Raw genomic sequence first — 72,089 nt, 5'->3', positions numbered from 1 at the left:
AGCTTGGTGACGTACACTTTCTCTAACTAACCAGCAGATGGTGTCCGCTAGTCACCTATTCCCCTCAAGTCAGTTCTTCCCAACTTTATCTTTGTGGTGTGTGGGGGTCTGGTTCTTGTGGGGTCCAATTGGTGCACCAAGTTTGGGTGTGTTGTTGGTGCTGTCTGCCCTGAATGTGGGGCATGTGTCTGAGTGGTTAGGGAGGGAGGGCAGCTTTAATAATCAAACCTCCCAGGTGTTCCTGGAGATTTAAGGCTGTTGCAAGAGTCTAAATCTTCATTTCAGTCTTACCACAGATCATCCCTGCTGCTTACCCACAAGTCCTTGGTATTGGCATAGGGTCCCTGGGATTTCTGGGTGGGTTCCTTTTCCCAGCCATGCCCTTCTAGGGCCTCTGCTGAGGGAAGGCTGTGCTATGTCACAAGTACACACCGTCCCTCAAGGGAACCCCTGGGCCGCTGGGCTGTGCAGGGGCATTCCCATCCTGCTATAAAGATGGCTGAATGGGGCATGTTAACTTCCCCCTTTTCGCACAGCTCCACCTTCCTAGATCTGGGACAATTAGCTGTGGGTGTGTGAAAGGCTATTTTCCACACCCGATATTGTGGTGTGTGCGTGGTATTGCCAGAAACACTTCCTGTCACACTGGGGCCCTTGGCGCAGCTCTGGGCTATGGCTCCAGCACCAGGCAGGAGCGTTTCTAGCCCACCAGGAAGATGGCTGCAAGAGGCATGCTTTTTTTCCCCTTTTGGCCCACCTCTGCCTTCCTCACTCCGAGACAACTAGCAGTGGGTGCATGAAAGGCTATCTTCCATGCCAGATATTGAGGCATTCACACAGCCCTTTTCTGCCGTGCTTCACTGTGTGGTTCTCACTGCCATATCTGCAGCCGCTTTTGGGTTTTTTTAAAAAACAACTAGTCCGCCTCCAAATGCCAACCCACGGTTTCTCCACACCACAGCATGGCTGCTGGACATTCAGTGGGCTTGCTCACTCGTTTCAGACTGCAGACTCCCAGTTTCACCAAGTGCACGGTCCCTGTGGATTTAGCAGACCTTGTCCAGCTGGTGCATCACTGGAACTGGTGTTCTGGGTTACTTGCTGGCCTCTATCTAGTATTTTTCACGGAGGTGTTTTTTTGCCCTGTCTCTCCTAGCCACCATCTTAGGCTCTCTTAGCGAATGATATTTTAACAGTGATGGAAGCTAAAGATGGTGAAGGTTTAAGTTGAGCAGTTACATGCCAGCTATCTGGTCAGAAATTGAGAGGCAATTGGGACTTCCCTACCTTTCTGGAATTTCACCATGAAGGTGTCTGAAAAAGGAGAGGTTTGGTACATATGTTTATGAAACAGCAAGGTTCAGAGAAAAACTCCCAGTGAATTTGATGATAGGAAACCTGGGTTTTAGCTCTGGCTCCATTGCGTAGAAGAGCTATGGTTTTGGATAAACCCCGTTACCTCTCCAGACCTTTCCACCTCCTTATCTGTAAAGTGGCGATGGTAACACCTGCAGTATCTGCTTCTGCCTCTCAAGACTGATCCGGGGACTAAATGAAATGATGCAGAAATGCTTGGAAAACTTCAACTTACCCTGTAACTGTCATTATCATCTCTCTTACGCAAGGGGGCCATAGGGATCAGAAGGAAAAGAGATTTCAAGTATAGTGAGAGGTAGAACATTAAAAACCAGAGCTTGTTCGTGGGCACTAATGTCTCTGTCTCATTAGGAATTTCTGCTTAGCTTAGAAATAATGTCCTACATCTACACTGTGGAGTATAGTAAGAAGGAAGAATTCACTCTATAGAAGGGATAACCAAAACAGATAATGGTTACATGACCTGCCAAAGATCAAGGAGCAGGTGGAGGATTTGACTGAAACATGGCATATACGACTCATTTCTAATAGTGTTAACTAAAGAAAAAATACTGAAACAGTCATTCATTATCACATTTGACATAAATTGGAAGGGACTAAAATTATTTCAACAGGTTTAAATAATGGACCAAAAGTATTTACACTTAAAGAGGAAAGATTAGACTTGAAGAAAATAGAGGAAAGTTATGTTTTAGGTTTTTAAAAGCCACTCTATAAATTAATAGCCTTAGCTTTCAAAGTGTTTTCTTTCAGGTAAATGTAAGAAATGTAAGATGGCTAAAAAAAATTCTAAAGCAATATCAGGATAGACTAACAGAAATACAATATCAACTCATGTTTAAAACAGAGGTAAGAATGTCTACTTCAATATAGCTGCTTTGAAGATTAAATACGATATTGGCACAAAGCATCTGGCACAGGAACCAGCTGCAGAAATATTGATTTGAGGCCGCAGTGACCTCACCCTTTTCTAAAGTCAAGTGATTACTGCTTCTACCATTGTTCTCTTCTTTGTTACATCTCTTAGGATGCTGCCTTGCATTATTTAACTTTTGCTCAGTTCTTCGGAATTTCATATGCATGTGCCTGGATGTTGTCTGTGCAGCTATATTGAAAGTGATTTGATTTATGATTTTTTCTTTTGATGCAAAATTTACTTTCAGTGAAATGCACAGATCCTTTCACATTTTCTGAATTTTGATAAGTGCATACCCCTGCATAGACCAAACTTCTCAAGAAGTTCCCTTCTGCCTCTTTTCTTGCCACATCACCTGAGGCAACCACTGTTCTGTTTTTTTCCACCACAGATTCCTTTTGCCTGCTCTTGAATTTCATATAAATTCTATTTCATATAAATGGAATTACACAGTACATATCCTTTATGTAAGGCTCCTTTCACTCAGCATACTCTTTTTTGTGAATCAGTATTGGTTCTTTTTTATTGTGCTCAGATATTTTTCAAGCTCTTTGAAGAATGGGACTATGCTACAACTCCCTGCAGCCCTCTCGGCATTGTACAGAATGGTGCACGTTCTGAGTGCTCAGTCAGTAACTAATGACTCAATGAATGAATGAACGTATGAGCTATTTAATCAATCAATAAACCATTTAGACACAATCAAGTTTTGCTTTTCTAATCCCGACAGTCTTGCACATGTAAAACTTACCAAATGTCTATATTACATATCCGGTTTGCAGAAGCCTGTTTTATTGTAGGAAGCCAGCCCGGGATCCGCCCATTTGCCATTCTGCAGCATTTGCCCTATTTGTGCAGCCAGAAGTACTGCAAGAAAGTGAAGCGTTGCCCTGGGCAGGCTCCAGCATGGCTGTGAAAGAGCCATCCTCAGGGCTTTGTCTCCGGCAGATGGAAATGCTTATCCTCTGTCTTTGTAAACACTACGCCTCACATTCTTCCAATTGATTTATGAAACCAATGGAAAGGTCAGCAAAGAAATCCAGGTGCTGCCTGGAATGTTTTTGTGGCTAGTTAGAATCCAAATTGCAGAAGCAGCATGTATTTCATTGAGTCAGGAAAGTGCAACTGAACAAACAGGGTTAGTGCAGTTGGCTCTGACCGATTTCACTGGGACCTGCCTGAAATGGCTGCAAGTCAGGTCCTTTAATGTCCCCAACACACCCTCTTACCTCTGAGTCTGGTGACTGTGATTAAGGGCAAGACATTGTGTTGCAGGCCTCTGGGGAGAGAATACATTACTTTGGCCAGTTCCGTGGAGCAAGAATTTAGAGGTTTGAACCTATCACCATAATTTCTGCTTGAACAGCAGCTAGTTCCTGTCATTTCTCATACTGCACATGGTCTGAATGTAAATGTGCTTTTCATCTTTAAACTATTCTAACAACATCCTCGTTCCTGCTACACTCTAAACTTAATGTAACTAAATAGCACATTTTATGATGCACTACTTCAAAATGTGATGCCATAAAATTAGGCATCTTTTATATTCAAATGTGGAAAGTTTTCTTTCAAATATATTTCCCAAGAGATGGGGAGAGTCATATGTGATTCCTGTGGTGAACATAATAATATAAAGAAATAAAACTGGTTAGAAGCATAGAGAAAATATACATTTGTGGCTTCAACAAAGTATACATTTCTGCTAATATTATTCATGTTACTTTTTTTAAAAATTAAATTCAGTTTTACTGAAATATATTCATATACCATATAATCATCCATGGTATACAATCAACTGTTCACAGTCATGTTACTTTTTAAAGTTAAAGATTTGTGGAAAGTACAATAAACTTCAATAATGAGATGTTGAGCACAGCTATTTCTTCTTGAATTCTTTATAGCAATGTTTAAGGTCACTTTTTCAAAGAAATTCAATTCATAAGGGTGGAAATGGATATATTTTAATAAGAAAAATGTGGAAATCATATATGTGGTTGTTTTAAGGAGTTTATATCAGCTAACTTGCATTTTAGCTCATTAATTCCTGAAAAAGTGTTTTGTAAACTGAGGTTTAGGGTAGTTTCTAAAAAGTTCTGCCATCAGTTGTTTGTCAATAGCATGCGTTTTATTTTACATTTGGACATTTAAGAAATCTACAACAATCCCTCTGCTATAAATGTGGAAGAGGCTCATACAGTTTATTGTCACCATTAGCTGTCCAAATGAAATATGCTCATTTACAGTTTCCTAAAGGTACAGATCAGTTCATATTGATGTCTCAACTACATGAGAGGTTTCAACTGCAGGTAATTATTAAATTCCCAGAGACATAAGGAAGCAATAAATGTCAGTGTCTGCAGGACAGTATAGTCTGAGCACCACTCTGACTGGAAGCAAATAGATCCTAGGTTTGAGTTAGCTGTGTGTGATCTGGAAAATTACTTAACCTCTCTGAGCCTCAGCTTTTTCCTCTGTATAAGATCAGGGAGTTCCCCTAAAACAAGGCTGTAGTGGTGAAATAATAACAACTGTCTTACTGTGTTTTTAAACTTGTTACCTAATAGATGTAAAATAGATGTCAAATGTCATTTGACAGGTATAGTGTTCATGTTATCATCATCCTTCCTAACATTGACACGCTGATGCCAACTTTGATAACACTGACGTACCCACCAGGTGAGGAGAATACAGATTTGTCTATTGTTCTTGTCTAGGACTATTCCCACTGCTCACTGGTGATGGGAGAACTTTGCTTTCCTGACCCCCAGACAGAGGCTTTTCATGTGCCCTACCCCTTAGGAACTTGAGCTGAAAGCTGAGTTTTTCAAAGCAAGTGCCAATACAGAATTTCCTGCAGTGTCAAAAGGTTTTAGAATCATGAAATGAAACATCTCCAATCACCAAGTCTTATTTGTCTCAAGCTTTCTTACTGTATTGGAAGTGAAGTAAGATCATTCTTCTGGTTCTAAGAGAATTATATGTCATGAGCTCTGAGGTAATGTGAATGTTTTATTTTTTAACTTAATTACCTCAAACAGTCCTTTTGGAGATTACAGAGATATAAGGGATAATACCCAGGGCAGTAGGTATTCCATTAACCAGTTTTTGGTCTATATTTGTTTTTTTGGTTGCCCTCAACCACTTTCATGTTTGTGGAGAATAGTCTTAAAGGGAAATAAATTCACAAGTGTGTGACAAGACTCAAAAGCTTTCTAGACACACTTGCAAACAACATTAATGCAGAAACATTTATAGTAAGGGAAAGAAAAAAGTAAAGCTTGCTTTTAAAATAGATTCACTAAAGTGCTCATTTTATCTTGGCTTGGACACAGAGCAAATTGACACATGGACATTCAGAGCAAGATGCTGGGTAGAGGATTTATAAAGGAGGATGACTGGACAGAATATTAAAACAGTGTCAGGCCCCTAGCAGGAAAGCTGAAAGTAGGATAAGCAAAACCCAGACATAGGCTGGGAACCTTAAATTCAGGCAATTCCCCTAAAGCAAGGCTGCAGTGGAGAATGAGGTGGCTATGCCAGGAGCCACTAAAAAGATAGAGATTAAGAGATTTACATGGATAAATGCAGTTAATTTGCCCCTCTCCCTACTCCCTGTGGACCAGCTTCAGCAAAAGAAAGGCCCCTCTGCCCTCTTCTTCTCACCCTTTATCACTGCTTTGTACCTCCTTTCTCAGATACGCAAAGGACCAAAGGACGGCTGCAGGTACACCACAAGGTTCTGCTTTCCACAGCCTCCCACTGCCCCTGCAGCCTCAGCCACCTCACTGGCTTCTGGGCAGAATTCTCCGCAGGCAAAGGCTTCAGTGAGGAGGAGCCCTGGCAAAATTGCTGATGGAGTTAAGATCTCTGAGGGTAACCTGAAACTCCTAGGGAAGGGAGCTGGAACGAAAGACATGAATTCATGAAAACCTAAGACTGTGGAATGTGCAGACTTCACAGACAGAGAACATGAAACAATGTGGCTTATATGGAGCAGGTTTGGGTTTTTTATTTTTAAACAATCCATTCTGCCACTTTTCATTCACCTATGGGTAATTGAGAACAGACAAAAATATGGCTTAGCAAGTTTCTTTCTCTCTCTTTCCCCAGAAAAGCATCTTGCATTATTGAATCACCCAGGCCGAAGATCAGGGCTATGTAGGCTATAAAAAGCCATGAGAATAAATACTCCACCAGGACTGCAAGGGCCAAACATTACTCAGAACAGCCTAATGGCCCTAGGTTTGAAATCTCGGAATGTTTGAGTATGGAGGAAACTTTGAGATAATTTAGTCTTGATAGACTTCAGCTATCAATGCTAATGTTTCTAAATTAGTATTACTTGAAACAACAGAGTTTGTTTAAAAAACGCAGGAAGGTTTTTGCTGCAATCATTTTCCCTACCTTGAAGAGGGTGGGGGTATCAGAATCACAGGTTCTGAGAGTTGGAAAGGATCTCTGAGATTAAGCCTCACCCCACCCTCCTGCAGGGAGAGTAGTGCAGTACCTCCGGAAGGAACTGTGGCACCTGCTCCAAGCATTTCACTCTCTGAGCAACACCGGGAAAGCGATTCTGGCTTTTCTTTGGCATTTTTTCAACTTTCGAAAGCAGTTATGTTTCCCCTTAGTTCTATTAAAAGGAAAATCAGTAAATTGCTCATCAAATGCTATGTTATATAAATAAAACAAAAGCTAAATGCTTGCTTAGAAAACCTTACGATTTTTGCGACAATCTCTGCTATCTCTCCTTTAAACCGAAGAGACTCACTATCACAATGTGTGTGAAAATGCCCTGTAAACCTCAGGGCTGTAGCTGGTGCATTACAGCGTGCACACTGTTTCAGATATCCGGGTGCTTTCTAAAGGATTCCATGGAGTCCTTCCTGCATCTGTTATATATTTATTATAGTGAATCGGGTGTGGGGGAGGGGGCAAGTGGCTGTTTTCTCTTCGCTCCGGTTCGAGATGTCTCCCGGCTGAGCTCTCCCGGGAGACCACACCTGGCGCTCGGGCGGCCACAGCAGCTTCCCTCGGAAAATCAGCCATTTGCATGGCTTGTCTAAATCATCAGGTTGGGTGCCACACAGAGTGCCAAAGGAGGGAATAGGGCTTTAATGTGATGGATTTGGTGGTGTCAAGCAGGAACGTAGCTTGGTGAAGAAAATAAAGGCAGATAACACCTGAAGTTCCCGCTGCAGAGCGCGCCGCTGCCGTTGCAAGTCGGTCTTTCCCCCTATTAGTTTCAAACTCATTCCCGGCTCTCAACCACCTTACACATTTCAACACGTTAAATGTAATCGAGGCTTCAAAGCCCAAGAATGAAATGAGAAAATGAGATCAGGCTTATTAATTGCTGTAAGGGTTTAGAAAGGCTATAATGAACACCTGCAGTGTCGCAGTTTCACATATGGGGTGGGAGGTTATCCACCATTTGTTGAAGGGCTGCGTGTCAAAGAAAAAGAAAAATAATGAGAAAGGGAGATGAATTAAAGAAGGCACCAGAAAAAGCTAAAAAGAAACTTAAAACTTTCTGAATACATGCCGCACATATACAATCTTAGACTATTATTTGAATCTCACACGCCCTGGAGGCACTAAGTCGTCACCATGAACAAGGGAGATGATTAAGGACGTCTCTGGTGGGGAAGGGACGGTGGGTGTCTCCGAGGTACCGAGATATGGAAAACTACGGCGTCAGTAGGGAGATCGGGGTATTGGGGACACTTAAGTATCCTAGTGACAGGAGGTCAAGGAGTAAGTAGGATGGGGGAGTAGAGAAAGGAAATGAGTGAGGGGCTACGGGATCTGGGAGAAAATAGTAAGCCTCAAAGAAAAGTGGAAAGGACGACTTAGCTGCAGCTCTCCAGCTGCCTGTGGCTCGCCCCCGCCTTTCCTTTTGCGCAGAGTCCTCCCTTTGGCTGCAGCAGCGAGCTGCCCCCACTGGCCTAGCGCGCTGTGATCGATGGCAGGCTGCGTCAGAATCTCTCCGGGTATAAATAGGGGTGGCAGGACGGCGCTTAGCCGCACACAGCCATTCATCCTCCCCTCTCCCTCTCTCCCCCGTCTTTCCTTCTCTCTAGGCCCCCATCTCCTCCTCCAACCAGAGAGCCACCGACCGCCACCATGAGTTCCTTCAGCTACGAGCCGTACTACTCGACTTCTTACAAGCGGCGCTACGTGGAGACGCCCCGGGTGCACATCTCCAGCGTGCGCAGCGGCTACAGCACCGCGCGCTCCGCTTACTCCAGCTACTCGGCACCGGTCTCCTCCTCACTGTCCGTGCGCCGCAGCTACTCGTCCAGCTCCGGCTCCTTGATGCCCAGCCTTGAGAACCTAGACCTGAGTCAGGTAGCAGCCATCAGCAACGACCTCAAGTCTATCCGCACGCAGGAGAAAGCACAGCTACAGGACCTCAACGATCGCTTCGCCAGCTTCATCGAGCGCGTGCACGAACTGGAGCAGCAGAACAAGGTCCTGGAAGCCGAGCTGCTGGTGCTGCGCCAGAAGCACTCCGAGCCATCCCGCTTCCGGGCGCTGTACGAGCAGGAGATCCGCGACCTGCGCCTGGCGGCGGAAGACGCGACCAACGAGAAGCAGGCACTGCAGGGCGAGCGTGAAGGGCTGGAGGAGACTCTGCGCAACCTGCAGGCGCGCTACGAAGAGGAGGTGTTGAGCCGCGAGGACGCGGAGGGCCGGCTGATGGAGGCGCGCAAGGGCGCCGACGAGGCGGCTCTCGCCCGCGCTGAGCTCGAAAAGCGCATCGACAGCCTGATGGACGAGATCGCTTTCCTGAAGAAAGTGCACGAAGAGGAGATCGCCGAACTGCAGGCACAGATCCAGTACGCGCAGATCTCCGTGGAGATGGATGTGTCCACCAAGCCCGACCTCTCCGCGGCGCTCAAGGACATCCGCGCGCAGTACGAGAAGCTAGCCGCCAAGAACATGCAGAACGCCGAAGAGTGGTTTAAGAGCCGCTTCACAGTGCTGACCGAGAGCGCTGCCAAGAACACCGACGCCGTGCGCGCCGCCAAGGACGAGGTGTCCGAGAGCCGCCGCCTGCTCAAGGCCAAGACCCTGGAGATCGAAGCGTGTCGGGGCATGAACGAAGCGCTAGAGAAGCAGCTGCAGGAGCTGGAGGACAAGCAAAATGCCGACATTAGTGCTATGCAGGTACGGCGCCTTCTAAAACACAGTGGGGGGAGGGGATGGGTTGCGGAATGGGAGGAGGGTTGACAGGCGCGCCCTGAAAGTGAAGACCAGGGACAAGGTATCTGAAGCAGTTGTTAGAGGGTAGGATTTAACTCCTTGGAGACTGTGTGGGAGGATGGGGCATAAGGAGGGGGGCGGGGTGCGACTGCAGTCTGGGAAGATTTTGCTCCATGCAGTTGAATCTGTTCAGCATCAAAGCTGTCCAGCCCTGCAGGGAGGCTGGATGGGGATGAGAGATGAGAAGGGAATTGGGCTTTGCCTCCGGCCTATGGTGACCTCCGCTCTCAACTGTATCCCTTAACCACGAGTTGCTTTGCATTACATATCAGAAGATCTGGATAATAAATACAGCGAATAGCGTTCATTAATTCGGAAGGATAACTGACCAACAAACTTTATGACCAACCCCTCCTTTCCCTTAGCTGGTACACAGTAATACAGTTAAAATTACCCAATGAAGTTCACAGTAAATCATTTCCTTTTTAAGGAGTTCCTTCTTCTGGGGAGTAGAGAAAATAATTTAGCTAAATCGAGAATATTTTAGAAAAAATGAAAATTTCTATCTAGATACTTCCTTTCTCCTGTAAAGGAATGGGTTAATTTTCTTGCATGTAACTTGAATAAAGAAGAGTTAATCAGTGAGTGAGAAACAAAGTTTGTCTATCAATTTAGTTTCCTTGCAGGCATTTTAGAGTATATTAATTAAAGAAAACAAAAATTATTTCTTTCATTAATTTTCTGTTTGTTTTCGTCTCATGCTTTGTGAAGCTGGATATTTTAGGCAAGGACAAAAGGTTTAAAAATAAAAATGGCAGTTGTTTTTAGAGGAGATTTCATCTAAGGTGTGTTCTTCAATTTTAATTGAAAGCAGGCCTTTGCAGCAATCCTACAGTAAAATAATAGCACTATGGATTTATGCTTGGATTTTTCTTTTCCAACAGGACACAATCAATAAATTAGAAAATGAGTTGAGAACCACAAAGAGTGAAATGGCACGATACCTGAAGGAATACCAAGACCTCCTTAATGTGAAGATGGCTTTGGATATTGAGATTGCAGCTTATAGGTAAAAACAGAGGGATAGAGGTAGCAGCCTCCAAGCCTTAGGAAGAAAATCAGATGCCATTTAAAGTTATGTTGAATCAGAAACCTTCAAGAATAGTCAGTTACCTTTGAAATAATTGAGGATTCGTTTTGTGGCCTCTTCCAAGAAGGTATTTATATAACAAATAAGAGTTTAACCCTGTAATGAGTCCTATTCTTAGCTTCATATTCCATTTTAAATAGAATAGACAGGGCTATTATAAGGTGTTTTAGGTTTTCTAGTCTGAATCACAAAGTTCCCAGTCATTAAGTTTTGATAATTATCAAGGCTGCTCCAGCTTGCATTTGCCTTTAAAGGTGACATCAGGGCCAAGCAATGATGACATTAGGTGAAATTAGGGCTTCGAGCAAGTCATAAAAAGCACTACTTGTGTTTGTGATTCCTAACTCCATTTTCCACCTGCCTCCCCAGGAAACTCTTGGAAGGTGAGGAGACCCGGCTCAGTTTCACCAGCGTGGGAAGCTTAGCCAGTGGCTACTCCCAGAGTGCCCAGGTCTTTGGCCGATCTGCCTACAGCGGTTTACAGACCAGCTCCTACCTGATGTCCGCCCGCTCTTTCCCGTCTTACTACGCCAGCCACGTCCAGGAAGAGCAGATTGAGGTGGAGGAGACCATAGAGGCAGCTAAAGCTGAGGAGGCCAAGGAGGAACCCGCCTCCGAAGGAGAAGCTGAAGAGGAGGAGAAGGAGAAGGAAGAGGCTGAGGAAGAGGAGGGAGCTGAAGAGGAAGAAGGTATGATTTTTAAAAAAGCCCCTAGAATTCCCAGTGCCAACTGTGTGTAGACATTAGGAGGTGGGTAAGATAAATAAGTCATTGTTTAAGCTAAGGAAACTTTATTCATATGTGATTTTATAATCTTACCTAATATATTAATCTATTTACGCAACAATCCTTTAGTAAACCGCTGATTATGAGTGAGGTATAATTTGTCAAGTTGGCTGTCCTCCCAGAGATACTCATCTTTCTGTAGCTTGGCAGTTTTTTTGAAAATAATGTTTTAAAATATCACCCTCCTGTTGCCTTTTTTACTATTAAATTTCATTTTTAATATACTGATTTAATGCAGCAGTTTGATGTCCTAAAGAATGAAAGCGAGTGCCAGACTTATAATAAAAGAAACACTGAGTTTAGGTCTTAGAAAGGAGTAAAGTGTCCAATAACTAGAAGGAATTTCACTCTCTTTAAATACATGTTCAGGGGCAAATTATTCATGGTAAGGATTGTTCATCATATGTGTTTTTTGCAGAATGGAGCAGAGAGGTTCCGAGTAAGTAAACATTCCGACACTTGTGTTTTCACACAAAACCTTGCATAAACATTTTGACTGGACTTGCCCTGGATTTGAACTTTTTTAAAAATTTTCTTTTTATTCTATCTACAGTCACCAAGGAAGAATCTGAAGAAGCAAAGGAGGAGGAAGAAGAAGGAGGTGAAGGTGAAGAAGGAGAAGAAACCAAAGAAGCTGAAGAGGAAGAGAAAAAAGATGAAGGTGCTGGGGAGGAGCAAGCAACAAAGAAGAAAGATTAAGCCCCCTCTCCCTTAACTGTTTCAGGAATAACGCTCCCCAAATCAGGTCAACCCCATCACAAACTAGTCAGTTGAGTTCCAGATACCATATGAATTAAGAAGTTAATATATGTATAAGTCTCAGATGACTTAGGCTGGACATTCAATGTTGTGCTATGAATTTTCTCCTTATGCAGAGTATCTGTTTGCTTGCAGAGTGGCTTCCTGGCTTGCTGCCAGCCTGTGCATGGTATACGCTTATGAGTTCAGGATCTATGACAATGTGAATAATTCAGATGTTTACAATAAAAAACATGAATAAATGAATTCACTAATGTTAATGTTAAATTTCGTGGAAAAAATAGTACTTTGAACCTTTGGTGGTTAGAAATTAAAGACCTCGAGTTATGTGCAATAAATAGTAAATAAAGTTATACAGAATGACGCATCATTTTTACTGTGGTTGTTGACTTAATTAAATTATCTCAAAGAAAGCAGCAATACAAGCCATATATGCAAGTGGAAAACTGACTTCCAAATACTTTTTTAAAGTCAAAATCTTAGCAATTACAGTGCATTTTAAAAAATTGATCATTTTAAGGGATACTTAGGTCATAGCCATTCATGAAATCTCTCCTCTCAAAAATTTTGCTGATAATAAACTTGAGTAAATGAGAAAGCCTAGAGTTTGGTTTTAAAATACATATACATAGCAATATACTTTGCCCCAGAAAATATACTTTATTAAATTGGGGAATGACTTTCTTGAAGAAAATGCTGAAATTAAGCAACCAATATAGTCTTTATGTTAAACAGGTAATTTTAACACACCACCACAATACAAGTATGTAATGGTAAATACAATATGGATAGAATATGAATTGCAGACATCCATCACTATAAAGACATTTTTATATAGTCTATGATGGGCAGAAGTTGAAACCTGAGCAAATGATATAATCAGAAAGAATAAATGTATAGTTTGGGGAGGAGAGAATAAGGATATCAAAGGTTATTTGCCGCTGCAAACATGTTGCTTGTAATCTTGAACTCATGATTCGGTGTGTTGTTAGCTGAAGTCTGTTGTCTCAAGTAAAGAGCATTCAATGCCATACATTTTTCAACCTTTTAAAAATTACTGATACATGGTAATGAAATTATTACCAGGAACTTACGGGTGGGGGGAGTTTATGTACTTGTGTATCACATTGGCCTTGCTCTGCATGTATTTATTGGGAAAAATTCAAATTTCAATGACAGCTTTAACTGGTTGGACACTGCCTAAAAACATACCCATCCTTCACCCCTGTCCACTGTAAAGTTCTGAAAGCTCTTGCAATTGCAGTTGATGTGGAATGTAGACGAAATTATTGACTATCTGTTGTTCTGCTTCTGTTCTTAAACAATTGCTTTGTTAGCTAATTTATTTCAATGTTTGTTATTTAGACAACTTCTAAAGATCATGAATTTAACTTGAAAGCAAAGTGGTCTCCATTTAAATTTATCTGATCCTTTTCATGCTACCTATTTCCAATTAAACGTGCTACTAGGCAAAAAGGTAAAATATTTCTTTATCCATCATGATGATACAGATTTGAAATATGAAGGCTTTCAGTAAATAAGCTTCTGTAAAGACTAGGTATCACCTCAGAAACCAAGCTTTTCACCTTTATGTTCTTTAGACATAAAATAATGCACAGGGTAAATCTCAGAAAGATGCAAACTATATCTACAAAGTAACCTTAGCCAAATGGAAAGAACTGGTTGATTTGAGAATTATTTTGTTTGAAGTAAGAACACTGTACCATACTCTATCCTGTGTGCCATAATAAAATACTGAAAAACCTAAATTAAATGAGTTTGAAATCTTTTTTTTTAAATTCCCAAATTTGGTATTTTGGCCAGTATTCCTCTTTCCTTTGTTCCCCACAAAACTATAGTCTTTTTTCAATATTCCCTTTCCCATGAATGGTGGCACCTCCCCAGTCATCCAGTTCTGTAAACAAGACTCCTAGGCATGACATCATTCTTGCCATTTCCTCACTTCAACATCTCTAGTCTAACTTGTCACCAAGTCTTGATGATTTTACTGTCCACATGTCTCAATTCCATCCACGTCTCTCTATTCACCCTACCACCCTCTAATGAGTCTCCCAGCATCTTGCCCTCCTTCAGTTGGCACACTGCAATAGGCTAATGTTTTTAAATAGCTTTATTGGGATATAATTCATCCACCACACAAATCACTCATTTAGGGTGCACAACTCAGTGATTTTTAGTATATTCATAGGTATGTGCAACCATAACACTGTCAATTTTATAACATTTTCATCACCTCAAGATAAACTCCATATCCTTTATCTACCAGCCTCTTTTCCTTGCCCCCAACCCCAGCCCTAAGCAATCACTAATCTGCTTGCTTTCTGATTTCCCAATCCTGGACTTTCATATGAGTGGAACATATAGCATGTGGTCTTTTATGATGGGTTTCTTTCCTTTAGCATAATGTTACCAGTACTTCATTCCTTTTTCATGGCCACAGTATATTCTGTTGTATGGCTGTACCACATTTTGTTTTTCTTAGGCTAATCTTATGGAAAGCAAATTTTGATCATGCTGTACCCTTGATTACAACTCTCCAGTAGGTTTCCATTTCTTTTAATATAAAAAATAAAATCTTTAATATGATCTCCAAGACCCACACAGACATGGCGTCTACCTAATTCTGCAGCCTCTCCTTACATGAATCCCCTTGCCCCTCACTTCCAGTGTTCCACCATCCTGGCCATCTGTTCTCCCACATGCCATAGCATCTTTGCTTATTCCTATGCCTAGAGCACTCATCTTCTCCCTCCTTCCCTCATCCTCGCTCAATTAATTCCACTTCACCCTTCAGATTTAGTCTCAATTGCCATTCCTTTAGGAAAGCCTTCCCTGACCTCTTTTGATGGGTTAAATTCCTCTATTAAATGTGCTTATAAGACTATGTCAACTCTGCAGAAATTTTCACAATTATTATAGATGTAAGTGGCATCTATTTGCATGATGATTTGATAAATGTTTATCTCTGTACTATAGCCTGATCTTTAGAAGCATGGGAATCAGAAAATCAAACCCCTGTTCCTTGCCATCTTACCTAAGCATCTAGCATAGTTCCTACAATAATGGAAGCACAATAAATATTTATATTAATAGATAAAAATGTCTTCCTGATGACTAGAAAGCCAAGAGTATTCAATAATCCATCCTAAACTATTCAAGACATTGTGGAAAGAACAGAGAAATGAGAACCATGTGTCCATCCTAGATTCTAGAGCTGTTTTATTATGGATCACTGGTAATTTTCTCCCCCAGGCCTCAATCTATTATATCTCATATTCATTCTAGATACATGATTCAAATTTTCACTGCTTTATTTTATAATCTCAGGATAAATGGTTGAATGGAAAAGATCTATATCTGTATCTATATATCTATATCCATATAGTATATAATTATTGTGCCCACACTAAAATCCATCATCTAAAGGGAATTACTAAGTTTAATGTGAAACTGTATTCTTAGCATTACATTAGCAAGTAGTTAACTTGGTCACTTATTCCCCACAACGAGAGTCTAGTACTGTCAGAGTAGTTGTAGCATGCTAGGCACTCTTCTAAGTGCTTCATGTATATTAACTCATTTATTCCCTACTTACAATAATAGTAGAGGCCAGTATGATTATCATCCCCATTTTACAAATGAGGAATTAAGATTAAGAAATCTGCTCAAAATTGCACAACTAGTCATCAGTTCCATTTACATTCCTATTTCAGAGATGAGAAATTAAAGTTAAGTAACTTGTCCAAGGTCACAAAGCTTGAAGTAGGACTGGGAGTCAAACTTCACAGCCCAGCTGTAAAGTCCATGCTTTTAACTAATATACCACATTGCCTCTCCTTTACAGTCTAGTTTTTTGAGGTATACTTGCATAATCAGAGCATGTTTTTTGCAGACATGTTTTGTGACTCTGGCCTGAGAGATGCCAGGAGTCTTACATGGGAGTTCTCGCACAACCATCAGAACTTTCACAATGCAGCCTTTGTGCCGCTCAAGGGGCACATATACACTCACTATGTTACGATGGAATTCCTTATGATTCTCAAGCTTTTCTTTAATTTCTTTGGTCATCTGTACCCATATCTCAATTCCTCTGCTTAATTTTAAGCTGTTGGAAGGCACGAACCAGGTCTTATAAAGAAAGATGGATTTGAAGTTCATTCACTTCAAGGATGTTGGTTTTCATGGTCTGTACCTGCTATTATTCTTCCACCTGCTCATAATTTTCCAGTTCTATTTATATTTTACTGGATCTCAATTATTTCTTCCCCTCCTTTTCCTCTTCTTGTTCTTTCTTCTCCTTTTCTTCTTCTAATTTCTCCTTTCTCGCATGTCTTCTTACTTTGAGCTATTTCTAAGCATTTGGGGAGGGAAGTAGAGGTTTGCCAAATTAAAAAAAAAAGCCTTTGTTTCCTTCCACATCATAGAACAAAGTGCTTGCATTTGGGGGCATTTTAATAATTGTTTCTAGAATGGCAAAGTTTTAACATTTGTGAAAATTTCCCATCAACGTGGACAAGATGGAGAATTTCTTCTTTTTCCCTTGGAAAATAATGAGATGTCAGAACTGGTCCAACTGTGATTCATATTTGAAAGGGCTCCCAGTGGAGAACTCAGGTTTCTTTTTCCTCGTAATGAAACTTCCAGCAGAATGGAGTGCAGAGAATGACAGAAGCTATGCAGTGGACGCCATTTTCAGTTTAAGGTCTCCTAGACAATTCCCAGGGGAGACTCCCGTATGAGAGCCGGAAAGCCAGCAAGGAACAACACAGGGAGGAAGAATCACCAGCAGCTCCTGAAAGTAACTATAGGGTGATTTTGTCAGCCATTTTATTCTACTTCAGTGATTTGCATATGGAGAGTTTGTAAAAAAAAAATAACAACAGCATTAAAAACAAATTTCAAAAGAAGAAAAAATCTAATTTCCTCTTTTCAAACACAGTTATTTTCATTTATATGCTCTCCTTTAGTTCTTGTTTCTATATATGTTTATTTTATGTAAATCAGCCATTCATTCCACAAATATTAATTGTGTACCATGTGCCAGGCATTGTTTTAGGTAGAAGGAATGAGGCAGAAAATGTCCCCGTTTTCAGGGACTTCAGGGGTGTGTGTGTGTGTGTAAACAGACAATGAAGAAGTAAACAAGCCAACAAATAAGTGATACTTGATCTGAGCCAGGCATGAAATGACCTGACAAATCACTCCAAAGATTAGTGGTTTAAAACAATGACAGTCACTGAAGACTTCTCAGGTTCAGCAGATCAGGATGTTCTGGCTTGGAGTCTCCCATGGGGTTGCAGAGAGAGGTTGGTGGAGGTGACTATCTGAAGTGTGACGAGTTCTGCAGAATCTACTTCAAGGTAGCTTACCCACTTGGCTAGCAAGTTTGCTCCTCTCTATGGGGACCTGTCCACAGAGCTATTTGGATTTCCTTATAACCTGGCAGCTGGTCTGCCCCTAAGCAAGCCATCCAAGAAACCAAGGCAAAAGTTGCAATGCTTTTTATGAACTAGAATCTAAAGTCACACTCCATCACTACCACCATATTAATAAGAGACCAGGCTGAGTGATTCGAGTTGGGTGGAAACTACACAAGAGCATAAATATCAAGAAGTGAAGATCACTGAGGACTGTCACAAGATGGTTGGGCACACGGCTATTCTTTTATGAACGACAATCATCCATTCCCGAGATTCTGTAACAATTCCTATTTCAAATGTTCCTCTTATTTGATCAGGTGTCCTAATTTAAGTCCAGAAATATGCTTGTGAAAATTATAGACAGCTTGGCAATGAATATCTTCATCCAATGGATATCTTCGTATTTGTCTTCTATTGAAGTGTTTCTTCAGTAATTCCCTTAGTGGGATTATGGGTTCAAAGGCCATTAAGTACATTTTAATAGCTCTTGATATATAAGCTCCTATGTCTATCCTGTAAAGGTTGATAGCTATACTCCAAGGCCTTAGCTTTCCTACATTAATTCACTTGAAATGGAACATGCATTACTCTAGTTAATTTGGATAAAGCTGTTAATGTATGACATAAGGTAAGTTGTGGCATCTAGAAAAATAAAAATTTTTGCTGTTTTTTTGGGTGATAAACCCAGCCAGTTGACCCTTAGATTTTTAAAAAATAATATCTTAGGTTCAGATGTAAGATACATAGTTTTAAATGGGACACTTCTAAGAAACAGAAACAAATATGTTCATTATGAGTAGTTGTTTTAGTTTCCTAGCTGCTAACATGAATACTATACAATGGGTTGGCTTAAACAATGGGAATTTATTGGCTCATGATTTTGAGGCTAGGAAAGGTATAAAATGGAGGTGTTAGCAAGGTGAGGCTTTCTCCCAGAAGACTTGCATTCTGGGGCTGGCTGCCTGTGATCCTTGGTCTTTCACCTTTCTATCATATGGAAATGCACATGGCAGCAACTTCTCCTTTCTCTTCTGGGTTCCAGGTTCAATTAACTTTCAGCTTATGATTGCTTCCTGTGGCTTCTCTCTCCATCTGACTTTCACTCTGCTTATAAAAGACTCCAGTACTCTAGATTAAAGCTCAATCTGATTCAACTGGGCCACATCTTAACTGAAGTAACAGTTAAAAGAGATTTTATTTACAATGGGTTTACTATCGCCAGAACGCAACCCAAGACCAAGAATATTCAAACTTAGAAAAACAATTCAATCCACCACAGTACACAGCAGTTTTATAATTTTTTTAACTGAGATAATGTAGGTGAGGCTCAGATTTCTTGTAGCTACTAAAGACACTTTAATCTGTGCAGTGATGGCCATTAATCTCTTTTTGCTCCTAGATAAATGGCATTGTTTCAATATATAATCATCTGGTTATATATTCATGTGAATATGAAGTATAGGTCATTTCCTGATGACTTTTTTCGTTAGAGAAGTTGTGGATTTACAGAACAATCAAGCATACAATATAGATTTCCCACATATCACACCAACACTAACTCCTTGCATTGGTGTGGAACATTTGTTACAACTGATATTAGCACATTTTTTTATAATTATACTATTAATTAATTAAAGTCTGTGGTTTAACTTAGGGATCCCTGTTTGAGTAATGCAGACCCACGGATTTTTTTTTAAGTTTTATTCTGTTACCATATATACAGTCCAACATTTCCCCTTATAATCATATTCAGATATATATTTCAGTGCTGTTAATTGCATTTACAATGTTTTGCTACCATCACCACCATCCATTACCTAAACATTTCCGTAATTTCAAATAGGAAATCTGAACAATTTAAGCCTTAACTTACCATTTCCTATCCCTACCCTGTCCCCTGGTAACCTATATGCTAGACTCTGACTCTGTGAGTTTGCTTACTCTAATTGTTTCAAAACAGAGTGAGCATACAATATTTGTCCTTTTGTGTCTGACATATCACTCAACATGGTGTATTCATGGTCCATTCATATTGTTGCATGTATCTGTACTTCATTCCTTTTTACAGCTGAATAATATTCCATTGTATGTATATACCTCATTTTGTTTATCCATTCATTGATTGATGGACACTTGGGTTTCTTCCGTCTTTTGGCAATTATGAATAATGTCACTTTGAAAATGAGTGAGCAAATATCTGTTCAAGTCCCTGCTTTGAATTCTTTTGGGTATATACCTAGTAGTGGGATTACTAGAACATATGGTAGTTTCATATTTAGCTTTCTAGGAACTGTCAAACTGTCTTCCACAGTGGCTGCACCATTTTACAATGCCACCAGCAATGAATGAGTGCTCCTATTTCTCTGCATCTTCTCCAACATTGCTGTTTTCCCTTTTATTAATAGCAGCCATCCTAATGGATATGAAAGGGTATCCCATTGTGGTTTTGATTTGCATTTCCCTGATGGCTAATGATGTTGAGCATCTTTTCATGTGCTTTCTGGTCATTTGTATAACTTCTTTGGAGAGGTGCCTATGCAAATCTTTTGCCCATTTTTTAAAAATTGAATTGTTCACCATTTTGGTGTTAAGTTGAAGGATTTCTTTATATATTCTGGATATTAAACCTTATCAGGTATGTGGCTCCAAATATTTTCTCTAATTGTGTAGATTGTCATTTTACTTTCATGATAAAGTCCTTTGAGGACCAAACATTTTTCATCTTGATAAGGACCCATTTATCTATTTTTGTTTGTTGCTTGTGCTTTGGGTGTAAAGTCAAAGAAACCATTGCCTAACCAAAAGTCCTGCTGATGCTTCCCTACATCTTCTTCTAGAAGTTTGATATTTCTAGCTCTTACATTTAGATCTTTGATCCACTTTGAGTTATTTTGTATATGGTGTGAGGTTGGGGTCCTCCTCCTGATTTTTGCAAATGGAGATCCAATTTTCCCAGAACCATTTGTTGAAGAGACTATTCTTTCCCACCTTGCCAAAAATCAGTTGACCGCACTTTTAGGATTGATTTCTGAGCTCTCAATTTGATTCCATTGGTCTATGCACCTGTCCTTGTGCAAGCACCATGCTTTTTGGATTACTGTGGCTTTGTAATAAGTTTTAAGATAGGGAAGTGTGAGTCCTCCAACTTCATTCTTCTTTTTTCAAGATGGCTTTGGCTACTAGGGGTCCCTTATCCTTCCATGTAAATTTGATGATTAGCTTTCCATTTCTGTGAAAAATTTGTCAGATTTTTATTGGGGTAGTACTGAATCCATGAAATGCTTTCAAAAGGATTAACATCTTAATGATATTTAGTCTTCCAATCTGTGAACACACAGAATGTCCCTTCATTTAGTTAGGTCTTCCCTGATATTTTTTAGCAATGTTTTGTTGTTTTCTGTGTACAAGTCCTTTACATCCTTGCTTAGATTTATTCATACTATTTATTTCTTTTAGTTGCTATCATGAATGGCATTCCTTTCTTGATTTATTTTCCCAGTTTTTCATTGCTTGTGTATAAAAATGCTATGGATTTTTGGGTGTTGCTTTTGAACTCTGCCAATTTGCTAAATTCATTTATTAGCCCTAGTAATTTTTTTGTGGATTTTTCAGGATTTTCTCTATGTGGGTTCATATCATCTGCAAATAGGGAAAGTTTTACTTATTCATTTCCAATTTGGATGTCTTTTATTTCTTTATCTTGCCTAATTGCTCTGGCAAGAACTTCCAGTACAATGTTGAATAACAGTTGTGACAATGGGCATCCTTGTTTTGTTCCTGATTTTAGGGGGAAAGCTTTCAGTCTTTCAGCAGTAAGTAGGATGTTTGTTATGGACTTTTCATATATGCTCTTTATCATATTGAGAAAATTTCCTTCTATTCCTAGTGTTCTAAGTGTTTTTATCAAGAAAGGGTGCTGTATTTTGTCACATGCCTTTTTTGCATCCGTTGTGATGATTGCGTATTTTTTTTCTTTCATTCAGTTAATGCAGTATATTATATTATTTTCTTAAGTTGAACCAACCTTGCATAATGGGGATAAATCCCACTTGACCATAGTGCAAAATTCTTTTTATATGCTGTTGCATTTGGTTTGCTAGTATTTTGTTGAGGATTTTTGCATCTATATTCATAAGAGATTTTGGTCTGTGGTTTTTTTCTTGTGGTATCTTTATCTGTTTCTTTGTTTACCTTGCACTCTTTTGTTGCACATTGTACATTTTAATATTTTAAAATCATAACTATGGTTTTGTAACCAGCTGGTAACAAGACAGAGATTTTCTTGAGCTTCAGATCTCCCATCTGGAAGTTCTGCTCAAGGTGAATGTAGTGTGTAGGGTTTTCCCTGTCTTTCTGGGCCTCTGTCTTTCCCTGTGCTTTTGAGTGTTAGTTCTTTTGGAGTTCTCCTGTTTGTAGGTATTTGGTTGTCCCCTCTGTTTCCCAGGAGACAAACCTCCCTCTTCCAGGTATTTGAAGCTGGCAGGCCTTTGTTCCAGACTGTCTGCCTCTATAGATTTTTATACTGCTTTTGTTGTCTCAAACTCCTTTTATCTGGAGGGCAAATTCTGTGAGGAGGCCTTTCCCAAGTCAGTCTTTCTCAGACAAAACAGGGCCAGGTACCCACAAGGGAGAAGCAGACTGGCTCCAAGGTGCCCTGTGGAGGGGATCAGGAAGGGCACCAAGAGCTTCTCCGAAGGCTTCCCAAAGCTGAGCTTTCCTGGCTTGCCCATCCAACACAGCCCTTCAGAGACTCCTCCACAACCCTGAGGAAGCGCAACCTCTTTAAGTTTTCACTGCCACTGCCCCTATCTGGGGTGGATTGAAACAATGATGGCCATCACCCTTGTCTGGGATGAAACAATGGTTGCCATTGTTTGTCCAAGCCAGGTTGAAACAATAGCCTCCCTCAGAGCCTGGCCCCCAGCGATACACATTCACTAATCAAAGTCTTGATTAGTGATCAGCAGTGCCCACCCCTTTTCTTGGAGCAGATGATTTTAATGTCCCATTCTATCACCAGCAGCTAGCCAGGGGCTGGACTCCATGGTGCCCTGCTCAAGAATGGGGGGTAGACACCAGTAGCCACTGGGTGGAAAGCGTAATTTACTATTGTTTGTCAGCCTCTTCCTTCTGGTTCTTCCCTGGATCCTGTAGTGTTGTGCTGGCCTCCAGTTTCAAAATAGTTGTTTCCGAAGTTCCTGCCTCTTTAATAGTTGTTTTGGTGGAAGGACCGAGTCCTGGAGCTCCCTATTCCACCATCTTCCTACAATGTTCTCCTGATGACCATTTTTTAAAAAACTAGCAGGATGCTGTGCTGCAGCAAAACTAATATTCCCTTTTCACTCTATCTCTAGCCCAATAGCAAAGAGAGAAATCCTAGATAAAAACTCTACTCATGTATTACCTAGTCATCTCTGGTTTGAAGTGAAGGAACGACATGCTCATTCCGACTAGTTGGCTTCTAATTATTTATTCACCAGAGAACTCCACCTTTTTTACTACAGAGGTTCACACACACACACACACACACACACACACACACACACACACACAGGAATGGACACCTGGCTCCCTCTTTTTCCTCTTCATCCACTCTTAACACATTCAGGAGAATATGTGTGAGAGAGAGTCTTACCTGCAAGCCACAAATCATTTACACAGCACAATTAACAGAAAATTTGGTTTCAGGCATGTGAAATCAGAGGGTGATTCTGAGGTGAGAGTCAAATGCAGCCACCTTCCTTAAGGGAGAGGGATACTGCTTTGCCAGCTGGCCTCAGAGTTGGCTGGGTTCTGAGGGCCGAGGTAAATGCTGCATCTAATGGGAGAGGGACTTCTTGGAAGTGTCAAGGGAAGTGACCATGAGAGTGTGAATGACGTCCCCAAAGAGCCACTTTAGTGACTTAGCAGGGGCACCTGGGAAAGGGAAAGAAACCAGGGTGTCAGCTAGTTCTCTATTTCCCCTCTACGCCTTCACACCTGCTGCTAAATCCTTCAGTCCTACCTGAGCAGCGGGAATTCGAAAACTGGACAGGTGATTTCTGAAAGTGGTTTAGTCACTGGAGAGCCCAGTCGAATTCTGCAGATATCAGACAGCTTCTGAGGCACCTGGGTCAATTTTCCAGAAGGGGCACATAGCCCTTAAACAAATGGCCCCTCCTCAGACAAAGCAATCAACTTGCCCTATTATTTAGACCCCGTATCTTCCACCTGCCACTTAATGTGAGAAGGGAGTGGAGGAGCAGGACAGGCAACTTGCTGTTCAAGTGGAAAAGAGAAGCCCAGGAGACTTTGCAGCCCTGCAGCTCTCTCCAGCAGAAACAACACTTCGCTCAAGCTGAGGGATAATTTCAGCAAAACGAATACAAAAGTATTTTCTTTCACCCACGGAATTGGCAGCCTATTTCTTGAGGGGAATCAAGACCCATGTGTAGATTAAAGAACCTTTCCATCTTCCCAGGACCCCTCGCAGCAGGACGCCCTCCTCAGCTTTCTTTTTTCTCCACAGCGGTGTGGTGTAAGCAGCTGGGGTGTGTTCTTAGACAGGACTGAGGCATTTGAAGGTGTTTTAGGATTACACTGACAATATATAATATTCTAATATATTTTTATAATTAAAACAATACCCGCTAACCTGTGAAAATCTAATGAGATAACCGAGTGAAAGGCTTTGAAAAATGAAGATGCTCTAAAAAGGTCATATGTCACTTTTACTGCGGGGATGCCCACAGTCACCCAAAGCCGTCCCCTCCGTGATTCTGCACATCCAGTTCTGCCACGGCCCCACCCACCCTCTCCAACCCGCAGTCACGGTTGTTTTCTTTTCTTCCTTCCTGCAAACAGGAGAGACAGAAAGGGTATACGGGTGGGGAGAGGACAATGCGGCCTGCTGGGGAGGGCGGTGGTAATCAGAACTGAGATTCAGATGTAAAGGGCTGCTTCTGCCGCTGCGGTAAATGGGCAGAGCCCCCGGATGCTTTCCGGGAGAAATCCCGCCTCGCCTGCGCGCCCCCGCGCCCCGCCACAGCGGTGACTGCTCCCCACCCTGTGTGCAAAGTGCCGCAGCTTCAAATTCTTTCGCTATTCCGATACCCCTTACATGATAAGTAAAGTTCCAGGCCTTTTAAAATACTTCGACGCGAAGTGAGAGACACCTTTCACCAGAAAGCCCAGTCATTTGGGGATGGAGAGGAGAAGGGAAGGGGAGAGGGGCTCAGGTTTCCCTTTTTTGCTGGAGCTTTCTCCAGCTCGCCGCGCCCGAGGGTGCGGCAGAAAATCCCGCCGCAGCCCCGCGTCTCTCGGGGTCTGCCACAGCCTCGGAAAGGCAGGGCGAGGGGAAGGGGACAGAGCGGGGTGATGGCGAGGATTCTCTCTCGGGAAATTTCTTTCACGGGTCCTGTTCGGGAAGCCAGGGCTAGACGGCTCTGGGACCGCAGCTCGAGCAAGGGAAAGAAGCCGGGGTGAGGTTAGGGGTCGGGGGGAGGCATCGGCCGTCTTTCTGGGCAGCGCCCTTTCTCACTGACCCCTGGCCTGGAGCTCTTCCCTCTCTGGAATCAGGTTGTATGCGATGGAGGCCGACTCCTAGGCTGTGGCGATGGTGGTGGTGGTGGAGGTTAAGGGTTACCAGAAAGAGGGAAGGCAGCCCAGCACGCGGCCGGGCTGGACGGGCCAGTGTTCTCGTTCCTTACTGGAGCCTGAACCCACAGCATTTTCATCACCTGGCAGTTTGTTAGAAATGCAGAGTCTTGGCCCCACCCCAGGCCTACTGAACCAGAATCTGCATTTTAGCAGGATACCCAGGATACCCGGAAGCCCTGGTAAAGAGAGAGCCTCTTCAGGTCTGCGGCTCACTCCCACACTTGGGGAGAGAGTTAGCAGAGACGGTAGTAGACTACTCTTCTTAAAAGAAGGAAGGCAAGAAGAGGCTCACGGTTTTCTTTGCCTTAAAAGCTGAGGACTGGCCAAGGATAAGACACTGATATTGTATCATAACCTTCTAAACAGCCGCACATTATCCTGGACAGAGTTTGGAAAAGGATCTTGTTTAGAATTCTGAGGGCCTGAGATTATTTGGCACTGCCCTATGTGATATTCTGGAGCCTTCAGCTCCCTGACCTACTGAGGCTGCTCCACCCCTTTGGGGAGAGGTGTAAACTCAAACTGGAAGCTGGAACACCAGTTAAGAAATAATGTGAGGGAGAAAGGGTGGTGACTTGTTCCTGAGTGACAGTGGTGGAGGTGTTGGATTAGGGCAGAATTCTGCATGTCTTTTGAAGGTAGAACCAATGGAATTTGCTAGCAGATTGGATTTGGGAGAATGAGTGGAGTCAAGCATGGTTCCAAAATGTTTGATCTGAGAAACTGGAAGATGGATTTTCCATTTAATGAAATGGGGAAGACTGAAGATGCAACAGGTTTGGAGACAGAGGGCAATATCAAGCCTTAGGTTTAACGTTAGATTTCATTTCATGTTTGAGGTGGCAGTCAGATCTTTGTGTCTTGAGTTCAGAGCTGCAGATAAAAATCTTACTAGTATATTGTTCTCCCCTTCAAAACTATAAGCTATTCTAAAAAAGATCTCCATGAGTGCAAAATGTTATAGAATTGCAAAGCTAGAAGCTATCTAAGAAATCATTTTTATTTTACATGCAAGGAAACTGAAATTCGGAGGGCTTGAGTGACTTACCAAATAAAACTTAATTGATTGTCGCCGAATCAGAACTAGACTCCAACTCCAGGATATTTTCCCTGCACTATACAGCTCTGCCGCCTCATAAATTATATTATTATTATTTCTGCTCTTTTTTTTTTAAATTTTATTTTGAAATAAACTCAAACTTACAGGAACAGTTGCAAAAACAATACAAACCCCATACACAGAGCTCCAGCATACCCCGACCCCCCTCCCCCGATACCCCAATACACCAACTTTAACATCCTGTCACACCACCATTTCTTTCTTTCCCTCCTTCCCTCCCTATCATCTGTCATCTATTGCTCTGTCTTCTGAACATATGAGAACAAGCTGCACACATCCTTGAACAAACAATATAATTCACATATACATTTCCCATTCTTTTATGCAATCACATTAAGTGCAGCTAAGAAGTTCAAGTAATCCAACATTGATATAAAGCTTATATTCTATATTTCCTTTTTTTTTCTTATGTCCCAACTGTGTCCCTTTGTCTGCTCTTTTTTGATGGCCCAGATTATAGGAGACTGTGGAGGTTAGTGAAAATTAGTCATGCTTGGTAACAAACAAAAGGTTTAACATTGAGTTTTCTTTCCCTCTCTCATTTTCTTCCTCTCTTTCTGGGATTTTGGGCTCTTTTGCTGATCATTTTGTAGCTAATATATGATATAGTGCCATCAGGGGTTACTTATTAACTTGTAAATCAGGCAGACTCTGAGTGTTGTGAGCCTCATCTGCCTTGTTTTGCTCTTCAGAGTGACAACAAATTGTTAATGTAAAAGAAATGCTCAGTTCAAGAAACCACTTGAAATTTTCTTCTTTCCAATAAATGCTTGCCTTTGAAATAAGCTGAATTTAAGTGACTAGTTTTCAATTCAATTAACTAGTTAAGTAAATCAGATTTCATACACTGAAAATTTAATTTGTTGTATTTCACCTATGAGAGGGAAAGCCTGACAGTCCAGCTGTGGACAACGAAGCATTGAGATTCGAGGCACTGCTGTAATCTTGGAAAGGTTGAGCTGTCACTGCAGCAACGTGGAATCCAGAGATCTATCCATTTTGAGTCCCTTTTCCCAAAGCCTGGTTGTGTAGGATATATAGCTCAAGCAAGGAGCAAAAGGACTGTGACGTAAAACCAGTCATTTTCTTCTTAGAACAATCGAATTACAGATGATTATTTCTGAAGAACACAAACATCTTTCTGGCCATAAAGGATATGATTATGCAGCATCAAAATAAGAAAATTACTTTGAAAAACTTAAATGATCACTTGGAGATAGCAAGCAGCCCAAGCTCGTTACCATCTTCCATGCCATAATACATTGTTAAAGCCAACAAATTCATTTTATGTCTATGTGATTAGGCTTGTTTTCTCCTCTGCCCCATCCTACTATCCATATGGGGAGAAATTCCCCATCTGCCCATTCCTTTCATTCTTTGCAGTTGAGGTATCATTTTCAATAATAAAAATGATCACCATCATCAAGTTTTTGTTCGATGATATGTTCTGCCTTGGAAAGAACTTTCACCGTTTCTCACAACCCTGAGAGCTAATAGTATGTATTTCACATATTTTACAGGTAAAATATGAAGCACAGGACACATGGCAATTAATGATGTCTCGAGATGTCTTCTTAACATCTCCACTTCCATGTCTCTTTAGCAATTAACTTATTTACCACAGCAAAACCAATGTCCCATTTCCTTTCCTCTTCCCTAAACCTGCCCTCTTGTAAAGTCTTTCTCAGTATTTCTTGTATCAATAAATGAAAGCGCTATCCTTCCAGATGCCCAGGCCAAAAACCCTAGAGCCATCTTTGTTTGCTATTTTCTCTAACTCTCTACAGCCCTCAATCAGCAAATCTCATGGACTTTACCTTCAAAATATGCTCAGGGACCTCATATTTTTCACCATCATCAATACTACCACATTAGCCCAAAGCACTAAAATCTCTTGCCTAGATTATTGTAATAGCTCCTAACTGGCTCTTGTGCCTTCTTTTCCTGTAATCTATACACACTCAACACAGTAGCCAGAGTGATTTCTTCAAAATATGTCCCATCATGTCACTCCTATGCTCAAAACCCTCCAAAGCCTTGCACTTGCTGTGGCCTCCAAGACCCTCCTTGATCAGGTATCCACCGCTCTCGGACTCCCTCCTCCCTTTTGCCCATTCTGCTCCTGCCACCCTGGCCTCTTTGTTATTTTGCAAAAATACCAGTTTTTTTTGCACTTGCTGTTTTTTCTGCCTAAAATGGATGCTTTCATGTAAATCTGCGTAGATATCTCATATATTTATTAGAATGGCGTTTTTAACTACCCTATTTGAAATAACAACCCTGTTCCCCCCTTCCAGCACTTCCTAACCTCGTTACCCTGCTTAACTTTTCTCCAAAGCAATTATTACCCTCTGAATAGAATATATTTTTTTTCCCTTTTTTCTCCCATTTTTCCTCCTACATAAATATAAACTCCATGAAAGAGGGGCTTAGTTGCTTCACTGCTGTAATCTCAGGGCCTGGGATTGCATAAAAATATTTGTTGAGTGAATGAACAAATTCATGAATTCAGAGCTGTTCAAAGATGGAATGGTCCACCATGGTAGATGGTAGACTTCATCAATGAAAGTTTTCCAAAACTGAGAGAATTATAACATGGGCTTAAAGAACACAAGAGGTACGCTAAACTAGACACTCTTTAAGGAAAGCAGTGTAGTATAAATGCTCAAGAGCTTGCATTTTACAGTCAGACAGACCTGGTTTGAGACTTTTCTCAGATACTTACTTTTTCTATGATGGAGAATTTACTTAATTCTCCTAATCTCAGTTTCCATATTTGTTAGAAGAGGTGTTATACTTTCCATTTCATAGCACAGTTATGAAGATGAAATTAAAGAAGATAATTCATGTAAAGCATATAGCCTAGCTCCTGACACTTAGTAAATGTGTAGCAAACATTGGCTATGATGTTAATAATGTCCCTTCTGGTCTTGGGTTTCTGAGAATCTATGAAGGGGGATGCTTAATGCTACTCAAGAGATGTGTATACCTTTTGACTAGTAGGCTATGCTTTTTCCACTAGACTACATTGCAGTTCTCCTTTCCCTTCATGTTTCCGACTTTCATTCTGGTAAGATTCTTGCCTGTTCTGATCCTCCCTTGGTCTCTTGGATTGCTTTCTATTTTGAACTTTTTCTCAAACCTGACTCACCTATATCTTGACCTTTGCTTCTGATATTTATTTTGCTTAGTGCTAAATTTTGAACCAAAAAACAATCCCACCACAGATTGCTTATGCTGACTCAGATTTAAGTAGGATGAATCAAATGTCAACTCATTCACGCCTATAACTGATACATCTCTTACATAAACTAGATGTTCAATAAACATTTGTTGTTTATGCATTGGTGGTTTGGTCTTCCATAAGGGGCCAAATGTAAAAATAACCATCAACTTAAAGATCAGTATTGTCAATCAAAGGTGCTTATTTCATAATCTACATAATGTGGGGCTGTAGTGTTATGGTTTTGAAACTATTGGATTAACTGGAATAAAAGGGTCATAACTACCATAGACATGGGAAAGTTTGCAGAAGGATGGTGGGATATGATGCATGCTAAGTGTCCACTTAATATCCAGTGAGGATGTCAAATTTGTGATAAAATGTGAGAACATTTATAATATACTGTTAGTGAAAGAGTAGGTTGTGAAATGATACTTTAGAATGATCATAACCATATCAAGTTTGTGCATAGGGAAAAGTTAAAAGGAAATACACTGAAGTATAACGGTTATCTAAGGTGGCATATGGGTGAATTGTTTTTGTGTTAAAGTTAGTCTATATCATGCTAATACTCGCCAATGAATAATTGGATTTATTTATAGTTTGAAAAATAAAATGTTTTTTCCTTTTTAAAAATTGTACTAGTAAGTGGTAAGACCTACTGGTGATTTTTCTCTCATAGGGTTAAATTACTTCTTTGGGTTTCCATTTCCTCAGATTGAAAATAGAGATCACACTATCTGTCCTACATATGGTGAGGCTCAATCACAATCTGAAGCTACTTTATAAACTACAGAAAAATGTATGAATTTTAAGTGTTTTAATTATAGGCATTGTCATAGGCATCCATGTTACTATTGTCATAGAGATTCACACGACTAGCTATTTTGGGACTGGTTCTTCCCCACCATGTTTTATGACCACCTGTTTTTTTATGGGCACAAATGCTCAGGCCTCACTCACTTCTTGGGTGACCATGCTTGAGAGGCTCACATCCAACTCCAAAGAAGGGAGGCCTAAAACAAGGAAGTACAATTGATTCCAACAAGATAGTGGTTTTCCTGGTGCATTAGTCTTAAAAGGATTCCTCTTGAGTGTCACTTTCAAATTGGTAGAAACTAGACTTTAAGTCTTTTAACTCTGGACCTTCTGGTCTCTGACCACTAGCTGTGCCCTGATTACTTACTGTATTAGCATCCAATATCATTTGCTCTTATTCCACAATCTGGTCAGATGCCCTCATCTTGATTCATGTGGGGAATAGCCCCAGTCTGTGCGTGGAGGGTCTCTGCTTTGCTGCAGACACTCTGTCTTGGACCTCATTAGGTCTGTGACGTGAGAATTTTCAGGAGAGTGAGATGCAGAGTAATTGAGACCCATTCCATTTGCCATCTTTGCTGCATTGTTTTCTTCTGTAGAGAAAGATGCAACCTTGAAAGAATGAAATAACCTTCTTGCAGAACAGTTCATGTGGAGGGAACTTATGCCTAGTGGCTTCCATTGTCCACTATTTGTCTTTCATCACCAGAGGTCATCTGCTAAGTTCTCATTCTGAGCAGGGTGAACCGTTCCACAAAGAACATTATCTGTGTAGACAGCCTAAGCAGTCCCTTTATCTAAGGCTGAAGGTGGGAAATAAATCTGAATGGATTAAAAATCAACATTGAATATACAGTCATACATGCACATAATCTTGGAACTTTTGAGTGGAGAAGAGGAAGAGAGAAGACTCAAATGGAAGTAGGTAAGAAGAAAAATAGAGAGCAGAAAGGAAGCTGGGATGGACACTCTGCAGTTGTTTTAACCTTCCCAGAAGTTTTACTTTAGAGACAGCTTGGTTCAAACCAACATTTAGATTTTCCTGGCTTATTGCTCTTGAAACTCATTTTATTGACAATTGCTTCCTGATTGGTCAGAATCACTGTTAGCACAGAAGCTAAAATAAAGGTCTCTTGACTAGTAATAGGCAATATTTATTGAGCTCTTCTGGTGTGCTAGAGAATTTACACTGTTCTAAGAGCCTCACAAGAATTAAATTAGTTAATCCTCAAAAATAACTCTTTTATTAGTCTCATTTTGCAGATAAGAAAATTGATTGTCAGTAAAATAGGGTGAGTTGCCCAAGGTTACACACTTGGTGTGCCAGTCGAATGCCAGTTTGTTCTCAGATCCATTTCCTACACTGTCTCTGCTGTATTCTGTATAATAGGAAACTACATATCCCAGGATCCCTTGCTAACTACCTTCCATCTAGGTAGTGCTGTCTAATGGGATGTACTGGTGAAAGAGTGGAGGATGGGGTTGGGTGGGAATCAGAGAATGTCTCCCTCCCTTTACCCTGCGGTGTTCAGGCAGCATCCCTGGCAGTAGCTGCATCCCCTTCTTGTGTCCAGCTTCCACTGGACAGCTCCTCCCTCTAAGGTCTCAGTTCTTATCAGGCTGTCCCTGCCGCCATGGTCTAAGCTCCCTCTGAATGGCCGTGGCTTATGGGCACTGATGAAAACCATTTCTTCCTGTGTTGCCTCGGCCCCAGAGGTGAAAATGGCTTCTTTCTATTGCTAATTTCTGAGTCTTGCCCCATCGTTCCCTTTTGGCTTCTCAGTTTTCCCTTTATTTGTGTTATCATTTCACTGCATTGAATTCCTTTTGTTTGAAACATCGAGAATGGTTTTTCTTTTCTCCTTACTGGCCTCTGATTTGCTAATTCATCTAGGAAATTTAGAACTGGGATTCTGGTCTGACAGTGTTCTTAAGAGCTATATTGTACTTACTAGATTGCTTTGGTTGTCTGCAGAGATTTGGGGGAAAGAGAGCCAAGTAAATGATTCGAAACCAAGGCTCTGCCTAACCAATGTCACCAAAAGGGATGGGAATGGAAAAAAGATTCAAGTTGTCTGAGATTCTCAATGTGACATTTCAGACACAATATTTGTAATTGCAAATAGGAAATCAGGGGGTATATGGAGAAAGTGAGAGCTCCATTTAGTGGTCCTGCTGTACTGAGAGCAGTAGGAGGGAGAGGGATATTATACTGATAGAATATGAATATGGTATTCCATCCAACATCAGGAATAGATCATGAAAGGGTATGCCAAGCAGTGAACAGAATGAAGTATTAGTTTGGCAGTGAACTATATATTTTTTTCTTTTCTGATAACACACGGAATTATAGAATGATAATGTTGGTAAGTGTTTAGTTAGCTAAAGCTGCCAAAATGCAACATATCAGAAATGGGCTGGCTTTTAACAATGGGGATTTATAAGTTTACAAGATTACTGTTCTGAGGCTGTGAAAATGTTCAAATCAAGGCACCAACAGTCGATCCAGCAATTCTGGACTCCTCTGTCACAGGGGAAGGTGCATGTCAGCATCTCCTGGGCCTTCTCTCCCAGGTTTCACAGCTTTCAGCTTCTGGCTGCTCTGTCTGTGGCTTTCCTTCTGAGCTTCTGTGTCTTTTTCTCCATCTTTGTGTGTGTTTCATCCTCTTATAAAGGACTCTAGTAAGAGGATTAAAACCCACCTGAGGCATGCCTCAACTGAAATAACCTACACCCACAGGAATGAATTAGCTTTAAGAACATGCTCTTCTGGGTCCATAAAGCTTCAAACCCATCACAGCAGGGTGTAAATCCTTTCATGTTATTAACTATCTAATTCTTTGACAAATCGTTCTCCTTTATACAGTAAGAATTCACTTCTTTCCAGCAAATTCCAGAAAGAGGAGGATACTTTGGGTGACCTCATTCACTTTTCCTTCCTTAGCCTTGTTTTTCTGTATCTCTTGGCAGGAATATTAAGATCCATGTGTCTTCCTGAGAACTATAAGCAAATTTCTGATAAAGAACTTGAGGCATTTGCTACTTGCCAATAAAAAAGTGATAACTGTAGAAACATTTGTGGCATATTTTATGGGTGGCTGACAAATAATGGAAATGGGCATCAGCTCTCCAATGTCATGAACACACAATTTGCTACTAAATATAATGCTCCTTCTAAATTGCCAAAGGAAGGAACTCAGTGGGTGAACACGGTTAACGGCTTTCACAGGGACATGATGATTACTAAGCGTCATAATCAATAATGCAAAGGAAATTTAATCTCAAGCTATGATAGCAACAGATGACAGTGGGTGGAAGGTGGAAGTGACATATTCAAATTTGTCTGAATTTCCAAGGGTTGGAATCTAACAAATTACGTTTGAGTGCTTTATTGAAATTGTCCAAACCTGAGTAATAGCTGTTGCATAGAAATAATTTCACTTGATATTTAATCACTTTAATATAATGTAAATATTTTCCTTGTTTCTATTGCTGAGGAACAAAGTGTTGATCAATGTTGATAGGCAGAAACATGTTACTGTAGTCTATAGAAACACTGATTTCTTTCTTCATTTCCCTCTTAAGAGTCTGAGAAATGGAAAATTGAGTATCATGTATCAATCAGAATCTTAAAATACTTTATATGGTACAGAGGATTCCATAAGAAAATGTTACATGTGCAGGCACAGGATGATGGAATATAGACTATAACCCAGGGAAACTAACATAGTTTATATGACAATGAGTTTTAAAGTAACACTCCCTGAAGTTCAATTAGTTCCTACATAAACTGAAAAATAGGTAATGGGGATTGTATAGTACAGGCCAGAACCAACACATTGAAGTTTCATTTCAGGGGTGAACTAGACAGTGTTCTGGTTTGCTAATGCTGTTGGAATGCAAAACACCAGAAATGGATTGGCTTTTATAAAAGGGGTTTATTTGGTTACACAGTTACAGTCTTAAGGCCATAAAGTGTCCAAGGTAACACATCAAAATCGGGTACCTTAACTGGAGGATGGCCAATGGTGTCCAGAAAAGCTCTGTTAGCTGGGAAGGCACATGGCTGGCATCTGCTCTGGAGTTCTGGTTTCAAAATGGCTGTCTCCCAGGATATTCCTCTCTAGGCTTCAGCTTCTCTCCAAAATGTCACTCTTAGTTGCTCTTGGGGCATTTGTCTTCTCTTAGCTTCTCCGGAGCAAAAGTCTGCTTTCAGAGGCTGTCTCCAAAATGTCTCTGTAAACTGCAGCTACTCTCTCAGCTTCTGTGCATTCTTCAAAGTGTCCCTCTTGGCAGCAGCAAGCTTGCTCCTTCTGTCTGAGCTTATATAGTGCTCCAGTAAGCTAATCAAGGCCCATGCTGAATAAGCGGGGCCACATCTCCTTGGAAACTATCCAATCAGTCATCACCCACAGTTGGGTGGGGCACATCTCCATGGAAACACTCAAAGAATTACAGTCTAATCAACACTGATATGTCTGCCCACACAAGATTATAAGAAAAGCCTGGATTCTAATACTTATGTCAGAACTTCTGCAAAAATGGTGATAAAAATAATAGCAACACATATGCTTGTTATGAGGATTAAATGCTTTATTACAGGTGGAGTGCTTAGAAAACTGCCTGGTATACAGTAAGCCTGACAATTGTTATTATTATTATGAAATATTTGGATTTGGGCATGTATCTTCAACAGTCTTAAGGTGCATTCGGAGGAAAAGGGAATAGTGATTTAGATGTGTCTTAGTTTTCCAGGCTGCTGTAACAAATACCATGCAATGGGTGCAGCAGACTTAAATGATAAGCACTTACTAGCTCACAGTTTCAGAGTCCCAAATCAAGGTATTGGCAAGGATACTTTCTCCCCAAAGTCTGTAGCATTCTGGTGCTGGCTTGCTACAATCCCTGGGGTTCCTTGGCTGGCCCTTTTGCCTTCTATCACATGGTGATCTCTCTCTCTCCTTGTGTTTGATCTTCCGGAGCCTGCTGACCCCGACTTCTCCCTGTGGCCTTCTATGACTGACTGCATCTCAATTTCTTTTGCTTATAAAGGACTCCAGTCACAGGAATTAAGACCCATCCTGACTGAATTGGGCCACACCTTAACTAATAATAAATCTACAAAGGGTCCTGTTTACAAATGAATTCACACCCACAGGTATGTGGATTAAGACCAAGAACATGTCGTTGTTGGGGTACATAATTCAATCTACCACAATATGACTCCCCAGAACTGGCATCAAAGGGTAAAATTATAGGGAGTCAGATACTAGATCAGTGTAAAGAAGACCTTTTCAAGCAATCAAAGCTATCTGATGGGATGCCTTAAAACAAAGTAACTTTTGTATCACTGTAAATATTTAGTTATAGGATAGAAACTACTTTTTCAGTATGAAAAATGGGGATTCATACTTGGCTGTAGGTTGAATTTTTTTGTGTTTCTCTTAGAATTATGATCGTTTATACTATTATTTTAATTATTACTTTTTAAACTAATAATAATGGAAGTGAGAATTTGCCATTTACCATGCACTACTCTTTGTTAGTCATTGTTCTTCGGGCTTCTTACCTTTGTAATTTTCTTTAGGCCACTCGGAAGGCCTGTGAGGAAACATTTGGACTCTGAGAACTGACTTAATTCCAGAGCAGAACAGGCACCCGAGGGCCTTCCTTCTTGCTGTCCTACAAACAGGAAGAAGGAGAGCCAGGACTGCAAACCAGGTCTTCAGACACCTATTGAGTTGATCTGTTAAACCCTTCTCCCTGCTCCCCTCCTTTCTAGTTCAGCAGCGGTTAGATGGATGTCTTAAATCCAAAACCAAGCAGGCACTCTTGATTAGAAAGACATCTAGAATGGAGAAAACTGAGGACAATTTTCTCTTTTTTCTTTCCGATATTTGTCTATTATCATATGTTTAAACGGATGTAAGTTAACTGTTAACTTCTTATTCTTCCCAATATTAGCACACAGCATTTCAAGTGCAAATCCTTCTTTAGCAGTCTTCCTTTTAGAAAAAAATTCCTTTTCTTTTTGGCATCTAAATTGAGGAAGATTAAGAAGCATTATTTCATGATTCTAAGTAACTCTGCATTTTCCAAGTTTAACTTGGGAGGTGTTGGGGAGTTGTGACTAGTACTGAGCTTCCCAAGTCCCAGGGCAGCACTCTTAGTGCTATACTTTCCTATGTTTTCAACCAATCTGTTGTATTCCAGGGGAGATTAAGAACAATTAAAATTAAGGATATTCAGAAGACGTGATTTGAACTGGTTATTTTACCATCCGCATCGAAATTCCTTTAAGAACTGAGAACCAATTAGAAAAGAAGGTCAATTTCATCAAAATCTCTTTTAACTGTCATGGCCTTCTCTTTTATGAATGTGAGAAAGCTATGAGATAGAGCCTATGATATTTGAAGTCAATTCCTTACTTTTCATCCTATGATCTTAATTCAGAATCAAGGATGCCCTGTGTCTGCCCTCTGGGGACAATAATATCACTCAGATTCTTGGATCCTTGATTCTCTGCCCACTTTTACTCGTTCCTCCCATGACTCTCCCTAACACACACACACACACACACACACACACACACACACAACATAGCTTCTGGCACGGAGGCCTATGTAAATAGGCCTTGCTTTCTACTCAGGACTTTAGATGATTACCCTTCCCTGAAACGTTTTTAAAAAACCACTTTTGATCTAGTCAACTGGCAATTTTTTTTTTTTTGAACTGTGCTCTTTTAAGATAAGAATGCTAACTGGAATTACAGAAATGATTTATGCAATATTATCTAGAATTCATAATTTATTGAAGAAATGATGTGATAACTTTTCAAAATACCTCAAATAAGAAGGCAAAGATAACTCTGAGAAACTTGCAGTGTGGTGAGAAGTACAATCAATATGGGTTTGGGGATTTAATGTTGTCTTCAGAGGTTTAGCACAAAACAATTTCTCCCTCTCACTCTCAAAATTGTTTTAAGTAATTTGCATCAGGAAGTTTTATGTTCCATAATTATGTAGATGGATTCTTGGGTGTGTAAGTAACTTCCATAGTCTACTTCCATTAAAATGCCATTCTTCACCTTACCCCCTCCAAATTCTCTATCAGGATAATGAATATATGTGTACACTGATAAAGAAATAGATGTAGATATGAGTAGATGTTTTGGTTTGCTAAAGCTGACAAAATGCAATATAGCAGAAATGGACTGGCTTTTAACAATGAGGATTTGTTGGCTTATGAGTTTACAGTTCTAAGGCCGTAAAAATGTCCAAATCAAGGTATTAACAGGAGGATACCTTCTTTCTGAAGAAAGGCTGCTGGTGATCTGGGACCCACGTGATGGCATCAGCTGGTCCTTCTCTCCCACGTTTTGCTGCTTTCAGCTTCTGGCTGCTCTGCCTGGAGCTTTCTTTCTGAGCACCTGTGTGAGTCCTTCTCTCTCAGCTTCTCTGGCTTTTCTTTCCCAGCTTCTCACTCTCTCTTAGGTTCTCTTTGTCTTTTATCCTCTTACAAAGGACTCCAGTAACAGGATTAAGACCCACCCTGAATGAGGTGGGTCACATCTCAATTTAAGTTAAGATCCTACTCACAATAGGTTCACCCCACGGAAATGGATTAGCTTTAAGAACATGATTTTTTCAGGGTCCATAAAACTTCAAACCATAACAGTAAATATACATTTATGTAGTGTATTTATTCTGGTAAACTCATTCTAATTATAGTCTGTATTGAAATAATATATAAGGAAATTAATGCTCCTTTAATTTCTTATTTTCAGATTAAGCAAATTCTCTATCTATAGCTGTGATCCAATTTCAAATTCAATAAATGCAGCAAATGGCTTTTGATCAGCTATTATTTACCAGTTATAGAGCTGTCACTTTCACAGATGCCATTTCATTTAATTACCTAGTAGCCCTTTGAGGAGTATTTTGTCACTCCTATTTTACAGATAAGGAAATGGAAACTTAGAGGGATAATATGAGTGATCCAAGACACATATGTTTACTCTCTATGTACTTAGGGTTTGAATACAAACCCAGTGGTTTTTCCAAAGCTCTACATGTTGAAGGACAGAAGACTCCAGGAGGTGGAAGAATTTTGTATAGCACCAATAAAATAATTCACTTACAAATAGCTTCCACTTCTCTTTAGGCAAATTACAAAAACCGTCAGGAAAAATGACTTGCTCAACTGCTTCAAACTGGACCAACCAACCTATTTATTGTGGAAGTGAATATCCTAATGTTTTAATACTGTCTCTGTACTGACTGGCAATAGAAGGAAATGTGCTAGAAATAACACTTTCCTCTTCTACTGAATATTAAAGTTACTATGGGAAAAATGTTTGCCACATTTTGTAAACTGCAAGCTTTTGAGGTAGAAAGAATTACCACCTGTTTTGCATTTGGGTATTTTATTTTTCTCCTTGTGATACAGGCATGATACCATAGAGAAGTGGAAATCACATTTCATTTTTTAAAATGTGAAAAGATATGTAAGCGTGCGGGGACTGAGCTTGTGCCTCGACTTACCAGGCCTGGGCCAGGGGACCTGATCACCCCCTGGGGAGGGTAGTAGGTACGGGCGTGAGTGCCCTCTGCAGCCCCCCCGAGCCTGAGGAGCGAGGTCAAGGCAGCTCCCTTTTCCTCACCCAAAATGCCACTGGCAGGGGAGGCTTGCCGGAGGAAACCGCCTTTCTCCCAACTGCCCTTTCCCCACTTCCTTATCTTACCCACTCGCTCCCTGGTGCCAAGGCCACTCCTGCCACCGCCAGTGCGCATGCACCGTGGCCGAAACAACCCCCGCCCGTTGCAACGGCTCCTGAATCCTCTCAGAACCAATCCTAGCCCCTCTCCCTTCAATATTGCCATTTTAGGCTACTTCACCTCCTTTCCAGCCCTGCCCCTCTTACCAGCCTATATAACCTGTAATCACCCCTGAATAAATCTCTTTGGCGCATACTCCTACTGGATGAAGAGTGTTTTTGTCCTTATCGCCGCCCTCCACACCTTGCACGCCTCTCGCCGAGGACTTTGGCCACGTCCTCCGCCTCGCCCTCGCCTCCGGGAAAGAGCCCCCGCCGCCGGTACCCTTTAAGCAGCCCCGAGAGCTGAGGGCTCGGCTACCGGCCGCCACTCCCCCTAGAAGCAGTAACCCCGACCGCAACTGGTGCCCCGTGTGAGGAACGTCTCCACACGACAGTTTGGCAGGTCACCCGCTCGCCCGGACGCCCCTCCAGCTTCCCATTTCCTCGCCTGCAAGGTAAGGGCCGCCTCTCCCTCGCCGCTTCCGGAGCCGTGGGAGGTTCCTTGCTCCGAAGCCGCTCCTCCCTTCCCCCACGCTCTCTTCATCCAGTAGGAACTCCTCCCTTCCCCCACGCTCTCTTCGTCCCTTTGTATGCGCACTTCTATGACCCCCGTTCCTCCTAACGCTCTCCCTCTTCCCCTCCATTACTTTGCTGTAGTTCTTTGTATCTTTATTTCCTCATTTGGTGCCGTGTGCCTCTTTGCAACCGCCCCCCCTGACTGCTCTCGTTGCCAAAGGGCACTGCTTTCTGCTCTCGCCGTCTCCTTCGGCCTTGCAGCCGCAGTTTATCTCATTCTCTCTGCTCAGTAAACTACTCCTCCTTCTCCTCCCCGCCAGCCGGCCGGCCCGGCTTGGGAGCAACTCCCCCTCCTCTCCCCTCAGCTATGGGTAATCGTATATCTACATGTCAGGCACCTCAAGTTCGTGCTCTAGCGGGTCTCCTAGACACGCATCGCTGTAAAGTGTCTGTCCGGCAGCTGCAGATATACTGGGATCTCCTGCTGCCCTTTAACCCATGGCTCACCACTTGCCATCTTTGGGACCCTGTTACTTATGATCGCCTTATTGATCGAGTCACTAATGCCATGGAACATGAGAGCAAGCGCTTCCCTCCCGGCTTGCTCCCCACCTTAATAACCATCCGCTCCTGCCTTCAAGGCTCCCTCCCCCCTGATCGAGGCCCCGTTAAATCCAAAGAGGCCCTATCAACCCAGCCAACAGACTCAGATAGCGATACTAATTCAAATCATGACTCGGACACGGAGTCCTTAGTCGAGCAGATTAACAACGCGCTCGAGGTGACTCCCAAAAAGCAAAATAACACTGCGCCACGCCAAGATGGCGAACTTCCTCCTTCTTCTTCCATCGAGGGGAGGAAATGCTCCGGCGATGACATCAGCCCTAAGCTGGGCCGGAAACCGCATACGCTTTACCCCGCCCTTTCACAGGGCGGAGCTGGTCCACCATCTTATGCCTTGAACCCCGCCCTTTCACAGGGCGGGGCTGATCCACCATCTTGTGTCTTAGCCACGCCTACCGCGCCGCCATCTTGCGACGCTTGGGGCCTCCCACTCCCGCCTCTCCCTTCGACAAGCTCCCCCTCGGAGCCGCTACCGGCAGCTGCCGCCGCTCCTCCCACCCCACCGACTAACAACCCCTGGCTGCCTTCTACACCTCAAGGCAACCCTTGGGGCAACGCTCCCCCTACCCCCACTCCCGCGCCAAGTCCTCTGCAAGCGTGTCCTCCTTTCTCTCGTGCTTTTCGCTGTTTTCCTCTTAACCTTGCCCCCACCCCACAGAGGCCGCATGACTGGTATCCCATTGACTTAGATACTATCAAGCAGCTTCGCAAGGCCGTCAGGGAGGACGGGTTAGGTAGCCCATATGCTTCCCAAATACTACAGGATCTCGCTATGAACTATTGCATCCCCCAAGACTGGGCCTCGCTTGCCCGTTCAATTTTTAACCCCGGTCAGTTTGTTGACTGGCGTGCTCACTTCCAGGCGGAAGCAGCTAAGCAAAGTGAGCAAGACGCAGCCCTTGGAGTCTATCATCCCCCTGAAGCCTATTTGGGCACTGGAACATTTCTAAATGCGTCTGCTTATCTTAATGCCCCTGCTACCTTCTGGACTATCCTCAGAGGCATCGCCTTGCGCGCGTTTGCCAATTGCTCTACCTGTCGGCCTAATAAATTCACCAAGCTCTTCCAGGAGCCGAGTAAGCCTTTCGCCACCTTTGTCTCCAGAGTCGAAGAAACCTGCGCTCAAAAGGTAAGTGATCCCCAGGCCCAATATTACATGTACCCATCCTCAAATCCTGGAAAATCGTACTGTAATTCCCCCAACGAGTACTACTGTGCATACTGGGGGTGTGAAACATTAGCCACTAATTGGAAGCCTCCTGTTCCTGATCATTACCTTACCCTAAAGTGGGCCCCTACAGGGTGCAAACTCCCTACTGTTAACTGGCTCGGCCAAGAAAGTGAAAAATCCTGCACACATCTTAATCTTACAGTGCAGCTCCCCACTAATCCCTCCTGGTTACTCGGTCAAACTTAAGGCTTCAGAATCTATGAGAAAGGAACCAACCGAGAATCACTTATTCTTATAAAAAAGGAGGCTGTATACCAACCAGGCCAAAATACTGCTTTAAAAACACCCTCTGGCATAGGTCCCAATAAAGTCATTAACCCCCTTTTTCCACAGCTCTCCAGCCGCACCTTAGTTCCAACTAAACGTACTTCAACTACATCTCAAACCCCACCACCCCAGCTTCCTCTGCCCCCTTCTCGTTATTCTTCTCCCCTCCTCAGCCTCATCCAAGCCGCCTTTGCCTCAGTGAACTCCTCCAACCCCAATTTTACCTCCTCCTGTTAGCTCTGCCTCTCCACCTCTTCCTCACTGTACGAGCCCGTTGCCTCCAACCTCTCCTTTTCAGAAAGCACAGAAGACAGCCCCTCGGAATGCAGTTGGAATACCTCTGCCGTCCCCCTAACCTTTCATTCAGTCTCCTATACGGGAAAGTGCATCCGTCCTCGCTCCAGTAACTCTCCCGACCTCACTGCCTGTGCCAGCTACTCATCTCCCAGCAGCTCGGCAAAATTTCTCATTCCTCATAACTCCTCCCAATGGCTCTGCTCCTCTACAGGACTTACCCCCTGTCTCAGCACGAATATCATCAGTGAATATAAAGAAACTTGCCTCCTAATTGTCCTTATCCCTAGGGTCTTATACCATAGCGAAGAAGACTTCTTCCTCCGTCTGGAAAGAACTGCAGCTCCTGCCCTTCTGCAAAAGCGAGAGCCCATCACCGTCCTTACAATTGCCTCCCTCCTAGGTCTTGCCGGCGCTGGCACCGGAATCGCTGCGTTAGCCAGTCAAGGCTCCGCCCTAACTCACCTCAGGGCGGCTGTTGACGAGGACATTCGCCACCTACAAAACGCTATTTACCATCTAAAAAATTCTGTCAATTCCCTCTCTGAAGTCGTGCTCCAAAACCGCCGAGGTCTTGACCTTCTCCTCCTCAAAGAAGGAGGCCTCTGCGCTGCCCTAGGAGAAGAGTGCTGTGTTTATGCCAATTCCACAGGTCTCGTCGAGGACAGCCTGAAAAGGGTCCGAGAGGGACTGGAAAAGCGTAAAAGAGATCGTGAAGCCACCAGTTATTGGTCCAGTTTTTTCACTCCCATCCTCCCATACATCCTTCCTTTTCTTGGCCCCCTATTAATAATTATTCTAGCTCTCATCTTAGGACCCTGCATCATACGCAAAATTGTCCAGCTTGTAAGAAAACAAACAGATGCCATTTTTTCCTCGTTCGTGCAAATCCAGTATCAGCGACTCGCCACCTCTGACGCCCCCCACTCCAAGATGACAACCAACCCTCCGCGACCTCAACGCCACCGGTCAACCCGCCGACCGCGAGGCCCTTCTCAATCACCTGAACATCGCTCTCGCCTCGAGTTCCAGCTTCTGTGAACCCCTGAACTTTAAACCCCTGAACTTTAAACCCCTGAACTTTAAACCCCTGAACTTTAAACCCCTCACCTTCGCCCAGCCCGCTGCAGCGAAGCCATTGTCAAGCGCCCGGGCACCACACCAACACTGAGCTCCAGCCTCGCTGAACCACCGTCAACCCCTTTTTCCCTTCCCTGACCTCCCCCTTCCCTCACCCTTAGCGGACCTCTCCGGTAAAGCCTCTTCCTCTAATTAGAAAAGAAAGGGGAATTGCGGGGACTGAGCTTGTGCCTCGACTTACCAGGCCTGGGCCAGGGGACCTGATCACCCCCTGGGGAGGGTAGTAGGTACGGGCGTGAGTGCCCTCTGCAGCCCCCCCGAGCCTGAGGAGCGAGGTCAAGGCAGCTCCCTTTTCCTCACCCAAAATGCCACTGGCAGGGGAGGCTTGCCGGAGGAAACCGCCTTTCTCCCAACTGCCCTTTCCCCACTTCCTTATCTTACCCACTCGCTCCCTGGTGCCAAGGCCACTCCTGCCACCGCCAGTGCGCATGCACCGTGGCCGAAACAACCCCCGCCCGTTGCAACGGCTCCTGAATCCTCTCAGAACCAATCCTAGCCCCTCTCCCTTCAATATTGCCATTTTAGGCTACTTCACCTCCTTTCCAGCCCTGCCCCTCTTACCAGCCTATATAACCTGTAATCACCCCTGAATAAATCTCTTTGGCGCATACTCCTACTGGATGAAGAGTGTTTTTGTCCTTATCGCCGCCCTCCACACCTTGCACGCCTCTCGCCGAGGACTTTGGCCACGTCCTCCGCCTCGCCCTCGCCTCCGGGAAAGAGCCCCCGCCGCCGGTACCCTTTAAGCAGCCCCGAGAGCTGAGGGCTCGGCTACCGGCCGCCACTCCCCCTAGAAGCAGTAACCCCGACCGCATAAGCGTATTAAATGAAAGATTCATGGTGCAGACATGTTTTCTTTCTTTCAATATGAAAAGAAAGAAAGGACCATAGTTGAGCTTCCTTTAAAGTTGAGACCATCATAATGGCTGGATTTTGGGAACAGTGTAGCACAGATGTTGAGCATATGTGCTCCAGAGATGGACTGATGGGGTTAAATCCCAGTTCTATCATCTACTAGCTGTGTGGTCCAGAGAAAGATTTTCTTTCTTTCTTTCAACTTTATGTGCTTCAGTTTCCTTATATTTGAAAACTGAGACTGAATTTGGCTTTGGTGCTCCTTAGAATACTTAAAATGAAATTGTAGCTCTAAGGCAATCTACTGGAAAATAAGATATTCTATTTTTCAAAAGCTCAATGTAGTTTTAGCTATTGTAGTCAGAGAAAAAATTTGTAATTTTCTAAATACTTGGAGGCTTTTGCTTAATTTAAATGTAGTCTCTCCCTGTCACTGGGCACATTGGGAAACATGCATCTCAAATTGCTCTCTCTTTAAATAATAGTGTAACAATTGGAATTGACAACAGCATAAGTGAATTCTAGAAGAGAGCATTTTATCCCCAGTCCCTAATCCTCAATAAATATTGAATTAATTAATGAATCAACCAGGCAGTTTGATAACTTGTATGGTTTATTGAAATGTTTGTATGGCTTATCAGAGGTATGCTGTTATATTATTTTTAAACAGGGCAAACTAATTCTCTTTTAAGTGCATAGAAGTATTACTAAATTTCTTTTCTTTCAGGAAAGCAAGTGAGATGACTGTAAAGAAAATTATGGGCTGAAGGGAAATATCTCTAGTGTTGGCCTTGGAGACGGTTCTGATTGATTATGTTTTTAAGCAGCATATTCTACAAAAAAGGGTTTCTGAGCTGTGGAAGACCCAAGATCCAGCACTCATAAATGAGATGATTTTAGGTATAGACAGATGAATATTTTACAGAGTTATGAATTTAACGGGTATTTTAAAATGTGACTAGCATATCATATCGATCTAGCCTCTACTCCCACTTGTTCTGGTAACAGCTCCCAGACTTATCTTTGGGGGTTGCTGCTCCATCGTGGAAGTCAGAGTCAGTCTTGTAGTAAATGTCATCAAAATGTTCCTCCCTTCACTGGTCAAGGTGTAAGACAAATACATGTTCTGTATCCAAAATTCTAATGAAGTGATACAAAGTTTTAAGATCAATCAGCCCAAGCACTGAAAAGACTGTTTGATGATTCCTGTTCCCTCCATATCTGGGGCTGTCCCAGCTTGTCTTTCCTAACATGTGCTTCCTTGGCTGACATATATATTCCAGAAATTATCCTGTATCTTTACAATATACTTATTAAAAAAACTATGCAGCCACATGAGGTTTGCTGATTATATTTAAATAATCCTCTTTCAACTTAGGTGTCCGATATTATTGCTTTAGAAAAAGATAAGTAGTATTATAACACAAAATGAGTTGTTTCAAAGAAAAAATCTTAAGTACTTCTGCAGATGATGGGCAGATATAGCAAAAATTGTGAAGACGGGCAAATGACTTTGGCTGAGAAACAACATCACAAAAAAATTGCCATTAAAAATTGCCACGGTATTTTTAGGGATCAAAATTGGTGTATCTTGAAAAAACTTTAGAGAATCAGTGATTATATTATTGATCTGATCCTACTGATCAGAAACAAAAAAAATATGGATTGGGAAAAGATACTCTAACATATTGATGATGTTGAAGACACAAAACAGATAACTTTTGAAAAGGGAATAGTGTTATTTCCTTGGTCAAGACCTGGCCTTTTTATCTAAAAACAATTATTAATATCATAGAATCTCATTTTGCTTTTTCCAGATAAAATATTTTATTATTTTTGACATTATAATCTGTCAATCAAGCCAGGAATTAACGATGCAGATAATTGTGCATGTATGTATGTGAACCAGGGCCATGCATCTGAGACTCGATGCTTCTTTTTAGAAGTGTTAGTGATTTTCAATCCAGCTTCTACCCGAAACATTGTTAAAATTGCCATGAATACCTATGTGTCCCAACTCCAAGGAGCAAGTTATGACCCTTTAATTGCCCCTCTTGCCTTGAGGTCTGAGTTCTGGTTTGGATGTGAAATATCTGAAGGTTGAGGACTTCATTCCAACTCATTTTATTTTTTTATCAACTGTCTTCCTTTTTATTTTAAAAATATAATTTTTAAATTTGGGGATGAAGTTTGGACTAAATATTTTGGTACCTGAAAATATTTTCAGCAATTGTTTTTTCCAAGTAATCACTCTCAGGGAAATAGTGATAAGAGGTGCAGGTCTCTTACAGTCTCCCAAATAATCGACTCTAAGGAAAGAAGGTTTGGGAAGTAAGATATTACTTTGAAATGACATAACACTGAGCAATAGATTACGTTTCCAATATGACCTTTATTGAGCAAGTACTGCTGTGACGGTTAACACCAGTCAACAAAAGGTTGCGAACTGTGCATGTCAACGAGGTTCTCCCATGAACAAAAGTCCATTTTAAATGCACCAGTGAGGTAAACATAATTATTCATACGGAGCTTTCTTAAGGCTACGAGAGTTCTGTGTTTCCTTTATTATTTTTGGCTCAGTTGGTTCTTTGCATAATACATCTCAAGACATCCCCCCCTTAGTGCCCCCCTTCAAACAGCTTAGGAAATTGGCAAATTCCCCAGGTACATACGATATCATGCATTTGAATCCCTCAAAGACTGAGGAGGGTGCACCCTGAGCTTGCATGCAGTTCCCTCATATTGCACAAAGTAAAATGCAATGTCTGGAGCCCCCATGGGAGAACCCGTTCTGTTTTGAAGCTGTCAATCACATGCATTTTGAAATTTTCATATGGCTTTACCTTTTGCAGTGGTTTCAAATCTTAGTCACTCTGGGTGACTTCCTTTACTATGGCATGTGAAGTGACCTTTTCTACCTTTTTAGTAGACACTAGTTTCTCCTCAAAGGTCTCCTCATGCTCTTCGACCTTTTGAGTGACGGTTACAGATTTAGTGATGTATTTGGTAGCACCATCTCCTCCCTCACTGGTGATTGTTTCCACCTTTTTGGTCACAACCACTTTCTCCTCACCCCCTTTCTTTTCATCTACTGGGCTTACGTCTAAACCATTTGTGACCACCCCTTTCTCCTCTTCTCCTCCACTGCCTTTTTCCTTAGTTTCCTGCTCTCCCACCTCTTTTCCTTCCACCTCCCCATTTATAGCTATGTCTTCCTGCATGGATTGCTTTGAACCCTGATCGCTCCCTTCCTCCTTACTCCCTCCCTCCTCTTCTGCTTTCTCCTTCTCCTGTGGCTTCTCCTCCTCTTTAGCCTCTTTCTCCATTCTCACCTTTACTGATTTGGTGACGGTGACTACCTCCTCCACAGCTTCCTTTACTGGGGATTCAGCTTTCTTCTTATCTGGCACGTCTTTCGGTTTCTCTTCCTTTTTCTCTACCTTCTCTTCCTTGGGACTTTCTTTTACTTCTTCTTTCTTTTCTTCCTCGGCTTTCTGTTCTTCCACTTTCTGTTCACCTTTTCCAGCTCCAGCTTCTGTTTTTGGTTTTACCTCTTCCACTGGTGATTTTGGCACTGGAGACTTGGCTTTCTCTGGCTTTCCCTCCGTGACTTCTGCCACCAGCTTCTCTTTGGTAGCTACTTCTTCACTTTCTTCCTCAGTTTTCTTTTCCTCCTTAGCTTCAACTTCCTCTCCTTCACCTTCAGCCTCTGTTTCTCCTTCTTCTTCCTGCTCACCTTCCTCTTTTTCACTGGATCCTTCCTTCTCGGATCCTCCTTCTTCTGCTTGGTCTGATTTAGCACCCTCATCTTCTTCCTCTTCTTCTTCTTGGCCTTCTTCCTCCTTTTCCCCTTCTTCCTCTCCTTTAATTTTGGGTGCAGTAGGTTTCACTGGAGACTTTTTGGTAGCTGCAACTTCTTCAGCTTCTTGTTCCTCCTCCTTTTCTGCTGCCTCCTCTTCCTTCTCCTCTTTCACGGAAACTGCCAATTCCTCTGCAATGGCTGTCAGGGCTTCTTCCATTTCTGACTTCTCATCCTCCACTTTGGTTTCCTCTATGATCTCCTCAACAAATTTGTGTTGGACCTTTAGCTTGGGAGCCTCCACCTTGGCTTTCTGAATCTTACTAGATATTGTAACTGAGGGCTGTCGGTATGTATAGAGTGGCCCAGTGATGCTTCCTGAAAATGTGCTAAATCTGGTCTCTTCACCCTCCAAAAGTTTTCTGAGGAGAGAAGCAAGGACAAGACATAATTAAAATCTCATTAGGCCTCCTGAGCTTCATCACATTCTGGGTAATGCAGTAGTCACCTTTGAATAAATGGAATTGCATAAATAAAAGATTCCATCAAGCCAATGTAATTCTTACAATACCAGTGTGTGGTCTCATATTCAGTGACAGTGATAGATCCTCCTTGATCGTCAACCAATTGATTGCTGCAGTAATTTACCACACCCAGCTCCTGAGTCTCAACCCTGCAGCATTCCATTTGGTGCAACATGAGTATGCTAAAAATGTGACCTAGTGGCCAGGGACAATTTAGTGACCTCCACGAACATTTGGACTTTCAGAATGTATACTAATTTTTTTTAGCAAATATAATTGTTCGAGAAGATTTTAAAAAGTTAGCATATTCTAGAACTTAAACCATATCAATTTATACCTATGAGCTAATATGGGTGTGTCTATTCAATACAATTATTCTGCTTCCTTGCAAAGATTGCTCTGTGAGTGCAATTTATAATTATCTTATTGAAAGTATAAAAACTATTCAATCAACTATTTTCCCCCTTTGAACTTAGTGAGTAGGAAATTCACATGTTAATAGACATCTTTTTTTCTGTCTTTCTTTCTGTACATTTATCTGTACCTACACATACATATGGCATATATCTAGATATATAATATAATCTATACTATACTGTATAGTACATTATATAACACATCTAAATTACATATAATAAATATATTTCTATTGCAATATATCAATCTTTATCTATTCGCAGCCAGATGATGGCAACAGTAAGCTATAACAGAGAAAAAGAGAAGTAGAATGCCCTGATGTTTGTCCTTGACATAATAATAAAGTTGAAAACTGAAACCACCAAGTGAAATATTGAAAATTAAACATCTGTTTTTGCTTCAAACATGCAGAAAACATTTCCACTAAAATAGAAAATTTAAACATAACTGTTGAAATTAATCAGCCCCCTACAAGTAATTCAAAACACTTCATTTCAACTAATGTTCATTCTCTTAAAGCTGTGTGAAAAGTGGTGAAGCCACATTTGCAATTTCTTAGAAAATATTTCTTCTTAATTAAGAAAGAAAACCAAGCACTGCTTTAAGACTCCTGCAACCTGCCTGCTTTAACTTAAGAGGTGAAGGTTCCACCTCAACAGCCTCTGCACTGCGATTAGTACTGCGGCCACGTCTGCAGGGAGCACTGTACCTGTATGCAGCGATCTCGATATCCAGAGCCATCTTGACATTGAGGAGATCCTGATATTCTCGCAAATGACGAGCCATTTCCCATTTTGTGCCCCGAAGCTCATTTTCCAGCTGCTGGATCGTGTCCTGAAACAAGTACAGGAAGCGTCTGTAGACTTACCCTTCCAAACCCCAACTTCCTTTGCACATCGTTCACTGTCGCTCGCTCATCCCTCTAGCCTGCCTCCCGCTAGCTCTGCAAACCTCTTGGACATCGTTCCCAGATTTTTTTTTTTTTTTTTTAAATCTAAGGGATTCTTAGACAAATAAACAAGATCAATAAGACATTTCCTGGACACGTCCACGCCTTGAGACCAGTCAACCCAGAATATGTCTCAACAAGAAATAAACATGCATGGGGGAAATTCACGATTGACACTGCGCTTCCCATCTGAGCCCTGTGGAGTGAAGCCAATTTTGAGAGTTCTTTTGGTCACAACCCGAAAAGTAGAGAATACATGCGTTTCTGCAAAATCTATCCTTAAAGCTACTGCCTAATCGACTATCTACTTTAAACGCCCAACCGTGCAAAACTAAAAGTCCCTAGAAAAAGGAAGCACTTCCTTTTTTTCAAAGGTCAGGGCTGTTCAGCAGTGTTTGATGGATGGGGAAGGAATGTGGTTGGGATTAGGACCGGCGAGGACACTTGGCAGTAACTAACTTGGGTCTGTGCGCGCGCGCTCACAGGCAAGCGGCCACCAGGGAGCGCGGCGGAGAGGGCTCCTGGGCGCGCGCGCTAGTGTCGGGGGCGCGCGGCGCTGGCGCTGGCGCAGGCTGGCCACGCAGCCGCGGTTCTTACCTGGTAGCTGCTGAGGTCGTGGTTGTGGCGCTCCTCGATGTCGCTGAGCTGCCGCTCTAGGGATTCCTTGGTGCCACGCACCGATTCCAGCTCGATGCTCTTGGACTGCAGCTGGCGCCGGTACTCGGCGATCTCCTCTTTGGCAGATCGGATGGCCTCCTTGTTATGTTCGGCTGCCTCGGTGAGCTTGGCGTAACGGCACTTAAACCATTCTTCAGCCTGGTGCATGTTTTGGTCGGAGTGGCACTCGAGCTGGGAGCGTATCTCCTTCAGCGCCGACGAGATGTCTGTTTTCAGGTAGTCTTTGCGCTCCACGCTGATGTGCGACGCCTGGATCTGGGCCAGCAGGTCTGCCACCTCCTCCTCGTGATTGCTCCGCAGGAAGGCCACTTCATCCTGCAGCGACTGTACCTTCTTGTCCAGCTCCACCTTCACCAGCGACGCCTCCTCTATGTCTTTGCGCAGCGCGCGGATGGCGGTCTCGGTGTCGTCGCGCAGCCGTGCCTCCTCCTCGAAGCGCTCCTTGAGCCGGTGGATGTCCTCCTCCAAGTGGTCCGAGTCCAGTTGTACCTGTGCCTTCTCGTGGTTCACCAGCTCGAGTGTGGCTCGCAGCTCGCGGATCTCCTGGTCGTAAGCGTCGCCCAGCTGGGCGTGCGAGGCCTGTTTCTGCCGCAGTGCCTGGATCTCCGCCTCGATCTCCTTGTTCTGCTGCTCCAAGTAGTGCACCTTCTCGATGTAGCCCGCGAAACGGTCGTTCAGCCCCTGCAGCTGCTCCTTCTCGTTGGAGCGGGACAGCTTGAAGTCGCCGCCGGGCCCCGAGCCACCGTTGAGCAGAGATGAGGACTGGCTAAAGTCGAGGCTGCTCTCGGCCGAGCTGAGCATGGCCGAGCTGTAGGCGAGGCGCGGGGCAAGAGCGCTGCGCTTGTAGGACGAGGACACGGTGCTGGGCGAGCCGCGGGACCATGACTGCGAGCGGAAGCCGCTGGACGGGGAGCCGCTTACGCGACCGAAGCTTGAGCGAGTCTCGGTTACCCGCCGGTAGGCGGACGGGTTGCCCAGCGAGTCCAATGTGTAGCTCATCTTGGCGGCCTTGGGGCGTGTGGCTGTCACAGCGTTCTGCCGGCCTAGCCGCAGCCCATTTATAGCCGCGGCGGCTGGTCCCGGGCCAGCGCCCCGCCCCGTGGAGGCGGCGGCCGAGGAGGCGGGGACTGCGGGCACCCGGGGCTGGGGTGTGGGGGTGGGGGTAGGGGGGCGCTTAGCGGTGATTCAGCGCCCGCTCCACGTGGGCTGGTGCCGCAACCGGCCCGGGACTTCGCTGCCCTGGTCCGGTCCGTCCCTCACAGCTCCCCTTTCGGTTCCAGACCACTTGTCGCCCCGCAATCCCCTTCTCTCCTTTTCTCTTCACCTTCGGATAGCATTTTACGCTCTCGGTGCGAACATCCATCCAACGCCCTTTCTTTGTCTAGTCATTCCTCCCGCCTTTCGGGCGGCTCTTCTCCAGAACCCCTGTGCCCTTGTTCTTCTTTAGCCCTTTCCGCTCTTATCCTCACGGCTTTTTCTTCTTTTTGTCCTTTCTCCATTACTTTTTTTCCTTTACCCATCTTCTGCGCTTACTTACTGCCCTCTTTTTAGCACCTGTTCTCTCTCCCACTTCTAGCCTTTCTTAGTCCCACTCGCCCCTCAGCCCCTTCCTCCGGGAACTTTTGCTTCCTATTCTTTCCTCCTCCCTTTCCCCTTTCTCCCCTCCCCCTCCATTTCTTCTCTCCCCTCCCCCCACCCTTTTCTTCCCAGGCCTCCCTCCGCTTCCCCCCAGTCCTTGTATTAAAGCGGCAGGAGTAAGCGCAGGGGAGTTGGGCCTAGCAGGGGTTGGGGGGAAGACTGAGGACCGGTCGGCCGAAAGGTTTCGAGAAGGGGACAGAGAGAGTGGGGCGGGGTAGTTATTTCTATAAAAAGTGGGATACGGCGATACATTCCGCTTAACGTTTGGGGGACGTCAGCAGCTTCCGCAGGGGCAGAAGGTAAGGCGCTCGTGCTCTCTGTGGCGCCGGCAGCACCAAGGACAGCGCCCAGGCCCGCGAGCCTGGAGATTAGCGGTCCCCGGGGCTTGACACCCAGAATCGCTGGTCTGGTTGGCAGGGTTTCCCCTCCTTCTCCGCGAGTGAATACAGTTAAAGGGTTAGTGGCTCTGTTTTCTAGAGCCAAGCTGGGATAGCACGCAAAGACTTCTCTGCAATGCAGAGTTGAAAAAAATGAACAGATTGCAGATTTCGAAAACAACCAAAATTCATTAAAGTCAGTTAGAAATAATATACTTTAGCCCAGTTTGAGTTGCCTAACATAAGACGCATGCAGAAAATAGCGAAACAGGGCCTGAAATTTGAAGGTCAAACATTCCTTGGAAAGGGGAATTTGAAATCTGCTGTGATAAAAAGTCCAGAGAAACATAGTTTATGCTACGTTTGATCACTAACAATTGCCTTGTCATCTTTCAGTTCAGTACTCTCTATAACTAGCTGCGAAGGTTGAAAAGGCATCTGAATTAATTTAAAAGTTGCCAAAAAGATTCAGCACAACCTTGAATAAAATCAGATATTTCTCTTTTAAATGCAATATATTTCCCCATTTAGATATTAATGACTGATCTGGAATAGGTTTCCCATATCTTTAAACATGTTTATTTAAATAAAAAAATCTACACAGACTGATACATTGCTAACTGTTAAACTGTCCTTTATTTTGGGTAGTGCTTTGGGGGTAATTCAGGGTAGAAAAGTTCAGAATACTGCAAAGTGAAAAATAGAATGCAGGACTAATGACAGTGTTTCCCGGGACCACAGGCACAAGTGACTGCCTGTGAAATGCTTGCTGAGCTTAGAAGAAACCACAGCTTGTGAAAAGTAGAGTCTCCTGACTTTAACTAGCTTTTTTTCACTGCAGGCTTTCTCTACTCCCTATTTTATTAAATGACACAGGTGATATTAATCAGTAAGTCATCATAAAAGACCTGGGTTTCTAGTGAAAGGTTTTTTTTTAAATAAGATGTCTTGGCCCATTTGTATTTTAAAATAGAAGGGGTTAATTTAAGGGGCTACTTTTAGTTCATTAATGTGAAACTGCAGCACTGCAAGCTGTGTGGGGGAAGGATGTTCCAGTTTGCTTAACGGCAAGTTACTCAGGCAAGGAGACCCCATGTCTCAAACTGTTGGGAGTGATAGATGACACAGTGAGGGATTAATTTATGAATATGGTAGAAAAACAGTATTTTCTAGTTTCAGATGGCTACAAAAGGAAAGGAGAAAGAAAAAGCTCTGTCTTTTGTAAAGCACTGCCCATCACAGGGTTGTACTCAGCAGGATGTCATTTAGATAAGGCCAGATGCTGACTATGCAGTAATCAGCTATTTGAAAAAGTAGATATAAATTTTTGTGCCTTAGTTACTTATAACTTATTGCTTTTGTTAAAAATGTAAAAACCCTTCGTGTTGCACATGCACTGAAAACACTTCTGCAATGAGAGCACATGGTTAACCGACAGGATTCTGCTGTTAGTTTTCTTCAGGGCTTTGAAAATGAGATGACTCTGCAGAGAGGCATTTATGAGGAAACACATGTCTAACTTCACAAATAGCCCATTTTGCCTTGTATCTAAACTAGCTCAGAAATTGTTAAGCTTCCAATTGGTTTCTGAAGGAGGTAAGCATTGAGTACAAACAAAATAATGGCTAATATTTGGGCTATATGCTGCCTGCAGCTTAAAATTTTAGCTCCAATGGAACATGAAGTATTGTTCAGTCTGGGCACAACAGCACAATGCAGAAAATATATAATGTTCACTTTATTAATGAAAAAATTCCAATGGAATGAAAAGGATTGGTTCAGCTCCAAATTTGGCAAAATATTTTATTTTATATTACACTCTTTTACTTCCAACTACTTTCCTGAAGGTGACTTGAAGGTTATACCCATTAATGAATTTAGTATAAAAACTTTAAAAAAAAAGCTTTCATAAACATTTTCTCCCTTTTGACTCATATTTTTGAAGAGAATTTACTACCCTAATATTTTTCATGGAAAGAAATGTGAATTTCTGCATTTTTTACTCTAATGTCACTAAGATTATGGAATCTTCTGAATGTATTAATAACAGAGTAAATAAAAATAAGAGCGTAAATAAACATGGGGATTCTATCTTAATTTACAGCATTATATTGGCAGAATTGAATTTGGCTATGATACTTTTGTAATTTATTCTAAATCAGAAAGTTACACATACAATTTAGATGCAAGCCATTTTAAATGAAATCATCTCTGGATTGTAGTTTCATAAGCTGCAGTCTATTTTGAATCACTTTATTGAGAAATACACAGCATGCTCCAATCTATGTGTTTTTTCACACATAGAAGCAAGTAAAGTATAATATTAACCTTGCAGTTTGTGAGATTATTTTGGGTCTTATTGAATAATAATGGGAATATATTCTTTGCATAAAAGGTTTACTCATTGGGTCAAGAAATAAGATTGAAAAATAAGGAGTTTGTATGTTTTCTTCTCTATTCCTTGGCTTCCTTATATTTCTTCTTTTAATGAATTTTTTTTTTTTATGATGATGTAAATGTAAAGAGGATGAGAGATGGGAACTGGGCAGCAAGTCTGATGCTCCAATGGAAGACATTACAGTCAAACGTAGGAAGCCTCTATCCAAGATTAGCTGATTAGTACCTTCTTCTGACCTACTGCGATGTCCTGAACTGGTCCTTTTTCTTGGGATCTGATTCTGGAACTCGTGATGACTAATCATTTATAACTTGTCCTTTGCTAGTTCTTTAAGGGGTTGTTGATGTAGGAAGCTAGAGACTGAGACTGCTAGAGTGGGAATATAAGGAAAAAAAACCCCTGTAATACTTATTTCTACTTGAGCCTTGTGTGTCAAAACTTTAGAAGCAGCTTTTGAGTTTGAGTCTTTTTGATTTTAGAAGTTGAAAGCAAAATAAAAATTTCCTCAGGGAGAAAGGCTATTTCTTGTCTGGAAAATTAGGACGTGAATGTCCCTATTGTCTTTAACCACAATGTCCTTTTTTTTCTGACATTCAGCCACCAAAATGTGTTTGTTTCCCTTGCCAAATGGTTTATTAATTAAATATTGCCTTATTTTTCTTTCAGTGACTGTTTTCTTGGAAAGTTAACTGAAGTATTTAAAAAATTGAAAGTATTTTATATCTTTATTTCATTCCAAACATAAACTCAATCAGTTTTGAAATTCTGTATCTGGAAATTTCATGTTTTATGCTAAAGCTTTCAGCTTCACATAGCTTGCTGAATTTTTGCTGTGTAATGCCTTCACCTCACCATGGTGAATCAGTTCTGTAAAAGCCAGAGGAGGAGGATTTAGAATTTTTAAAAAGTATTTAATATAGCCTTGCTAAAATTGATTCTCAAAGTACAACTCTGTATTAATGCATAACAAAACATTGCTGTATTAAATTTCAGCATGCTCTTAATTGGACACATTGGCTTTACCCACAAGCGGTAGATCTTGATTATATGCACTTGTATTTTTAAAACACTGCATTGCACATAACTTTGCACCAATGTAGCTGTGTAATATTTATAGCATATTTTATCCCATGCTTACCAAGGACTGATGTAGCAAGAGACATAATTCTTTTATTAGAAACTCTTAATTAAAATGAGCTTAGAAAACTAGAGCAGATCAATGATATATTATCTTCAGACCAAATTTCTAAAGGGAGCTAAACTCAGGGACATAAAACAAAGTCAGTAGAAGTCCCACCTAATAATTAATTCTCATTTTCCCAGGACTCGGTTTTCTTGGCAATTCTGGAAAGCAGTATTCTTTCATAATCCTCTGGAAATAGGTTCACTGTCATCGTTTTCCCTTGTCACTTACATAGCCAAGAACATATATTTTAGAATATTTAATTCACATTTTTGTTAAAATTAATAATTCTTTGTGTGGAAATTTTACAAGTGCAGAGAAACAATAATTTAAGTATTTTCTTCTTGTCTTTTTCTCTCTAATTTAAACATAGCTGAGATCTTTCTCTTTATATAATTCCATGCCCTGCTTTGTAAAATAAATATATCTGAATTTGTAATTTGCTATCTTTACAGGAAGGAACAGGATAGTGTATGTCAGGACACTGGGTTCTAGCAGGTCTTTCACTTTCATTTTCCTCTTTAAAAAAAAGACTTTAAAAGGCCCTTTAGATCAAGAATGATAAAATAATAATTGATGATGATGATGGCAATGATGATGATGATAACAACACTAATGCATCAGGCAAGCCTAATTGAGTCCTGGTATTAATTTCTGTCTCTCTGTTTCTCCGTCTGTCTGCCTTTCTCCTTGTTTGTTGAAAGGAGTTGAAATGAGTATCATCATGAAGTCAAGGGCAGTGGTGAGACAGATCCATAGTCTGATCAAGTCAAGCTCAAATACTGTATTCTTTTACACTTAATGGCCCTCTAAATCACAAAGCCATCATCATCATCACTGCCATCAGATTTTTGCATGTAGACAACACTTTACATGAAAGAAGCAAAATGAAACAAAACAAAACTATGTATCTTATCTGGTGTGAGCACTTGGCACAGGTAGAGTAGAGCACAAATTGCTAATCCCATTTTACGGTGGAAAATTGATTGAGAGACTTGTCTGAGGCCACATATCTACTAAGTGTGGAGCCATGACGAGAACTCAGATTTTCTGACACCAGTGCTAACATTCAATTTTTTTTTCCTTTAGTAGGGTAACAAATCAAGTCTCAATTAGCATGAAAAAAAAAGTAGGCAGAAAATAGTAATATCAGTAATATTTATTGTGTGCTTACTATGTGCCAAGACTTTACTGGATTATCTCTAATCATCACAACAATCCTATGAGATAGACACTATTACTATTCTCATTTTGTAGAAAACTCAGTTTGGGCACTGTGGGAAAAAGAAGTTAAGTACCACTCACAGTTAGGAAATGTGAAGTTGAGATGTGAATCTAGGCATGACTGACTTCAAGGATGACCCTTACTGTGTAAAACTGCCTCGGGAGGCCAAGCCATCAATTTGAAAAATCTCTTTTAAAAGCAAATTGTTTACCTGGTAAGTCATATTAAAATATTTATGAGATAAACTAAACATTTTTTTGCTGCTTTTTACTATTTATAAAATAATAAAACATTTTAATATTTTCTCAGATGAACATTATTTTTTGGCTTGCGACTTTGTTATTAAAGATATTAAAAATGAAAATGTTGATTTACTTGTCTTTGTTATTTTTTTATCCTAAACTAATTTTCCATGTAACTTGAAGGACATCTAATTCATTTATTGTAGTCCCTCATCTATGGATATTATCCAGAATCACTTTTCTGTTCTATTATCTGGCATCTACTTATCATTTTGTATTTACATGCACTTTTGGTTTAGTTTTTAGGAGATTTTAATTTGTACTTTACATTTATTTATCATCATATCATTTATATACTAATATATATTTGTATTTATTTAAATTCAAAAGAAAATCTTTTAATGATTATGTATTTCCAATTTTTCATAGATGCCAAACTCTTTAAATGAAATCTATTTTGAGAGATCCAATAATAATCATTTGAATCTTGGTAGAAGAAATAAGTTGGCCTGCAGTTTCATCAGCAAATGGCATGGCTGGCATGGAAGTAGCTTTTTAAATGTATTAAAACTATGAAAAGACAGCCATGAATAATTTTAAGTGAGTCTCTATTTTACATACTTAAATCAGGGTCATGTGACTGTATTTAAATAGGTTGCTTGGTGACAAGTCAGCCTTAATCCATTTTTTGTTATTTATGGGATAATGTGCTCTGACTCACCCTTATTTTCATTTGTATAAACCTCCTTCGGTTTCTGTTTTATCAGATAGGGTCAAGGAAGAGAATAGTTTTCCATTTTTCCTGAACAAAAGTTGACCTTGGAAAGAAGTAATATGTATCCTGTATTAGTCACGGAAGCAACTGGTCTCTGAATTTTGATTACATGCAATTATTAGGAACTGAATGCCTAATAATGAAAATCCTTCCTTAGATACTGTGACTTATTTAATATAATTTGTTATGTTTTCCTCCGATTTTTGGTGGTGTATATTATCTCTTCCTTCTGTTATGCTCAATATACCTTGGAAACCTGATGCACCTTTGGGAACTCATGAAAATGAGATGTTCAGCTGCCTTCTTGAGCAAGGGGCATGTTCATGTTGTGGACAAATCATTAGGTGTTTATTGAAGATCCCACATCACATTAGTGATAGAGCCTCTGCTTCTGATTTGTGAGTCTCATTTGTACTCCCATGACCTGGTACTAGGAAACCTTCATCTAATCCATCTTTTCCATTTTATTTTTTTTTCCAGGCATTAATTCTTCCTCTGAGTCCCTGAAACTCATTGTGTCTTAGGTGGTTACTACCACCTGCTGGCCATTTAAAGAACATCTCAACCCTCTTACTAACATTAAAATTCTAAACTGAAGACTTCAAGTCTTATACATATTTCTATATCCTACAATGTTTTATAGATAGTGAGTGCCCAAAAGTATTTGTTGAATGAATGAACAAATTAAATTCTTTTTTTTCCTAAAACTTAAATTCATCAAACACTTAATGTCTTCAGTATCAGGCCCTGATGGGTTTTGAGATAAAGATGAAAGACATACTTCTAGTGTGGATGAGCAAGTCTTGTGGAAGACTCAGGCAAGTAAAGACATAGCTACCATGGAGGTGTTGATAGCTATGCTAGAGATAAAAATGTGTGTCATAAGAGCAGAGAGGATGGGCAACTAAACCAATTGCTGGTAAGGGTACAAAAGCCTCAAGGAGAGCTTTCTTGAGGGGATGACACATGATGTGAGTGTTGAGGAACAAGTAAGAACTTGAACATGGCTTCGTGGGGAACATGATTTAATCCACCATGAAGAGACAGTGCTTTCCTTCATCCTGATACATCTGACTATGCTTTTCTCCCTTTCTTCCTGTAAGCAATTCCTACTTATTCCTCATCTTCACATGTCTTTCTCCTCTGGTTTTGACCATCTTATTTTCTTCTTGTAAGATCTGTGTGATTATATTGAACCCACCCAGGTAATCTGGGATAATCTTTCCTTTTTAGGATCTTTAACCTAATCTCATCTACAAAGTACTTACGTCATGTAAGGTAATATATTTACAGGTTCTGGGGATTAGGTCATGGACATCTTCCTATGTCCCCCAAGATAAAAATTCAAGAGGAAACCAGGTTTAGGGATTGGAGGAATATGAACACTGGAATTTGAACCTATTGAACCTGGGATATCTGTGAGTCAACCAAGGAAAGAACCTGCCAGTTGAATATTCAACTAGACTAGTAGAGAAGGCTCTACTCTCTACTTTCATAGAACAAATAGCCTATTCTACACTGTGAAGCATTTAATTTTATACAGTGTTTTTCAACAATTACTTTACTCAAATTGGTCTTATATTTGTAGTCGAACTGCAAGTTACCTGATGCTATTGTTTTATAGAACTTTTGTATGCTAACTGGTCTAAGCCTCATTTTCCTTATTTTTAAACAGGAATAAAAATGGCCCACTTCATAGTATGTTTTTGAGCATTAAATGAAATAGTGTATGTAAACTGCTTGGTACTGTGCCTGACTCTTTGACAGTAAATGTTGGTCATTATTTCTCTTAGGATAATTACCTCATCTCCACGTGCTTGGCACAGGTAAGGCACGTGGGAGGTGCTGAGTACTAAGAAAGGGCAAGAGGAGTATAACACAACCCTTTCATGGAGAGTTTAAAGACTTGTGCGAGAGATGAGAATTTTCCAAGGCAAAGAGAAGACCTATATAAAGTGATGTCCTTTAGCTCACCAGGTTTGGCAGTAAAAAAAATTAGAACTAAAAAAATTATAAACGTATTCAATCAGGATGTTGGGAGGCGGGTGGCTGAATGCTTGATTTCAGGCAAATAGTTTAATTTCAAATGAACAGACATTTTATTTTCCCAAATGCCTGGCTATATGAATGTATTTAGCAAGCACTCTCTCCCTGCCAAAAGTTTTTGCATATAGACATGAGGAAAAAGAGAAAGTTTCCAGGTTAGGGGTAATGCATGGAATAGATCCTACAGGGCTGATCATTCCAATTTGTTTTCTTTTTTATTTCCATTCCTTCTCTTGTTACCACTTTTAGGAATTACATGTTCATTTAGAATGAATAAAACATGTAACTTTTTGAATCTGCATTCAGCCTTGAATACAGATCAAATCTTTAATGTCTGTGCCACCAGTAATGTATCTGCAAAAGCACAAAACAAAAATCCCAGCAATATTGGTACAGGAGAAGAAGCCTCTTTGTGGAACTAGGCAGTATAGCCTGGTACTTATGCACAGAAACCAGTGTGCAACTGTAAACCCTACCTCCACTACCTAGTCACAGAAATTCCTTTCATTTATCAGTGTCCTCATCTGTAATATGGTAATGATAATATTAATACCTTCTCATAGAGCTGTCTTAGAGCTGTTAGTTTGCCCTTTCTCCATATTCAGGCCTCAACAACTTAACAAGTATTTACTGAACACCTACTATGTGCTGGCTACAACTTAGTATTCACATTAACCAAGTGAGATGATAGTATACATTTTTTTTTTTTTTTTTCAAACAGGAGAATGAGACTCAGAGAGCTTAAATCACAGACAGATTAAATAACCTGGCTGAGGTCTTTCAGGAATGAAAGGGATTCTGTCCCAAGTCTAGTGCTCTTTCTACCACAACACAGCTGTTCTGCATAATCTATGAATTTTTTCAATAGCCCCAAATCTTAATTTCCTTGCTAATAAGGAACTTGGATTCTTATCCAATTTGGATTCTTATCCATTTCAAATGTTTAGGTTTATGCCTTTCAAGACTTTTATTTATAGGCAGATCCTAGCAATAGGTGAGAATCAGAGAAAACTTATAAATATATTTGAGCAAAAATAATATGGGGGTGAAAACAGTTGTTTCTCACAGCATGTTTCATATTAAAATATCTGACAGATAGCTTATTATTTTCTTGGCAAACTGCTAAGGCTCCAGAAAAGGATAAAAAAGTCCTCCTTCCCAATGTCATTTGTTTAAAATACTAATTGTCAGGACAGTCAGAAACCTCCTATGCTTGCCAGAACTTATTTTTATTTTTATAATCAGAAAAAAATATAATGTGCAAATCTGAATGCAAATTGCCTCCTATTTAATTACATTATGGTTGTAAATTACCCTCAATGCCAAACATTTCTGCCCTGGATTCCAGAACTCTGTGTTGCAATTATATCTTCCAGTGCATCTTGAAATTTTACAGTGGCAACAAATGTGTAATAGCGATAATTATGAAAAACACTTGCAACGTGCGGCTTAATTTAAAATCTAAATAGTTTCATGATTCTATATTTGAAATGTAAAATTTAACCCTGTCAAACTTTCATCAACACCTAAATTTCCTAGTTCTTCTGCTCACAATCTCAGAAATAAGAAGTGATGAAGTTGTTGAATGGAAAGAGTAAGGCTCTGGGAATCAGTGACAGATAGCATTGACAAGCCAGGTGACCTTGGGCTTCCCTTGACTTTAGTTTGCTCATCTGTCAAATGAGAATAGTATTTGCTATGGCTAAACAAGTCTACTTTCTTTGAGGGATATATGAGATACTGTATTAGGTGTAAGGCTAAGCTGCTGTAACAAAGAGTCAATAATATAGTGGTTAAAAGAACAAAGATGCTTATTTCTCTCTTCTGTACAGACCCGGGGAGGATAGGTGCCCTGCTCTGCTTCATTTCAGGATTCTGGGTTCCTTCCGATTTGTTACTTTGCCATATACCAAGGCACTTTCCTCACTTGCATGGTCAGAACTAGTTTTCAGACAAATCCATGTTCCAACTCACTGGAAGAGGATAAAGCGCACAGGCTCTTTTAAAGCCCAGGACTCAGAGTGGCAACTACTTCTGCTTATATTTCACAGTGGAAACAAAATTATACAGACCAAATAGTTGCCAGGGGAGTTGTTAAGTGTAGTCTCTTACTTTGCAGCCATAGACCCGCTATAACTGTGTTACTACAGAAGAAGAAGAAGAGAATGGATTTTGTGGATAAGTAACAGTCTCTGCTACAGATATGGCCATGAAAGGACTCCTAAGGTGAAAGCAAATTAATATTATTTGAGCGACTTCTGTAAGTGAGCTGTGCACACATCTTGTTTTATTATCTCAATAATCCTAAGAAAATGGAGGTTCAAAGAAGTTTCACAGTTTACCCAAGTTCAAAGAGATAATTAACAGCGGAGTTAGGATTGGAGACACATCTATGTGATACCAAAGTAAGGTGCTCTCCACCACATCAGGGTTCTGAAAATGAGATTTTAATGAATTGGATGGGCCAGAGGGCACTGTGTTTTAAAATTATGATAATATGGGTATGCTATTCTTCCTGAATGCTTCATCTATTACTCATTTGGTATCCTGATCCTGCCCACTAGACTATAGCTCAGTTTCTATCTCCTCATTGAAGACTTCCCTGTCTCCTCTCTTGTCTAAGTTCCTTCAGCATTACGGTTGGTACCACATGACTTAGTGATTATCTTGGCTTCTATTGTTTTCTAATGTGCATGTGAATAAATCTTGTCTCTGCAATGGACCTTTAGGTTCCTTAATAGCAAAGTCCTTTTTTTTTTTAATTAAAGAAGTGGTAGGTTTACAGAAAACCATACAGAGAGTACAGAGTTCTGATTCACCCTCCTCAGGCAAACTGTTTCCCCGTTGACATTTTGTATCAGTATGGTACCTTTGTTACAATTGATGAAACAGTATTATTATAATTTTTACTATTAATGATAGTCCATCAGTTTCACATTAGGGTTTACTGTTTGTGTTGTACAGTTCTATGGTTTTTAAAATTTTTATTCTTGTAGCATATATACAACCTAAAATTTGCCCTTTCAACCAGACTCAAATATACAATTCATTTGTGTTAATTATGCTCACAGTGTTCTGCTACCATTACCACCAACCATTACCAAAGCTTTTCCATTACCCCAAACAGAAGTTCTATACCAGGTAAGCATTAACTCTCTATTCCCTACTCCTACCTTGTCCCCTGGTAATCTGTATGCTAGTTTCTGAGTCTATGAATTTGCTTATTCTATTATTTCATATCATTGAGGTCATATGATATTTGTCCTTTGGTGTCTGGCTTATTTCACTCAACATTTTGTCTCCAAGGTTCATCCATGTTGTAGCATGTATCAGAACTGGCCAAATGATATTCCATTGCATGTATACATCAGATTTTGTTTATCCGTTTATCTATAAATGGACACTTGGGTGGCTTCTATATTTTGGCAATTGTGAATAATGCTGCTATGGACATATAAGTACAAATATGTGTCACATCCCTGTTTTCAATACCTTTGGGAAAATACCTAGACATGGGATTGCCAGGTCATGTGGTGATTATTTAACTTTCTGAGGAATTGCCAAACTCTTTTCCCCAATGACATTCCAAAAACAATGAATGAGTGTTCCTATTTCTCCACATCCTCTCCAAAACTTATTATTTTTCATTTTATTAACAGCATCCATTATAATGCATGAGAAATGCTATCTTGTGGCTTTGATTTGCATTTCCCTAATGGTTAATTATGTTGAACATCTTTTCCTGTGCTTATTAGCCATTCGCATCTTCTTTGGAGAAATGTCTGTTCAAGTCTTTTGCCTATTTTTTAAATGAGTTGTTTGTCTTTTGTTGTTGAGTTGTAGGAATTTTTATATATTCTGGATATTAAACCCTTATCAGATATGTGGCATCCAAAAATTTTCTTCCATTCTATAGGTTGTCTTTTTTTACTTTCATGATAAAGTCCTTTGATACACAGAAGTTCTTAATTTTGAAGTCCCATTTATTTAGTTTTTGTTGTTGTTGCTCACGCTTTCCGTGTAAAGTCTAAGAAACCATTGCCTTGCACAAGGTCTTGATGATGTTTCCCTATATTTTCTTCTAGGAATTTTATAGTTTTGATTCTCTAGGTCTTTGATCCACTCTGAGTTAATTTTTGTATATGATGTGTGTTAAGGATCCACCTTCACTCTATCACATACGGATATCCAGTTTTCCCAATACTGTTTTGTTGAAGAGGTTATTCTTTCCCCATTGAATGGACTTGGCACCCTTGTCAAAAATCAGTCACATAGATGTGAGATTTTTTTGGTCTATATGTCTATCCTGGTGCCAGTACCATGCTGTTTTTTTTAAACAAAAAATACTTTAATGTATAGTGCCTTAATTTTACTGTTGAGGAATCAACATGTGAAAACTACATTTAGGTGGTAAAACTCAGGTCACAAACACAACATAAATACCAACTAATATCATATTTCTGGTATACTGGAAAACATAACAGTTTTGAGTCATGCTTAACACCTTAATTAAATAAAGAGAAAATGGGCAAGGGTGTCACAGAGGTATGCAAAGATAGTTCAAATAATCCTTGGCACTTCTGAGAAATTATAGATAGGATATATGTAGTAAATATTTCTGTAATACGGTGATTTCAGTCATTAGTGACCGTCATTCAGTTCATGCATTCAAAGTAATGGTAGTTATTTTTGATCACTAAAAACTGGTTTCAAATAAATTACAGCTCAGTGAGCTAAGAATACTACAAACACATTCAGAAATATAGTTTAAATCTGGGAAGTTTAAGGTAAAGGAATAATTGTCATTCATAATTACCTTTAGATATAATTGAGACTACACTACTATATTTAATTAGGTGTATTACTATGCATAGTTAATCCCAGTTAACATATTATCTATTTACTGGTTATCAACAGCACAAATTTTTATGCTCAAAAGAATCATTGATCCAGTAAAATGGCTACATTTAATTTTCTTTTAAAGACAGATGAACTAAATTAAGGAATATTGGCTTCTCTTGATCTCTTTTCCAAATTACTGATACAAATGTACCAAAGAAATAATTGTATATTTTTGCCTAACATCAAATAATCTGCACATAGTTTCTAAGATAGATGTATTTCATGTTCAATTTCCCAAAATAGAGGCTTTGTAACTGAAAGCATTCACATTCTTAGTTCTCTAAAGTAAACATTAAAAAACAAAATACAAAAAACGATCTCTCAGCTTTTGAATATCCCATTTAGTTACATGAAGTATTTCCTGTCCCAATACTCCCTCAAATTCAAAAGATGTTTATTTACTTCTTAAGAACATGACAAACAGTCTTCATTTCAAACCGTTCAGTCGGTTTCCATGGCAACACTGCGGGATTCCTTGGCTACCGTAAGTCGCATTAGTTGACTGTGGAATTTCTCAATCTTCTTGACATCTTGAGCTTGGTCTGTTCTATACACCAAACAAACTAAATCTTCTGTTACTGTAATACACAGACTCCCATCAGAATGCCTATATTTGAGAACCACACTTGCCTTCATAGGGTCTGCGGGGTAGAGCTTCTCGGCCGCACGCGCTGAACCTCCCAGGTTTGACACTGCGGCATCGTGGGCTGGGGGTGGAAAGGGAGGGGGCAGGAGAGGCAAGCGCAGGACCGCAAGGTGGCGCCACCCCACACACCCACCTACCTACCTCCCGCGGCCCCTGGACTCCAGTGTCCCCACCATGCTGTTTTGATTTCTATAACTTTGCAATAAGTTTTAAAATCTGGAATGTGAGTGCTCCAGCTTTGTTCTTTTTCAAGATGCCTTTGGCTATTTGGGGCTCCTTAACCTTGTATATAAATTTGATGATTGGCTTTTCTATTTCTGCAATGAAGGCTGTTGGAATTTTGATTGGAATTGCATTGCCTCTATATATTGCTGTGGATAGAATTGATATCTTAACGTTAGTCTGCCAACCCATGAACAAGGAATGTCTTCTATTTGGGTCTTTGATTTATTTCAGCAATATTTTGTAGTTTTCCATGTAAAAGTCCTTCAAATCCTTGTTTAGGTTTATTCCTAAATACTTGGTTCTTTTAGTTGGTGTTGTAAATGGAATTATTTTCTTGATTTCCCATTCATCTTGTTCATTATTAGTGTATAGAAACACTACTGATTTTTGCAGCTGATTTTGTAACCTGCCACTTTGATGAGTTCATTTATTAGCTTCTGTAGCTTTGGTGTGGATTTTTCAGGATTTTCTATATATAAGATCATGGCATCTGCAATTAAGGAAAGTTTAACTTCTTCCTTTCCAATTTGAATACTATTTCTTTTTCTTGCTTAATTGCCCTGGTTAGAATTTCTGGTACAATGTTGGAAATTAGTGGTGACAGTGGGCATCCTTGTCTTGTTCCTGATCTTAGCAGGAAGATGTCAGTCTTTCATCGAGTATGATGTTAGTTATGGGTTTTTCATATATGCTCTTTATCATGTTGAAAAAGTTTCCTTCTATTCCTAGTTTTCTGAGTGTTTTTACTAAGAAATGGTGTTGGATTTTGTCAAATGCCTTTTCTGCAACAATTGAGATGATCATGTGTTTTTTTCATTCATTATATTAATGTGGTATAGCACATTAATTACTTTTCTTATGGTCAATCACCTTTGCATATCTAGGATAAATCCCACTAGATCATGTATATATAATTCAAAGACCTCTTTTTAATGCTACTGTATCCCCCCACACTTTCCCACAGTGTGAAGAACAATAGCAAGTAATAGTAGGTGCTTTATAAGTAGACGTATTGAATGAAATAAAATCAAAGAGAGCATCAGAATTATGATTTCTTAGACTCAGAGGAACCAGACTGTTTTGATGCCTTTTTCTTGCATTTTGATTGCCAACTTGGTTAGATTTGCTTAAGTTTAGTTTTTGGCTTTTGATTTCCTGGTCAGAATCCTCCCATGACATTTACTTGGAAACTTATTCCTGAAGCCCAAAATGTAGGTCGAGCAAAGCCAAAGAACAAATGGGCAAGAGACAGAATTGTGGTCATTTCCTGGTGTCTGGCCATTTCTGGCTTGTACTAATGATAATTGACAACAATGGAACTCCTGGCTTTTCTCTGTATTTGTTCTCATCCACAGTATTTATGAGGACTGGATCAAGTTGCATCAACTTTATACAGTAATTTTTAACTGGGAACAATGACAGGGATGATTATGCATTTCAGTTTTATATTATACATATATGTATATATATATGACTATATATATCCAATTAATGTTTGTCATTCAAGGTGGTAAGCTGGAAAGTGAGGAGAAGGGGGAAAAATTAGATTTTTTCCATTGATCTCTTCCAATCTGCATGTAAAAAACAGTTGATTTGACCTTTTGTCCTAAAGGAAAATCCTCACCTTGAAGTGTTATATATACCAATGCTGGGCATTATAGGCACTAATGAATTTCATTGATTGCCCTTTTGATTTTTCACTTGCTGCTGAGCTTCAGTTAAAATTTTGCACTGTATCTAAACTTTAAAGAGATTTGCATATTAAGAGAAAGGAGATGGAAGTTCTTTGGTGACACTTGATGGTGTTAATTGGGGATAGTTGTGGGGAGCCGAACTCTGATTTTAGAAGTCTAAGGGGAAGGCCTTCTAGTGGTTTTCTTCAAGGAATCTGTTCTTCCCTTGGGTGGCAAGTACAGTTGTGATGGGCCAAAATCATGCATTGCTTTGGAAATCAAAGTGTCACATTCAGTATCTTGGTTGATTATTTCTTGGCTTGTAACTCAGTTATTTTGGAAAAATGTGGGTGGGTTCTTGATAGATAGGTAGTAAAAATAGCATCTGTGTCACGTGTGACTTTTTAAATGAAGCACTTATATCACATTTTATATTTCAAAGTGATTTACAAGTACTGAGATTCATTGTCAGTGATAATACTTTTGTGAGCCATACTTTTGAAAGTATTTTAACTTTACCTTGGGAGAGTAAGGCAGGGAATGAAATGATTCAACAATCTTTTAAAATATTGGTGAGAAGAGACCGGAATCCATTCCTAGATCCTACTTTTTGTTAGCCCCTGATTTGACTGCTCCTACCAATGGAATAAAATGGTAGAGTCTAAGGATAGAAAAGTTCTTCGAGAGATTCATTGCATCTAGATATAACTGCAACAAAATATTTCTAAGTAGATGGACATTAGCTTGCTTTCAAAATCCTACAAAGAGAAGAGTCCAACTTGATTTAAAAGGAAGTCTTTTCTTTTTTTTTTTAACACATTTTTTTTTTTTTTTTGTGAAATCCAACATATGCACAGAACAGTGACAACCTTCAAAGTACGAGCCAACAGGTTGTTAGAGAGAAAACCCCAAAGAATGCCATGGGTTACAGCTCCACAACTCCAGCCACTTCCCCACTATGATATACAACACACACAGAGAAAAGTGACAGCTCTCAAAGGATGACTCAACAAGCAGCTATATAGGTAATTTCAAAGAACGTCATGGGTCACAGCTCCAGCGTTCCAGCCATTTCTTTACTGTGAAATACAAGACAAATACAGAAAGGTGACAGCCCTCACCTTTAGAACAAACCTCAAAGAATGCCATAGGCCACAGTTTTCACCATTCCAGCCACCTCCCTCCAGCCATTCCAACATCTCAGTATCCAAATATATATATATCACCTTATAAAGATTCAGTATTCACAATCCTCTGTCAAATCCCATCCCATCCCGTCTGCTACCACTCCCTCCCCTTGCCCAATCACCAATTTCTTAAGTGGGTGAATAAAAGACTACAAAAATACCAGGGTATCTCTTTGGGTATTTCTAGATACCTTATTAAAAATTATGGATTGAATTGTCTCCCAAAAAGATACGTCAAAGCCCAAACACCTGATCCTGTGAATGTGACTTTATTTGAAAATTGGGTCTTTGCAGATGTATTCAAGTTAACATAGAGTCATACTGAATTAGAGTGGGCCCTAATCTAACATGACTGGTGTCCTTATAAGAAGAGGAAGAGAGACACAGGGAGAAGAAGACTTTGTGAAGATGGACACAGAGATTGAAGTGACGCATTGATAAGCCAAGGAATGCCAAGGATTGCCAGCAAACATCAGAACCTAGAAGAGGCAAGAAAGGATCCTCCTCTACAGGTTTCAAATGGACCATGGCCCTGCCAACACCTAGAGTTTAGACTTCTAGCTCCCAGAACTGTGAGACAATAAATTTCTGTTATTCTAAGCCACCTAGTTGTGGTACTTTGTCCTGGCTTCCCTAGACAACTAATACAATTGCAGTGTAGAAAAATCATGCCCAGAAATTCTGAAACCTTTCTCTCTGGAATCTAGTAAAAGATCCAGAAACACGATGAGTTATTTCTCCCAGTAGTTTCCATCCTGTTCATAAGATACTTATTTCCTTTAGTGTACCATTTCTCTGGTTCCACTCTTGATGTCTACCAACATCTGGGAAAACCTGTAGTTCTTACCATAAAAAATTTTCCTCAATTATTCCAGTACCCTAGACGCTCTCTTTACCTAGTACCAATTAGCTTACTAAAATAAAGAAAAATAATCTTTTCAATCCATGATTATTTGTAATTTGAACCACATTATTACTCAAATCATTTCTTGAATTATTTTCATCCATTTTATCTTGATAAGCCACCTCACAAAGATGGGTTCTTTCATTTGTTCATCCGTTCATCCCTTCATTCAGGTAGTCGGTTATCATTCATGGATGTCCTACAATGATTAAACTGCAGAGCTAGGAGCTGTGAGATTTTCCCAAAGGCCTTAGGGCATAGAGCTAGAAATATGCCCAGCAAAGATCTGAATATTGTCAGTCAAGTTTCTAATTATGAATGATGGCTTGTCACAGAACATAAAAGCAACTAAGTATAGGTCTCTCTCACAGCTCAAAGCAACTGTTACCCCATTTCCACTTAAAATGTGCCAGACACTGTGGTCTTCATTGGAAAAGCAGAAACAAATAGGACCAGGCCTCTATTCTGGAGAAACTACAGTGGAGATGGACACTGTAATAGAGTTGGTAGCTGGGAGCAATCATATAGGATGGCCAATTCTGTGCCAGGCAGTTTATGTACGTTAGCGTTAATCCTCTAAATGACACTATTACCTGCAGTATTGCTATTTTTATTTTATAGATTAGAAAACTGAGGTTCTGAGAAGTGTGTTACAGCTAGTAAACCGAAGAGCTGAAATTTAAACTCATGTTCTTCCAGCATACACAGTGGTTTTCATGCTGATTCCTCAAGTCATACCAACTTGTGTAGAATTATAGAATTAGCAGGACAGAAATCAAATAGAGTTGCATTTTCTTGGTGAGTTCCTATATGACTGGAGCCTCAACCCCCTCTATGTCCTTCCAGCTGGATTGAATGTTGTGTGTGTGTGTGTTTGTGTGTGTGCGCGCTATGAAGGTGGGCTGGGAAGAAGGCTGTGGGAATTCTGTCTGGCTTGTGAACTTCTACCTTTGTGCTCATTCTTTTCTTGGAGGATGTCCACTCCTCTCCCGAGAGGCCATCTTTCCTTTCACTTCAGCCCCCGTGCTGAGGCAGGTGGGGAGAAATACTCTTTTCCTGCTAAGACAATACGTCAAGTGTAATTCAGCCACAAACCACATTGCTTTGTATCCACAGTATTGTTCTGAAAATCTAAAGGTGCTGCCTTTTATTTTATGTTGCATCAATTGTCCTAGGATTATTCCACTCGCCTAAAGGTCATTGGACAGAAAGATTACCCGTGAATTCCCTGAGTATGATATGCCTAATAGTTGCTTGCTTTGGGCCACAAATACTACAAGACTTGTGCATCTCACCTCCTTTTCTAGGTGACCAGCAGGTAGGAAGGTGTTTTACTTTGCTAAAGTTGCTAAAGTGCAATCTACCAGAAATGGGTTGGTTTATACAATTGGGATTTATTAACTTAAAACTTACAGTTCTGAGGCTGTGAAAATGTCCAAAGCAAGGTATCAACAGGCTTTCCCCCTGAAGACTGTCTACTGGAGATCCTTAACTCCTCTCACATGGCCAGGCTTGTGAGGACGTCAGCTGGTCTCTCTTCTCTTCCAGGTTTCATTGCCTCCAGCTTCTGGCTTCAGTGGCTTCCTCTCTGTTTCTGTGGCTTTCTCTCTCTGTTTTCTGTGTGTTCTCTCTAAGCTTCTCTGGCTTTTTTTCCTGTCAGCTTCTCTGTGTCTTTTATCCTCTTATAAAGGACTCCAATAAGAGGATTAAGATCCATCCTGAATGAGGTTGGTCACATCTCAACTTATGTTAAGATCCTACTCACAATGGGTCCACATCTATAGGAATGGGTTAGCTTTAAGAATGAGATCTTTCCTGGGTTCTTCAAAGCATCACAGAAAGTAAGGGAGAAGAATGAGGGCACCAAAGTAGTTGAAATATATATCATACCTGGATATATCTGTATTTAAAGAGGATACTTCATTCAACTTGTGTTCTGGAATCCACTTTACTAATTCAAAGCCTACTTTTGTTAGCTCAAGACTGTGAATTAAAGATGCTAAATTGGAAAAGAATTTTTACATCTTTATAGATAAATGGACTGTCCATACTTAATCTGGACCTTTAACTGCTGGGGGTCCCTTCAGGATGATCTGCTGGCCAGTAACATTCATATAACTGA

At 40.9% G+C, this 72,089-nt stretch overlaps 2 protein-coding genes and 1 pseudogene across 2 annotated transcripts; 1 reads left to right on the top strand and 2 right to left on the bottom strand.

The window, feature by feature from the left end:
- The first annotated feature begins 8,279 nt into the window (after positions 1–8,279).
- On the top strand, positions 8,280–13,962 carry NEFL (neurofilament light). Its single transcript, XM_037813418.1, has 4 exons — positions 8,280–9,463; positions 10,444–10,568; positions 11,019–11,338; positions 11,988–13,962. Exons 1-4 carry the CDS (start codon positions 8,417–8,419, stop codon positions 12,131–12,133), a joined length of 1,638 nt encoding a protein of 545 aa, XP_037669346.1. The 5' UTR covers positions 8,280–8,416; the 3' UTR covers positions 12,134–13,962.
- A 32,593-nt stretch (positions 13,963–46,555) lies between these two features.
- On the bottom strand, positions 46,556–51,625 carry NEFM (neurofilament medium). Its single transcript, XM_037812992.1, has 3 exons — positions 50,466–51,625; positions 49,629–49,753; positions 46,556–48,400 (listed from the first exon to the last, which is right to left on the bottom strand). Exons 1-3 carry the CDS (start codon positions 51,543–51,545, stop codon positions 47,044–47,046), a joined length of 2,562 nt encoding a protein of 853 aa, XP_037668920.1. The 5' UTR covers positions 51,546–51,625; the 3' UTR covers positions 46,556–47,043.
- Positions 51,626–65,773: 14,148 nt separating this feature from the next.
- On the bottom strand, positions 65,774–66,033 carry LOC119516533 (annotated as a pseudogene).
- Positions 66,034–72,089: the final 6,056 nt, after the last annotated feature.

Source organism: Choloepus didactylus, chromosome 20 (genome assembly GCF_015220235.1).
Source record: "Choloepus didactylus isolate mChoDid1 chromosome 20, mChoDid1.pri, whole genome shotgun sequence".
NCBI lineage: Eukaryota > Metazoa > Chordata > Mammalia > Pilosa > Megalonychidae > Choloepus > Choloepus didactylus.
This window is presented reverse-complemented; position numbering and strand designations above follow the sequence as displayed.

What these genes read in the sequence shown, in the direction of transcription:
- NEFL (XM_037813418.1), top strand. Translation starts at nt 8,417, where the DNA reads ATGAGTTCCTTCAGCTACGAGCCGTACTACTCGACTTCTTACAAGCGG. An exon ending in CCGACATTAGTGCTATGCAG is followed by an intron (nt 9,464 to 10,443) that starts GTACGGCGCCTT and finishes CTTTTCCAACAG; the next exon opens with GACACAATCAATAAATTAGA. An exon ending in ATTGAGATTGCAGCTTATAG is followed by an intron (nt 10,569 to 11,018) that starts GTAAAAACAGAG and finishes CTGCCTCCCCAG; the next exon opens with GAAACTCTTGGAAGGTGAGG.
- NEFM (XM_037812992.1), bottom strand. Translation starts at nt 51,545, where the DNA reads ATGAGCTACACATTGGACTCGCTGGGCAACCCGTCCGCCTACCGGCGG. An exon ending in ACGACCTCAGCAGCTACCAG is followed by an intron (nt 49,754 to 50,465) that starts GTAAGAACCGCG and finishes TACTTGTTTCAG; the next exon opens with GACACGATCCAGCAGCTGGA. An exon ending in ATCGAGATCGCTGCATACAG is followed by an intron (nt 48,401 to 49,628) that starts GTACAGTGCTCC and finishes TTCTCTCCTCAG; the next exon opens with AAAACTTTTGGAGGGTGAAG.